The sequence below is a fragment of the Cornus florida genome, unplaced genomic scaffold, assembly GCF_030987335.1.
Source record: "Cornus florida cultivar Cherokee Brave unplaced genomic scaffold, ASM3098733v1 CherokeeBrave_3.0.0_Hap2_Chr05, whole genome shotgun sequence".
Classification (NCBI taxonomy): domain Eukaryota; kingdom Viridiplantae; phylum Streptophyta; class Magnoliopsida; order Cornales; family Cornaceae; genus Cornus; species Cornus florida.
The window spans coordinates 17,797,286-17,858,233 of NW_026775575.1; the positions used below are offsets into that span (position 1 = coordinate 17,797,286).

The following is a 60,948-nucleotide window of genomic DNA, read 5'->3' on the forward strand; positions in this document are numbered from 1 at the left end:
AAAAATAAAATAAATAAATACAAGTCTCAGAGTAGCCATTTTGTGCAACAAAATGCAAAAAGTTAGTTCTATCTATCTTCCCCTCCACCACCCGATCCTCAAAAAATATAATAATATCTTTTAAAGGGTGATATCAAGAAATTTTGTTTCATGCCTAACAAAGATGGTGGAAATACCTCCACCAAGTTTTCTAGATTAATGTTCATCTAGATTAACATAAACTAAAACCTAAGTTGGAATAAGAAATCTCATAACAAAAAGGTTAAAGCTGCCAACAAAACCTCAAAAGAGCCCTTTTATAGGCTACATCAAAAAAGCGACACCAAATAGAAGCAACGGCTACCCAGCCCACTAAGGTGAAACTAAACCACAATAACTATAGATTTGACAACATTACAGAACTAGATATAAGCTAAGTTGTAGAGACATTTAACAAATAAAAATTCTTACAAACACTGAAAATAGAAAAACCCATCGAGTAGCAATTTTTAAGTTGTAAACATCAAAACGCATAACTGCTTCATTCTTAAATGTCGTGACAACAAGTTCCAGTCAATGACACTTCAAAGGAAAAAAAAAAAAAAAACCAAATTGAAAAATAACAACATAGCTTTGAGAAGGTCTATTCAACTTCTTCATCATCAGAGTTTCCCCCCTTCCTTCCCCTTCTTCTTCTCCAAGCTCTTCACCAAACTCTCCAAAGTCTAGAAGCGGTTAATGAGCTCTTTGTAGCTAGCACAACTTTCCGACCTCCTGCTCTGAATTTTTTGAACACTGAATAATCTCGTCTAATTTTATGGATTAGATGAGATTATTCAGTGTTCAAAAAATTTAGAGTAGGAGGTCGGAAAGCTGAGTGCTAGCTGCAAAGAACTCATTGACCGCTTCCAGACTTTGGAGAGTCTGGAAGCGGTCACTGAGTTCCAAACGTTTTGATAAAATTGGAAGAGCTTGTTTAAAATATACTGTACTCAATACTATTCAATACCTCTATTTATAGTATTTTATGGATTCTTAACTAGAAAATTTGCTTAACGAATGGATTCTTAACTAGAAAATTTGTTTAACTGAATGGATTCTTAACTAAAAAATTTGATGGCTTCTCCTCATTGGTTGATCTCAACTCTGTTATATGGGCGCACTTACACTAGATCTTACACCATCCAACGCATCTCAGCCATTCAAACCTTTGCGAGCACCATACCCCTGTGATCCGCGCCACACCGGATCCCTTCCATTGATCCAACTGCATCTAGCGCTCTCTGATCAGTTGCGCACCAAGATCTTATGCACCGCACTACACTGAATTTATTGATGATCATCAGGACTATCTAATGGTCCTGATTTGGGAGCACCGAAGCACCATGTGACGCACCGCACCGAATCACTCACCTGCGTGGACGCTGGGCAGAACCCTCTTCATTCTTCAATGTCGAACATATTAAATATTGCCTAGAAACTAATAAAAACAATTCTAAAAATGTAACATAAAATATAAAACAATTCCAGAAAAATTCTAGAAAATCCCAGCAAATTCCAAAAAATCCAGAAATCATAATTAACCCTCTTGGGTCATAAATCAACCTAACTTACAACAAGTCCATATTAATGATTTAAACATAAAAGCCCCATCAAAGACATAAATTTTTTTTTTTCCTAGTTGGGTACTCACACACACATGCCTCCACAGAGGCTCGAACCCCTGACCTCTCTTTGAGAAGTAGGGACTTGGTATCGCTAAGCCACTAGCCTGTTGGACAAAGACATAATTAAATCAATAAGATAAGCAAATAGAAATTAATTAAACTATTTAATTAATTTCTCTAAATTTCAAAAGTCATCCAAATAATCTCCAATTAATATATGTTAAAGATCATACCATAGTCATTACATATACATAGTCTAAAGAGAAATATTAGCAAGATAAAACAATATAGAATTTAATTAAATTTAATTAATTAAATCTCTAGATTTCAAAACTCATTTAAATCATTCCAAATTAATATATGTCATAGATCAAATCTAAAATGAATTATATGCAAGCTACAATTAGATATAAATTTCTTAAATTTATATAAGACATGCATATACCTTATATTCACTATAAAAACAATTAAATCACTAAGATTGTAAACATATAAACACCCCCTACCTCACTAGAGAAGTGTCTCTCTAAAATCCAAGGCAAATCAAAGCAAAATAAAAGATCCTTCTAGGGTTATGTAGAGGAGGATGAGGGAAACCAAAAGTATTCCAAGGCTTGAGATCAAATCTCAAGTCAAAATCAAGCTTTAAAGCTTAGGTTAAACTTTCCTTTAATGGAGGAAGCTTAGGGTTTCAAAGAGGAAATGAGAGAGATGAAGTCAAATGTGTGTGTGAGTGGAAAATATAGTATTTCTCCACTCACTATGTGTACTAGCACTACCTCTCTCACACACTACTTCACATAATTACACAAAAACCCTTTTTTTAACATAATCCCAAAATAACCCAAAAGTATTTGCATATAGGTCCCAGGGGCGGCTCGAGTCTTAGGCAAGTTAGGCGGCCGCCTAAGGCCCCAACTAATAAAATGGTCCTAAAATATTATAGTTGCCTAGTATATGATATAATGTAATTGTTTCCTTATTGAACACTAAATCTAAAAAAATTATCTCCTAAACTAACTCTTCTTTTTTTTGTTTTCTCACTCCTCATTATCATTCACGCCTTTCATTAAACTTTAATCAAGAGAAAATTTATTTATCTCCTAAAATATCTCATTTTTTTTTTATTTATCTCCTAAAATATCTCATTAATATTTTATTTCTTTGTCTATCTTATAAATGTTTTTTTTACATGTTTTTTTTTACACCAGCACTATATATATTTAATATTTTTTAGGTAAGTTGCACCACAATAAATATTTAGCCGGGGGAAGTAAAGAAACTTTCCATATTCTCTTTTTTTAGATTTTTATTTTTTTATTTAATAATTAATATATTGCATATTATGATATGAAAAAGCCCTCAAAAAGCCCTCAAAAAGCGAGAAGGATGATTTTTAATTAATTATTATTTAATAATTAATATATTGCATATAATCATATGAAAAGGTTACTTTTTATTTTTCGCTTAAGGCCCCTATTTATATCGAGCCGCCCCTGATAGGTCCCTCCTCTAAATATCTTGCAAACTTAATTACAAAATGGTCTTCAAGACAAAAATAATTACTTATAGTAATTACACAAATACCCCCAAAAGTAAAAATGTTTTTGAAAAAATGATGCATCCATGCCCTTTACGGAAAAGTAAACAAGTAGCATATTTTTTCCAAAAAGTAAAACTACACATATCATGGAAATTAATTACTATGGATGCATGCAAAGCCGGGATTAAATCCTAGCACATAAAATGAGGTTACGCAAAGGAAACCAAAACTGGGAAAAAGACGAAAAAGAAAAAAAAAAAAAGAAAGGAAATGACCAGGTCATTACAGGCAACTTCTGTTTGCCTACCCCAATGCCAAGGGCTCGGCCCTTATTATAATACCCCTAATTTTAATAGAATAGCCTCGGTATTTATTTATTTGTTTTAATAGAATTTTTAATTGTTTATTTGATTATGTGACTATATGATTATATGCTTATTTGTTTTAATTCCTTATGTGATTTATTTGATTTAATTGAGTACTTGTGGTAGTTAATTAATTGGGTGTTTTGCTTACTTAATTGATGTGTGGTTTAATTGTAATGATTTGTTAGGATTAAATGATTTAATTGTTTTATGTTTTATTTTATTTTTATTTTTAAGGATAGATTTGGATAGTAGTAATGGACCAACCAATTGGGTCGCATGGACTACTTGGAAAGAGTCCTAATGGGTATGGATATTTACCCATGGACTGGTAGTATATATATATATATATATGGGTATCTATGCATATAAGGAGATTATAATTACAATTATTATTGATAATAGTTAGTAATAATTAATATAGTCAGGTATTATATATATATATATATATATATATATATATATATATATATATATAGGTAATCATGTACAGACTATTATATATATGTATTATTTCTTTTATTTTTTCTTTTCCTTTTTAGCAGACGTATAGGGCGTATAAGATTAGGGATTTTATATATATATATATATATAGTGTATAAGTCTAGGAGAGGGGCTGTAGTATATTACGTATATATATTGTATACATAGAGGCTGTGAATAACAGAGAGTTTTGTAAGGAAAACTGAGAGAGAAGAAGAGAGGACTCGGCTAAAGGTTAAGGCTGGAACAAAGATGAAGGAAGAGAAGTTCGTCATGGGTCTAGCACGAAGTAATGGAGGTCTTAACGGTAGCCAAAGGTCGTCGGAATCAAAGAAGAAGAAGGCAGTTTAAGGTTTCAATCCAAAATCCTTAAAAACAAGTTCTTCTCCTACTATCTCCCTTATATTGGTGTTATATGCATGCCTAGGTTAATTCTAGGACTAATCAGATATTAAATTGACCTTTTATGCATGCCTAATTGCAATAAAAAAATATTTTTATGTGTACATATGTGTTCTTGTCTGATCTTGAATTTTCTTGCATATAAACTTGTTTTGATTGGTGTTAATGATGCATAAAGACTTTGTATAATTAATAAGGACTGTTTAGGACTTAGAACCAAGGTGTAGGACCCTTAACGGAGGTCGTTGGAGTGATCGAAGGCCGCCGGAGATGAAAAAGATGAGGGACAACAGGTTGAAAGTCGACTCCCTCAGAAATTTTGATTACGACTCTCAGAAAGGGAGAGAGCCGGCTTCATGGAGTTGGGAACCGGTTCCCTCATGGACGAGCTTGCTCCCTAATAAGTGCCGAATATTGCATATTCAAGCGCCCTTATTTGCATTAGTTAAATCCATTTATGGTTTATATGTATAGATTTTCTCCAAGTTCTGTGTTTCTATGAATTTTCAGGTTGCATTCCAATTTGGAAATAAAATGGAAGTTTTGAGGCCTTCTTTGAAGAACAAATCATTCCAGGCTTTTGCATCCGGAAATCTCCAAGAGGAATCTACTAAAACAAGTCTACAAAGTCCTTCTACAATGAAAAAGGGGTGAATGATTCTCAATAGGCCAAGGCTAAATCCATGTAGAAGAATTTAGAGCAGAAGAAGAAGAAAATGCATTCTGATGCATTTTCGAGCGCTCGAAGGAAATCAGGACAGAATGGTCCACGGCAATCTTCGAGTGCTTGAAACCCATTCTTCGAGCGCTCGAAAGAGCATGCAGACCCACTTGTGCCATGATTCCCTCAACTTCGGATTTCCCTCTTTTATGAGTTGGTTGGAGATGTCTTTTGGTGGGAGTGGAGCCTTGTTTTGAGGAGGTTTGGTAGACATATTGTCTACAAAAGGGAGGGGGAACCATATATCAATTATCACATATATTTTGCAAGATTTTCTAGAGGGAGAAAGGAGGAGAAGATAGAGGTTTTTGTGGCTAGAAGGGGACCTCGAAAATGGGAGTGGCATCCAAGCTTCTTCCTTCCTCTAGTCCATCCATGGGTAACTAATTCTTCCTCTAGGGAGGTGATGAAGCCCTCCCTTGTAAGCATGTTCTAGCTTAGTTCTATTTTGTTGATTACAATGTATAATCTATGGTCTTTTCATAATCTAGAGCACTTCATTTCTTGTAATGGATCTAAATGTTTATAAATGATTTATTTGAATTAATTATCTATATTAGATGATTCTTTCTTCTAATCTTATTACTTGCACTCTCATAGTGACAATGGTAGTGAGATCATGGAATGGTTTTATTGGCATCAAGTTGTAGGGCATTGATAGTCCATGGCTTAGGTTTTCCCTTTGATGGTCTATGCTTGATTCCTAGCTTTATGTGTTTTCATCATTTAATTAAGAGCTTAATAATCTTTGGCTAAGTGAGCATGTTAAAGACTACACCCTAGTTTAGGTAGTTCAAGCATGTGAACCTTTGATGGATTATTCTTGCTTATTGATTTAATGAACTTCCTGAGGATATTATAGCAACCAAGTGTTGCTATGTATCGTGACCATCATATATGTTGTTCTCCCCAAATTAATCTTAATCTAGCATGTGTATAGGGTTGGGAACGGATTCACTTCCCTAGTCTTCTCTAACTTGTATTTCTATCTCTTTTATTCCTTGCACACTTTTGTTTTATGCAATTTACATTCTTAGTTTTAGTGACAATCCAACAAATCCTCTATAAACCCCTTTATCATTCTAAAAAGATTCTAGATACCTAGGTTGCCATAAACTAGCAGTCCCAGTGGTTCGACTTACCCGACCAATAGCCCTATTTTACAATGATTTGTGCTATTGCAAATGGGTTGATTTATAATTGATAATCGATCCGTCAATCAATTTTTAGCGCCATTGCCGAGGACTGTAAATAGTTTAGCAACCGAAGTTCTAGGGTTGACTTTGGTTTGATTGTTAATATTGTGATTTGTGAATATTTCTTGTATGGTTTTGACCATCTTTGTGTGTAAGTTGTTTGTGAGATTCTAGGGACTTGATGCTCGCCGAGGGAACGCTAGCAAATTCGTAAGTCTAGAGAACTCCAGGTAAGTCTCTTGACCTTCTAGTTTCGAAATTGTGAAGATCTCGCATGTGTTTAACTTAGTGTTCTTTAGTTGTGAAGCCCTTGTTGAGGCTATTGTCTTGTTTATTTTCAATTGCAAAACATCGGTCCTTGTCGTGGCCATTTAATTTTTGTCTTGATAATTGAGGAGAAAGGGAACACCGTATGTGGAGTTGATGATGATGAATTGTTGTGTTGATTGCATTATGTGTTGTTGATGTTTGGCCGTAAATCACTTTCCCTACCCACAATTGACTCGCCTATTGACATAAATTCACTTGAAAGAACTCTTAGACGAAACCTTAGGGAATCTTCTCATATAAGAGAACTTGAAATTGAGTTTAACACAATGGCGGATGATGAAGGAAATCCAGGGAATGCGGGGGTTAATAATGATAGGGCTGGAATTCCAAATGTAGAACTAATGACCCTCAGAGACCATTTCATCCCTACCACCTATGTTTCACCCTCATGCATAGTGATGCCAAACATCGATGCAGCTCAATATGAGATCAAATCTAGTACCATTCAAATGCTTCCATCCTTCCATGGCTTTGATAATGAAGATCCATATAAATATCTTGATGAGTTCCTTGAGATCTATTCGACCATCAGGTTGTGAGGTTTCCCTGAAAATGCACTCCATTTGCATCTTTTCCCATTTTCCTTAAAAGATAGGGCAAAGTATTGGTTGAACTCCCTTGCTGCAAATTCCATCACTTCTTGGGCTCAATTACAACAAGAATTCCTCAAGAAGAACTATCCAGTGAGTAAAACTAACCAAATGAGGTGTTCCATTCTTAGTTTTTCTCAAATTGATAGAGAACAACTCCATGAGACTTGGGAAAGGTTACAAGATCTTCTTAGGAAATGCCCGCATCATCTGATTCCAAAATGGCAATTGGTGCAAGCTTTCTATGCCGGTTTAACCGAACCACATAGATTTATAGTTGACTCATCGTGTGGAGGGATGTTCATGTCTAAGCATGCGGATGAGGCTTGGACCCTACTTGAGAATTTAAGTGAAAATTCATTACAACATAATTCTCGTAGGGCCCCGACCTCAACCAATGCAAAGATCCCCACTTCCTGTCAACCAAAAACATTGAGGGAAGAATCATCTCAAGTAGATGCCATAGCTCATAAATTTTATCAATTGATGGCACCACATCTCTCCCCCTTTTTGTCTCAAAATTCAGCAAGTGCGATTTGCACATCATGTACTAGTCCATTCCATCTCTCGGAAGATTGCCCCATACCGGAGCAACTTTCCAATCCCAATCAAGAGCAAGCAAATGCGATGTTCTTGAGGCCCGGGAATAATCCATATTCCAATACTTACAATCCGGAATGGAGAGATCATCTGAATTTCTCGTGGAGGCAACAAGCCCCACAAAATTCTCAATTCCAAAATCCAGGGCATCAAAATCAGCCCCCTTCTCCGAGTGGGCCGAGTCATGAACATAGGCAATTTCAATTCTCAATTTCAAAATAGGCAATTTCCAGCCTCTTCAAGTTACCGTCCTCCGTATAATCCAAATGTCTCTAATCAACCTACTGTGTTTCCAACCGATGAAATCTTGGCTGCAAACGATGTAATCTTTAAATAAACAAGCAACTCTTGACATCTTTGCTGCCCACTCTCCAGATGGTTCACTCTCATACTCAATCCATAGCTAAGCTTGAGAATCAAATGGGTTAAATAGCTAACTCCATGAATCAATTGATCCAAAAGGACAAGGGTAAGCTTCCCGCTCAACCATTTGAAAATCCTAGAGGGATGCATGTGATTGATGAATCCCCTCCTCCGAGTGGGCCGAGTCATGAACATGTTCAACCAATCACCACCCTTAGGAGTGGTCGAGTTGTTGACAACAAAGTTGATGGAAACAAGGATGAGAAAAATTCTCCTTCGAAAAATCCAAATCCTACTCATGAAAATCCCAAGCTTGTCACCCCAAATGTGGAAACTTCTTATGAGCCAAAAGCTCCATTTCCTCAACATCTCCAAGAGTCAACACATTTTGGGAACAAGAACTGTAAAATTCAAGATATGTGGGAAATTTCAAACAAGTAAAGATTAACTTGCCTCTCTTGGATGCTATCAAGCAAATCCCTCCCTATACAAAATTTCTTAAGGATTTGTGCACTCAAAAGCGCACTTCCAAAAATCATTTGCCAAAGAAAGTGAGGTTAACTGAGAATGTTAGTGCTATCATTCAGCACAGCACTCCTCCCAAGTATAAGGATCCGGGTGCCCCGACAATCTCATGTGTCATTGGTGACCACAAGATAGAAAGGGCCCTCCTTGACTTAGGAGCTAGTGTGAATTTAATTCCATACTCGGTTTACTTACAACTTGGTTTGGGAGATCTTAAGCCAACTTCTGTGGTCTTGCAACTTGCCGATAGATCGGTCAAGCACCAACGAGGCATTCTTGAGGATGTCATAATCAAAGTGGACAAATTTTACTTCCCGGTAGACTTTGTGGTTCTTGACACGGAACTGGTCCATGACCCAAAAAAACATATTCCCGTGATCCTCGGTAGGCCATTCTTAGCTACGGCTAATGCTTCCATTAATTGCCGAACCGGGGTGATGGACATTGCCTTTGGGAACATGCAAGTCAAACTCCATATCTTTCATACAACACAACATCCCTCCAACGAGGATGATTGTTTTCTTGTTGATGTCATCGATGAAGTGGTTGAAGTATCTCTCCCCTTCATCCTAACCAAGGATCCCCCTGAAACTTGCATGTCTCATTTTGACTTCTCAAACTTTGATATTGATCAATCCATCCAAGAAGTCAATTCTTTACTTAATGTTGGTGCTATCATGGATACTCCTCCTTAGAAAATTCCAAAAGAACCGCTTCCTCAACTCTCCACTACTCCTCCGGTCCCGTCATTGAAATCGCCTCCACAACTTGAGCTAAAGCCGCTCCCGGCTCACCTCAAGTATGTGTTTCTTGGTGTAAATCAAACTCTTCCAGTCATCATTGCATCAGACCTTCTTAAGGACCAAGAAACCAGCCTTTTAGCAGTGCTTCAAGAGCATAAAGAAGCTATTGGCTGGGCAGTGGCTGATTTGAAAGGAATCGACCCCTCTATTTGTATGCATCGCATTCATATGGAGGACGACGCAAAGCCTACTAGAGAGGTTCAGCGCCGGTTGAATCCTAATATGAAGGAAGTGGTCATGAAAGAAGTGATCAAATTGCTAGATGTAGGAATCATCTACCCCATCTCCGATAGCAAGTGGGTAAACCCCACGCAAGTTGTCCCCAAGAAATCCGGCCTCACCGTTGTTGAAAATTCAGCGGGTGAGCTCGTGCCGCAACGAACCCCCACCAGTTGGCATGTGTGCATTGACTGCTGGAAACTCAACTCTTCAACTAGGAAGGATCATTTTCCACTCCCATTCATTGATCAAATCCTAGAAAGGCTAGCCAGCCAAAGCTACTATTGTTTTCTTGACGGTTATTCCGGCTATAACCAAGTGGCAATCGCCCCCCAAGATCAAGAGAAAACAACTTTCACATGTCCCTTTGGAACTTTTGCTTATCGACACATGCCTTTTGGGCTATGCAATGCTCCGGCAACATTTCAAAGGTGCATGAATTCCATATTTTTTGATATGGTTGAAAAGGTCTTGGAAGTTTTCATGAACGAGTTCTCCGTCTTTGGCTCCTCCTTCGACTCATGTCTCCACAATTTATCTCTTGTACTCCAAAGATGCAAAGAGACAAATCTTATTCTAAGTTAGGAGAAAAGCCATTTTATGGTCCAATAAGGCATTGTTCTAGGACATGTCATTTCTAAACAGGGAATTAAGGTGGACAAGGCCAAAGTAGAGTTGATCTCTAATCTTCCTCTTCCGAATTCCGTCCGTCAAGTCCACTCCTTCCTTGGCCATGCCGGATTCTATCGTTGTTTCATAAAAGATTTTAGCAAAATTTCCCGGCCCTTGTGTAATCTTCTTGCCAAGGATGTTCTGTTCATTTTTGATGAAGCTTGCATGGAAGCTTTCATTAAACTCCGCACTCTCCCTCATCCGCCCCAATCATGAAACCGCCAAATTGGTCTATTCTTTTTTAGATCATGTGTGATGGATCCGATTATGCATTAGGCGTGGTTTTGGGACAACGTGTGGAAAAACTTCCATACGTCATCTATTATGTTAGCAAGACTCGTCATCTATTATGTTAGCAAGACTCTCTCCGATGCTCAGTTAAATTACACTACCAATGAAAAAGAATTGCTAGCTGTGGTGTATGCCTTAGATAAATTCCATTCCTATCTTCTTGGCTCCAAGGTCATAGTCTTTTCGGATCATACCGCTCTTAGGCACTTGCTCGCGAAAAAAGAAACCAAACCCCGCCTAATTCGATAGATACTCCTACTTCAAGAGTTTGATATTGAAATTCAGGACAAAAAGGGGACCGACAACTTTGTCGTAGACCATCTTTCTCGCTTACTCATTAAAAAATCTTCTGAATTTGCGACAGTCCGTGATTTCTTTCCGGATGAGCAACTTTTTCAGATTTCTCATGTAAGTCTCCCATGGTTTGCAGACATTGTGAACTACCTAGCGGTAGGAAAAATTTCGTCTAATTGGTCTAAACAGGAGAAAGACCGGTTCTTTTCCCAAGTTAAGCATTTCTTTTGGGAAGATCCGAAATTGTTCAAATATTGCCCGGACCAAATCATCCGGTGAAGCATCCCCAAAATCGAAACCACAAATGTTCTAAATTTCTGTCATACTCTTGCTTGTGGAGGACTCTTTAGTGCCAAAAAGACCGCTGACAAAGTCCTTCAAAGTAGATTTTATTGGCCTTCCTTGTTTCGGGATACATACAATTTCTGTAAATCATGTGAGCGATGTCAAAGTCTCGGATCCATGTCCCGAAGAGACATGATGCCCCTCACTCCCATCTTAATCATAGAAATTTTTTATGTGTGGGGGATCGACTTCATGGGACCATTTCCATCTTCATATGGCTATGAGTACATCCTTGTAGCGGTGGATTATGTTTCCAAGTGGGTTGAAGCCGAAGCTACCAAAACCAGTGATCATAAAGTAGTGATCAACTTCATTCAGTCCAACATTTTTAGTCGTTTTGGTACGCCTCGAGCAATCATTAGTGACGGTGGATCTCATTTCCAAAATCGTTACCTTAAATCCGTCCTCTCAAAGTACTCCGTCCTTCACAAGGTTGCCACACCTTACCATCCTCAAACGAGTGGTCAAGTGGAAGTATCTAATCGGGAGATTAAGCACATCTTGGAAAAAATGGTTCGACCGGACCGTAAAGATTGGTCATTAAGACTAAACGATGCGCTTTGGGCTTACTGGACGGCTTACAAGACGCCCATTGGCATGTCACCATATCGGCTTGTCTTTGGAAAAGCTTGTCATCTCCCAGTCGAATTAGAGCACCGTGCTTATTGGGCCATAAAAAGGCTCAACTTTGATCTCAAACAAGCCGGCTCTACTCGTGCTTTGCAACTAAATGAACTTGAGGAAATCCGCAATGATGCATACGAAAGTGCAAAAATTTACAAGGTAAAGACCAAAGCATTTCATGACAAACACATTGTCAACAAGTCTTTCGCCCCGGGCCAAAAAGTTTGGCTTTTTAATTCCCGATTGAAACTCTTTCCCGGTAAACTCCGATCAAGATGGGATAGTCCTTATCTCGTCAATACTGTTTTTCCTCATGGCACAATCGAGCTTCAAAATCCGGCTAATGGATCTCTATTCAAGGTTAATGGCCAACGGCTTAAGCCTTACATTGACGGCATAGTCCCAATCCGCAAAGTTGAGAAAGTCCTCTTAACGGACCCAATCTACGAGGATTAATGAGCCATGTTGCGCCTGGTTCGTCTAGCTATCGATATTAAATTTAGCATTCGAGGGAAGAAATTCTTTTTATTTCCATGCTTCCCTAATTTTCAATTGCTCGTGCCTTGAAATTTTCTGGGAAATGGTTAAGAAAAGCCAAAATTTAATTTTTCTGGAACTATCTTAAATTGTGTTCCCGTAATTCAGACTGGTTTTCTTAGACCTTCTCAACCCTTGTCTTCATTCCCGAAAGTTTTCAGCTCTATCTAGTAAATTCATCAGACCTTCGGAATGGTACTCTTATGCATAACCTCCTATTTTCAATGCACTCGTTGATCATGGTTTCCCAAGTCCATCCGAGCATTTAAGTCCTACATTGGCACACCCTCTGACCTTGTTACCATTACCGTGTAGCAAAGATTGCAATCCAAGTGCTCATAAGACTTAGAGAAATTTTGCACTGCAGTTCGAGTGCTTGAAGGTGCCAAAATGCTCACTGCCAGGTTTTCGAGCGCTCGAAGCCTCTCCTTTGAGCGCTCATAGATTGGATTTTTGCCTCTGCCAAATTTTCGAGTGCTCGAAGACCACCTTCAAGTGCTCGTGCGTTGCATCCAGGCCTCCATGTCATTCCATCAGACGCTCGATCGCTGGAAGAGCCTTCTTCGACCGCTCGAAGTTTGCATCCCACGGTTTTAAAGCTTTCTGCCGAATTTTCGATCTCTCGAAGACCACCTTCGAGGGCTCGAACTGACCCCTTCCCTTTAAAATCCGACTGTCCCTCTCCCATTTGTTTCAGTTACCTCATCCACTCCCTCCATCACCCCCACGACCTCCTTCCATCACTTCTCCTCCATAACTTCCCTAACTTTCCCTCTCCCATATTCATGCACTACACTCCTATAAATACCCACCACCTCCATCCTCCTTCCTCATTCCATCCATCCTTCTCCCCATCATCCTCTTAAGGTATGCTTCTTCATTCTTTTCCTTTCATTTTTTTTTTTTTTTTGTTTTTGTTTTTGTTTAATTGTTGTTATCATCTTGAGGAGTGTGGGCATGAAAATTTGGAGGTGTGAGTGTTTGTTGATGTTGTTGCTCTAGGCTAGAGAGCCCTCTTTGTCATAAATTTTTGAGTTTGATCATCCATAACTTTCACTCTCACCTTCTCTTTCTCTTGGTGCCTGCCAGGTGCTCGCTGAAATTCCCCATCCACGTCCGCCTCTCCAAATGTCTCGTACCAGACCTTTCCGCCATCCTAGGCTCTTTGCGGATGCCCCCGCTGTTAATCGTAAGCAACCCCGAGAACCTTGGCTCACGAAAAAGATCAACAATGAGCTTCTCTTTCCGCTCACGGATGTCTTTGCCACTCTTCCCACCACTTCTTGGGCTGTTGCAGAATTAGCTAACCGACGTGTTCAGCACATTTGCAAGCCCGTTGCAAAGATTGCCTATCCCCGTGTGGTGCTCCTATTCTACCAAAATCTCACTTATCCTGAAGGGCCGCCCATCTCTCTCACCACATCCATTGATGGTGTCCCTTATTCCTTTATCTTGGCTGACATTGTGGAGGTCTCCGGCTGTCCTCTGGAGTGCCCCGATGATATTGTGAATCGTAAGAATCTTCCTTTATATGAGGAGCCTGATAATTTAACTGTGGAGCAAGTTGTTGCCGCCATTTGCAACGTGGATGATCTTCATCGACCCTGAAGCTATACACTAAAATCCACCCTCCCTGAGCGCGTGTGGTTCTTTGACTCCGTGCTTAAGCACAATATTTGCCCCTTGGTGCATAACACCGAGCGCCGAGGTCTGATGTTACAGGCTTTGTATGCCCTGGACCAAGGCCAATGGATCTCTATTCCGGAGCTCATTTGGAGCCAATTTATGCAGTTCTGGGATGACTGCCTTAACGCCCAGCATCAACGAGCTCAAGCTTGGGCTTTGCCATTGCCTTTCTTCATGACCAAGCTTCTGAAGCACAAAGGCTTTATTGTTCCTCCCCATGAAGAAAAGGGCAAAAAGATTCAAACTTTTACCATCCGACGTTAGAACAATGTTTTTGGCCATTCTCAGCCCCATCAGCCCGCTGCTCCTCCATCTCCCCATTCTCCATCTCCTCCTTTTTCTGAGGATGATCCCATGGTTGAGGATGCTGACTGGGAAGCGCCCCCAGTTGACTCTCAACAGGACCATGCTTTTCTGCGCGCTGGCATTCCCGGTATCCATGCTCGGATGGATCGTTTTGAGCATACCTTGGCGAACTACACTAGGACAGTCCGAGAGGACTACTTGCGTGTGGAGGAAGACCATCATATTGCAACTGAGGACCGTCGTGTGGCACAGGATGAAAGGCGTGAAACTCAATCCCTCCTCAATGCCATCCTTGCCCGTTTCCCCCCTGGCCCGTAGCTAGTTGCCCGTTCATGATTTGTCTTTTGTTTCACATGTTTATGTTTCTATTTTCTGTTTCTATTCTAATTTTTGAACATGGGAATGTGTTATGCATTAGTTGATTTGGTTAGACATGATAGAATTTCAGTTCCTTTTGTAATCATGTCCACCTGCTTTTGAATGAAAATTCCCTCTTTTCTTTTATTGTCTGTTAATTATTTTCTTTTAATGTTTCATTATTATTTCTGTCTTTTGTATTCCCATCTGTTTTTCTCAGTGTTCCCTTGCAGGTTGCACAATTCAAGTTTGGGGGCCTGTTTTGTTGAACTTCACATGGGAGCTTTTTGTCACCTCGTCATGCACTGTCCTCCTTTTCTTGATATTTTTATTCTTGTTATTCTCTTTAATTTTCAGTAGATGTTAGTTGTTATCCCACATTGAGGACAATGTGTTATTCAAGTTTGGGGGTGCAATACAACATTTTTGGTAGTACATTTTTGTAAAGCAATGATAGTGTAATTTGAAACTTGTCGAAGATGAAGCTCATGTTTAATACCTTGTGTATAGCAGCAATTGTTGAGTTTTGAAAATAAAAAAAAAATTGAAATGATCATGTGGATGCAATTTAGTTTATATAAATATTTCAATTAGATTCTTGTTGGATTTTATATTCTTTTATGCTTCACAATGCACAGATGCACACTGAAAACTTAACTGTGAGGCATGCAACTTGATTGACCTTGATCTTGACCTAGTTAATCTGATCTGATGAACCTAATAGATGGATACCTTTGGCATGATATAAAAAAAATAAAAATAAAAAAATAATGACCAGTTTGAGTTTGTGACCTTTCCAACTTGAGTTATTAAGCCCAAGGAGTATCTCTACACTTAGCACCCTAAAGCCATCTGGTTTGGGAGTTGTTGGCCTAACGCTTGCTACATGGGTTGATTAGAAAGCTTAAAAGACTTAGGCACTGCGCGGTCATTTAAAAAATATATAATAAACATGGTCCATTGGAGTTTGTAGCCTTGCCAATTCGAGCTATTAAGCCCTAGGAGTGTTTCTACACTCAACACCCTAAAGCCATCTGGTTTGTGAGTTGTTGGCCTAACGCTTGCTACATGGGTTGGTTAGAAAGCTTAAGGGACTTCAGCATTGCACAACCATAATATGTATCATTTTGAGTTTTAATAAATTTTCAGCAAGCAACAAAAATTATATTATAAATAAATTCATGCCTTAGTGACTTAATTTAAAAGGGAATTCGATGATGTGAAGACTTTTGTCTTAAAATTGGAAAGAGAAGGTTAAAGCCACATATTGGGAAATCCGGTTCACTTTCACTGAAGCTAGAGTTGATTTCTATTCAAGAGATAGCAATTGAGTTATTTATATAGACTATGATGTTGTTGCATGGATGTTTAAGCATGTTTAACCATTTATTTTTGTACCAAGGCTTCATATATGCAAGGTAGTCTGCCTAATGATCCCATCTCCAATCTTCTGTCTGTTTCAAGTTATATTTGAGCTATGCATGTTTTCCATTTCACCATGGTTGATATTTTTGGGAAGCAATCCAATGGTTGTCATTCGTTGAGTTTGTCATTTTGGATTTTGCTATGGGACTAGCAAAATGTAAGTTTGGGGGTGTGATAAGCGCTGAATATTACATATTCAAGCGCCTTTATTTGCATTAGTTAAATCCATTTATGGTTTATATGTATAGATTTTCTCTAAGTTCTGTGTTTCTATGAATTTTCAGGTTGCATTCCAATTTGGAAATAAAATGGAAGTTTTGAGGCCTTCTTTGAAGAACAAATCATTCCGGGCTTTTGCATCCGGAAATCTCCCAGAGGAATCTGCTAAAACAAGTCTACGAAGTCCTTCTACAGTGAAAAAGGGGTGAATGATTCTCAATAGGCCAAGGCTAAATCCATGTAGAAGAATTCAGAGCAGAAGAAGAAGAAAATGCATTCTGATGCATTTTCGAGCGCTCGGAGAACCTTCAAGCGCTCGAAATCAGGACAGAATGGTCCACGGCAATCTTCGAGCGCTCGAAGGAGCATGCAGACTTACTTGTGCCTTAATTCCCTCAACTTCGGATTTCCCTCTTTTATGAGTTGGTTGGAGATGTCTTTTGGTGGGAGTGGAGCCTTGTTTTGAGGAGGTTTGGTAGACATATTGTCTACAAAAGGGAGGGGGAACCATATATCAATTATCAAATATATTTTGCAAGATTTTCTAGAGGGAGAAAGGATGAGAAGATAGAGATTTTTGTGGCTAGAAGGGGAGCTCGAAAATGGGAGTAGCATCCAAGCTTCTTCCTTCCTCTAGTCCATCCATGGGTAACTAATTCTTCCTCTAGGGAGGTGATGAAGCCCTCCCTTGTAAGCATATTCTAGCTTAGTTCTATTTTAGGGATTACAATGTATAATCTATGGTCTTTTCATGATCTAGAGCACTTCATTTCTTGTAATGGATCTAAATGTTTATAAATGATTTATTTGAATTAATTATCTGTATTAGATGATTCTTTCTTCTAATCTTATTACTTGCACTCTCATAGTGACAATGGTAGTGAGATCATGGAATGGTTTTATTGGCATCAAGTTGTAGGGCATTGATAGTCCATGGCTTAGGTTTTCCCTTTGATGGTCTATGCTTGATTCCTAGCTTTATGTGTTTTCATCATTTAATTAAGAGCTTGATAATCTTTGGCTTAGTGAGCATGTTAAAGACTACACCCTAGTTTAGGTAGTTCAAGCATGTGAACCTTTGATGGATTATTCTTGCTTATTGATTTAATGAACTTCCTGAGGATATTATAGCAACCAAGTGTTGCTATGTATCATGACCATCATATATGTTGTTTTCCCCAAATTAATCTTAATCTAGCATGTGTATAGGGTTGAGAGCGGATTCACTTCCCTAGTATTCTCTAACTTGCATTTCTATCTCTTTTATTCCTTGCACACTTTGCTTTATGCAATTTACATTCTTAGTTTTAGTGACAATCCAACAAATCCTCTATAAACCCCCTTATCATTCTAAAAAAATTCTAGATACCTAGGTTGTCATAGACTAGCAGTCCCAGTGGTTCGACTTACCCGACCAATAGCCCTATTTTACAATGATTTGTGCTATTGCAAATGGGTTGATTTATAATTGATAATCGATCCGTCGTTCACTCCCTTGAAAATGTAGCATGCTCCATGGCTGGGACTTCTACGGGATAAGTATTTTTTATACTGTTTTTGGATTTTGGGGTTCCAAGATTGTTTTGGATGATCATGGGGGTCTTAAATAATTATAAATGACATGTTAAAATCCCAGAAAGCATAATTCACATTCATATGATATGAAACTTGAACAATATGAGATTTTAATTAAATTTACATGTTGTTGTTGGAGGATTTGATTGCTTAAAATTATTCTTGCATTTTAAATGGGTGTTATATGATTTTAATCATGTATGAGTGGTATAATATGCTCAGTTAAATATTTGATTTTGATTATACTTATCTCAGAATTATTGATGTATTATTTTTACATGTTGCATCAATTATTGGATTGTATGAATGTAATGCACCAGTATGGGATGGTGGCATTTTATGGACGGATTAACCAAAGAAGTTAAGTCCTATGTACTTGTGTTTATTAGGGATGGATTAACTAAAATGTTAAGTCCTACCTAGTCATGTCAGACCACTGTACCAGTTGGAAGACATTTTATTTATGTTTTAGACATATTTATATATATATATATATATATATATATATATAGTTATGAGCCATGATATGAGCTTGATTCTCAGGATCTGTGGTTAGGGAGCGTATATTACCTTGGGAAGTCTTGTTGGATATAGTGGATTGTTATGTGCCTTGGTAGGTCTAGGTACTCATGCCCACAATGTGTGCGTTTTGCATATTGCCTACTAATCAGGTTAAGGTCGCCCTATATTCCAACAGTAACCCTTAGTGTGTATCTATTTATATATATACGGAATACTAGTTATTATTGAGTTGACTATGATGTATACATGTATTGGATCTTTGCTTAGACTGTAGTAGAGTAGAACTTGTCTGTGGGCCTGACCCACCATTTATTTTCAAGTGTTCGTCAGGAGTAGAGATTGTTCATGCTGAGTAATGATCAATCTACTTCATTCTTCCGATTCTACTTCGGAGATTCTTTTATGTTTCTGTTTTCAGATGTAGACAATTTTTACTATTGTTTATTCAGTTTTGGGTTTTCTAGGGGTCCACATAGTATGGATTCCCGAGTTGTATTATTTGGAGGATTAGTTGAAATAGAAGATTTTATTTATTAATGGAAATTGATTATGAGGATTTATATATTGGATTATCATTTTAGTTTTCATTTCAGCATTTTTATTTATTTTTATTTATTCTTTTGTATTCTATGTTCGTTTATTGTCTATTTGTTTTGATATCCCTGTGCGCTCGGGCGTGGGCCTCGCCAACCCGCATTGGGAAATCCAGGAGTATCACAGTTGGTATCTGTTCGCACGGTTTTTGTTCCTTACGCCAGTCAAAGGACTCTTCGCGGACGTGCCAGAGTATTTGTACAAAATACCCAAAATATGTAATTGAACACCAGCCTATCCCTTTTTCCGATGGCTGACTCTCAGGCGATTGTATGGGAGAGAGACTAGTAAGAACTCCCAGCAAGGCTCTTTTATGCCTTGTTTGTAGCAAGGACTTTTTAGAGTGTCTAAAGAAATGCAACGGCTGATGAATGTTTGAATGGATGGAATGGCCGAGTGAAGACAGGCGGCAAGAACTTAATCGATCGCCGGCCGAACGTGATGGCGAGAACTTAATCAATCGCCATCAGCCAAACACAATGGCAAGAATTTAATCGATCGCCACTGAAACGTGATAGCAAGAATTTAATCAATTGCCGTCAGCCAAGTAATGACAAGAATTTAATCAATTGTCACTACGATTCAATGGCAAGAATTTAATCAATTGCCATTGAATTGAAAGCCTAACTAAAATTGCGTAATTAAAATTGGCATAATTGAAATTGAAAGAAAATAAATGGCTGAATCGAAATAGTTGACGAGGTTCTAATCAATTGCCATTAAATTGAAATAAAGAAATTGATAGGAAAATGACGTAGAGTCAATTGAAAACATTTTTAGTTGAAATGCATGTTTTGTGGTGGTGCTGGACAAATTGGAAATGGAGTACAATACTTCTATTTATAGAAGTTCTATCTCAACTTATTTTCCTAATTAATTGCTAGAAAATCTCTTTTGCTTCAATCATTTTCTTTTGAAATTCAAACTGAGCTACGGCCCAACATTCCTCGCCTTCAATATCGATGCTCCAGTTTCAATGGGAAAGTCTTTACTGAAATCTCTCTTTTCCTTGATTTGCTTTACTTTGTTGCTGAAAATAGGTCGTATTCCAGTAGTCTTTCACGTCTCTTCTCCTCTTGTTTCGTCTTGCTTCAAATAGAATACCTTTGTTGAAAAAAATATTGATTGCTAAGAAGTCGGTAGAAAGCTGCTGGAAGATTGCTAGTAAGTTGCTGATTTTTAGCAACTTCTTTCTTCAAGCTTGACTGAAATATTTCCCTTAAATGGCTGGAAGACCATTTATAGCCTTGACCCATACACTCACGTGGCTGCCCCTTCTTTTTGAATTTCATTTCCATAAGGATTCAATTTCCTTTCTCATAACTAAATCCCTATTTTTTAGGAACTTAATTATGTCACCTTAGCCGACCTCTCCCAATGTTCTATTTCTAATGAAATTTCCTTTTGAAATTAACACAAGTCTCGGTTGTTTAGTAACAACCCTTTTGGTGAGGTGGCTGAATATATAGATATCCTCCTAAATCTTCTCCTACTATTTCTCCATTGGCCGACCATTCTTGGACATGCTCAACACTTATCGGCTTCCCATTGGTCCACGTCGCTGCTGAAGTGGCTGCCAAGTTTTGGTGCCAACAGTATCAGACCACTATTTATACTGTTTTTCTTAACTGAATGGGTCGTTAACTAAAAAAATTGGGCTAACTAGATATTAGAGGAAGTTAACTAGAAATTGGCTAACTAGATATTGGAGAAAGTTTGCTAGAAATTGACTAGCTAGATATTGGCTATCTTGATATTGTAACCTTAACTAGAAGTTAACTAGAACAATGGACTAACTAGAAATTGGCTAACTAGATATTGCAATAAGGCGCATTGAGAGAATTATGTCTTCACGAGTTTAAAAAAAAAAAAAATATATATATATATATATATATATATATATATATATAGGGATGATTTCGTTAACAGCTCCTAAAATTTGGGCAAATCACACCTAGAAATACCTCTATTTATACTGTTTTCCTTAACCGAATGGGTCATTAACTAGAAAAATTGGGCTAACTAGATATTGGAGGAAGTTAACTAAAAATTGGAGGAAGTTAACTAAAAATTGACTAACTATATATTGGCTATCTTGATATTGTACCTTAACTGGAAGTTAACTAAAACAATGGACTAACGGACTAACTAGAATTTGGCTAACTAGATATTGCACGTTCACTGGAAGTTAAAAATAGGGTGCATTGAGAGGACTACGTCTTCACGAGTTAAAAAAAAAAAAAAAAAAAAAAGGGGGGGATGATTTCATTAACAGCCCCTAAAATTTGGGCAAATCACACCTAGTGATACTTCTATAAAATTATAATTATAATATTTTTTAAAAACCTACTTCACACACATCAACATTTCATCGCTTCATAAATTTTTTTGGCCGAATTTTTTTTTTTTCCCTTCCTAATTGGTACTCACACACTCCCCTCCAAGAAGTTATTTACACCCAAAAGGAGTCCAACCCGCAAATTTTTCTTTTTCTAACACTTAGTTTAATAGTTTTGTATTGTGAACTTGCAATCAGATATCTAGTTAATGAAATCTGATATATTCAAACATTTCGTTGCAATTTATAATCTTCCATTACATCAATTTAGAAGTTCTTTTTTCAAACTTTCCTCCAAACCTAACCATATTTAAAAACAATTTCTTATATGCTATTTGGCCTACGTGTCAGTGCCTATATATAATTTTATATAGGATAAAGTATAATAAAAGCCTAGAGATATATAGGGTAAACCCTTGAGCTTTGCCCATAATAACAGCTATATTAACATTATTATCATTTGATATATTAAATTACCAATTTACTCAATACAATTATTTTTGATTGACCAAATAACCTTTTAAAGTTAATAAGACTCACCCCATTCATATTAATAAACCAAGCATTTCGATTTAGACCAACATTAGAGGGGCCCTAATTTTTATTTAGACCAACATTGGAGGGCCCTCACCAAACTCAATCAAGTGGTTCAAAGAATTAATTTAGATCATAATCCATTTAATTTCACCATTGGATTTCAAATTTTCCCACTTGTTTTAGCCAATTTTGGGAAATTGAAAAATAGGGGTTTTGGGCCCAAGATTTGTGTTTTCTTCAATGATAAACTACTTGCAATAGTACAAACCTCAAGGACTGCGGCAGTTATGCTGTCAAGATATTGGGATTATTTATAATTTAATTCGAAATAGAAGTTTTTAAATTCTAATTTAACTAATTATTTAAATCTAACTTAAACTAAGTAATTGGAGAGATCAAGAGATAGAGAGTCTAAGGGATTGACTTCACCACTAATCCGCCCTCCAATGGTCAATTAGACATATTATTAGGATATTTTGTATGATGAGAAGATGTATGGCTACAAGCATGTAACATAATTTATAAAGAAAAATTCATATGTCTAGGGCCAAGCATAACTCATCTTCGGTTAGCATTATGAAAAATAGAGTTACGCGGGGTGTGGAAACAAATAGTTAATTTTAATTGTGATTAACTCCTTTAATGACCTAGATCCAATTATTAGGTTAACTTGCTCAATTTATGATTGATTAAATTACATGATCAATTTAAACATCCACAATCATAAATATAAATACTGAAAAGTAAAGTAAGTAAAGTTAGAGAGATCGTACCAGGATTTTTAGTAAGGAAACCCCAATTAATAAAATACGTCAACTGTTTGCACGGGAAAAATCTCGTGGACTGTTTAGTCCAAAGTAAACCGATCCACTATGTTTGAAACAAAGTACACTGAACTTTGACTCTGGTTCACACCCTATTGTTCTACCAAACACCAATAGCTGACGATTCTCTGGCTTTGCGACTCCCCATCCAAAAGTAACTTGACCTCAGGCTTATGCTTGATCTTTGTAGAAAAGTAGCAGGTAGATTAGACAGCACTCTACGAATGCTCTAACCATTTCAAAGTGTGTTCGCTTTTACTTCTTTTCTTCAAGATTTGAACTCGATATAGAAAAATTAAATCTTGCTTTTCTTCGGAATATCTAAATCTTCAATACAGCTCCAATTCCGATGAGATAGAGAACAATACAACTAAATCACTCATGCATATATGTGCATGTTCTCAAAAATACATTCAGAATAATCAGATTTGATTTTCTGAATTTTCTCTATATAATTGATGTTTCTTAAAGTCATGAATAAACCTAGGTGTATGACAAGGTTTATATAGAGTTTAGAATGTCCTAATCCTTCTGAAAATATAGAAAATTTCGTACATAGGACGTAGAAGGAAATTCGGATAAAAAAGGAATAAAATAGAATAAGGAAACTAAAATTCTGATGCTGCCAGGACTTTTGGAACTGGTTCCCAAATTGTGGTACCGGTTCAAGAAGGTCAGAATGCTTTTTCGACGCATTATTGGTACCAGTTCCCAACTGTGGTACCAGTTCAAGTTGGGCAGTGAAGAATTATGCATGAACCATAGTTTGGCTACCGGTTCAAGGATTCTCCTACCGGTTCCCAATAGGCAGAATGATATCCTCTATTTCCTTTGAACCTTCTAAAATTCTCTAAGTGTTCTCACTGACTTGCATACCTTCCTACAGCATTGTTCTCATCATCCCGGAGTGTCATAACCTTATGAACACTTGAACTTCTTCAATTCCGCATCCGATCTTCAAACTTGAATTTTAGAACTGAAAAATTACAACTCAATCGGACTTATTTGACAACGAAATTAGCTAATTACAAAATATATCTTACAATCTCTCCCCTTTGGCAATTTCGTGACAAAACCCTAAAAACAAATTTTATAATCTACCCAAGCAAAAAAAGAAGATTATAATTTGTTTCTAGGAAATAAACCGCGGAAAATTTTCTTGAACCTCATGAAGCTTCAACACATGTAGCAACTTGTAATCTGCACATTAGCTCAAACACAACTACCCGTGAAGCTTAATCAATAAAATAAAACAATGCAATATGTAATGGAATGATCAATGGTTCTCTCTCCCCCTCAATGCAAAAGGTTCTCCCCCTTAATGCAAAAGTATCCTCCCCCTGAATGATAAGACTCTAAACTCTCTCTCCCTTTTTGTCACAAATTAACAAGGATTTCAAGGAAGATAGAACCTAGAGGTAGGAAGCAACCAACCACATAAATCTTGTAAATTGAAATCAATGAGAATGTAGACTCCACAAGACTATATGTTTCAACACAAATAACCAAAATCAATTCTTTTAAGTTCCACAAACTTAGTAAGTGTAGTAAAATCAATCACCACCAAGTTCCAAAAACATATGATCTCTCAACTGTTCAGATTTTAGACAATAAATCAATGATATTTCATATCCTAGAAATCAAACAATCAACATATGCAAAAGACATTTTTTTTTTTTTTTTTATCTCTCTTTGTGCTCCATTTTTCTTTTTACACATTGGCGGCTTTCACGCTTATGGGCAGCCAGCTCTTTCACTTATTCCCATTTGTTTCAAGTCGTAACTTTGAACAAATCCCAAAGGTAGCATTTTCTATCTCACCTTTTTCCTTTCAAAAACAGCAAATTTTTCAATCTTTTTAAAAAACTTTTCCATTCCAAGATGGTTTTTTTTTTTCAAAAATTTATTTTCTTTTCACTCTTTTGGTCTAAAACACATAAAACAAGTTTAAATTCTAAGACAATGATCAATCATATCAACATCATCTTTGACCCAAATAATGACATCAAACACTAGTAAATGTACTTTCAATGATTCATTTACTATACGAAATAAGTAAGTAAAACCAATTTCATCAATTCACAGCCATAGTATGTTTTACACAAATAATCCATGTGTCATTAAACTCCTAGTGTTCAATATACTCAATCAATATGATTTGGTTAATCTCCCAAAAACATAATCTAGACACTCAAGATATGCATGAAAATCCTTTCTAAACTATGTCTTTGCAATGCATCTAATTAAGACACAAATGCCTATAGATTTCCTAAGATGAGGAAACTTAGGAGCATCTAATGGCTTAGTGAGAATATCAGCTAAATTTTGACCAATATGCACTTTTTGCAAATACACGACATTTTGTTCAACAAGTTCCCTAAGAAAGTGACGTCGAATGTCAACGTGTTTAGTCCTAGAATGCTAAACTGGATTCTTTGAAATATTAATTATACTATTATTATCACAAAAGATAGCAATAGTACCTTGATCAACTCCATAATCCAGAAGCATCTGTTTCATCCGAAGCAATTGTATGCAACAACTTCTAGCAGCATTGTATTCAGCCTCACAAGATGATAAAGATATGAAATTTTGCTTCTTGTTGTACCATGAAACAATATTAGTACCAATATAGAAACAACCACATAAAGTACTTTTTCTATCATCCTTTTTACTAGCCCAATCAGCATCAGCATAACCTGCAATCTCAGAGTTGATTCAGAAGAATAACGCAATTCATAATTTAATGTACTATTGACGTAACGAATAATGCACTTAATTGCAAAAACGTGTTGTTCTCTAGGATCAGCTTGATACCTAGCACAAACACCTACACTAAATGAAATATCCGGCCTACTTGCTGCCAAATACAACAAGCTACCAATCATACTCCTATACAAAGAAGGATCAACCTTGTTAGGATCAGAGTCTCTATCCAATTTGGATGAAATACTCATAAGAGTTTGCACATGTTTTGAATCTTTCATACCAAAATTTTTAACTAACTCCTTTACATATTTAGATTGAGATATGAAAATCACATCATCAAGTTGTTTCACACTAGAAGAAAAATGAATTTTTACCATGATGGAAAAGGCTTTCTACCACGGTTTTGAACCGTAGTAGAAACAGCCGTGGTAGAAAGTCGAGACTTTCTACCACAATTTTGCACCATGGTAGAAAGTCGACTTTCTACCACAGTGCAAAACCGTGGTAGAAAGTCTATTTTCAACCACGGTTCCGCACCGTGGTAGAAAGTGGTTCTTTCTACCACGGTAGAAAGTCTGTCTTTCTACCACGATCCATAACCGTGGTAGAAAGTGTTATATAATTTTTTTTTAAAATAATAATTTAGCCCTTATGAAGCCTCTTTTTTTTCTTCCCGTGGTAGAATTAATGTGATAGTTTCTACCTCACATTAAGCCCATGGCATAAAGTGTGAGTGTGTGTGTATATATATATATATTAAATGAGTAACCTGTCGTCCAACAACATATATCACTCATATCCTACTCCACATACACAACCAAATTACAACCAAAGGCATATATATATACAACAATCACCTAAAATTAATCCCAAACATTCATTAAATAATTTGAAGTACAAAGTTTCCATCATTGTTAAAAAGGAACAACAATCATCAAAAAAATATTCCAAAACATTCATTGAATAATTTGAAGTACAAAGTCTCCATCATTGTTAAAAAAAAGAAAACCAAGTGCTAAGAAAAGATTGCAAAAAGAAGTAGCACCGCCAAGCTTGCCCAACCATCTTCATTCACTGTACAACGCGTAGAAAGAAACTAAATCCAGCCGTTACATTTTTCCCTATCACATAAAAAAGGTCTTAAAAAATAACAAATGTGCAACTCATATATTCAAATAGAACCACAAAGTAAAGTGCAGGTATGCAACTTCTCAACTACAACAGAAAACATTTTTTAAAAAATCATACAACTTAATGATTTGCTCAAGCAACAATATCACCATAAAGTAAAGTGTACAATTCTCACAAGTTTGATTTGGATAGACATGGTATAACCTATCTTTCTTATTGTAATTTTTATTGAATCTGTAATACCACAACCACATCTCTCCCTGAACCTCAATTTATGTACATTGCTCCATGACTTATGCTTGAGTGATACATTTCCAGACAGATAACATGTTTAACAACCAAAAATAAAAATTAAGTCATGTTTTATTGTCCACCACTGTTCCCTTTCTTGATAGAATTTTGATTCAAGTAGGTGAAGGTGAAGTGCTCATAATCTGATTTTTGCAAAGTTTCATCATATCAATTTCCTAGTACTTCTATTGACCAATTTCTAAACCTAGCACTTGAGTTTCAGTCTGCACTTGTCAAAAACACCACCTTATTTTTCATGGTACAAAATCCAAGCAATTATGTAGATGCATCACACAAGTCTCAAATTCAGTATGCTACTAACAAAATGGAAAGAACAAGATTGTCATTTATGAATCAAATAGAAATTATTATCACCCACAAACAAGAAAATGACCTAAATCACTGGCTTTTCACATGACCCATCATATAGATTCCAATATCATAGCACTTCTTCAACTGAGGGATCGGTTCTTCAGTGTGTAGTATTTCTTGATTGAGATAGTGGAATTCATCTCTTAAATTTATTGTCGTCTTATAATTCATTTCTGACAGGTTTATCAGGCTATGCTTCATTAACCACAAGATAATAAGTAATGCACTATGAAAGATTGCATTTACACAAGCTGCTGAAATATTCATCTTGAGAGTTCTAAGACTAGCCATATTCTGTTAGTTTCTTTATAAATTCATGTATGAGTCAAACCAATGTTCAAAAGAAAACATAAAACAGAGAAGTAAATCAAAGCTGTTCAATTCTATGAGCTGATGTAACGACCCTGGATTTTCCAACCTAGTGTGTACAGTGATGACCCGAACTGGATCCAAGATGCGGAAGCAAGAAACAAGACAATGGTCTCCCAAGGCATAACACACCTCTAAGACCCTTTGATGACCTTCCATGAGGTCACGGACCCAAATGAATAAGGTGCGGAAGCAACTTGAAAATAAGTCCATAGAGATGTACATTATCCCTAGGACACAAGAATAGACTTTGAAAGAGTTTCGAGACTCAATGGAAACAAAACGAAGACAAGGGCATCCACCGAAAAGAGGACCAAGGGCAAAATGGTCATTTTACGCAAGGAGGAAGGAATTTAACTATCAACAAGTCAAATTTGATCAAAAACATCTAAAAACGTCCTTTGATAACTTCACATGAAGACCCAAGGCCAAAGGAAGTGCAATCCCGGATGAACCCCATCCCGGTTCGAACCAAATCCGACACCCTCTCACTAAAACAATGATATCTTGAGTTAGGAAAATAATCTGAAGCTGAAATTGGTACCATTGGAAAGCTTACTTTGACACGATCAATTTAGACTCAAGAACAGACCAATTCCGAGTTGAAACGAAGAAGTTACGTCAGATTAAAGTTGGAAGTCCAAAACTGAAAACTCTGGAAGACTTGAACCGGTTCAACATTCTTGAACCGGTTCAACATTGGCAGTACGCCCAAGCTGAACCAAAATGACACCTTGAACCTGTTCAGCCCACACTGAACCGATTCAACCCACCCAAGTTGCAAAAAAAACAACAGAAACAATAAAAATGCAAAAATTGAGTTTAGAGCGCGGTTTTTGAGGTCAAGATGACATTTTTCGAAAAAATGTCGTGAAGAAACTCTCCTTAAAATCACATTTTCTATGTGATGGAGTCGAGAACGGAATTTATTTCCCAAAGGAAATTCCTAAAATGCCCTTGGGCCGAGTTTTTCAACAAAAAGGTAAAATAAGTCCATAGGAGACTCAAAACACAAACAAAAGGGTTTTCATGGAAACGATCATTCACGCAAACGTAAATAATGATTTTGAGTGCGCGGGAATAGTCCGCGACTCCCGAAAATGGCCGAGTCAAAATCCGACCCCCCAACGGCCAAAAAGGCGAAAATTAACTTGAAATGAGAAAAGTGAAAACCAAAATTAGGAAATGATTTCAAATGACCGTTTAGCCCTTGACCACACTTCATACATGATTAATGAGACCCTATGAAAGAATAAAAATAGAATTCCCACACCCAATGCAACCATTGTGAGACCAATACTTGACATTTTTTTAATATTTTCTTAATATTTCATGAAGTTAAAAGTTACATAGGATACAAGGTACATGTTATTGGCCTTCGGCCTCATCTTATACATGTTGAATATAATGAAAAAGGTGTACTTATGTACACATTACATAAATAGAATCAAATATACACATTTTGTCAAATAAAACTACAAAAGGCATCTCATGCTAACATTTGCATGAAATGGAAACTTAAAAACTACAAGTCATCCACGGAATGATCGACAAATATCACGAACCAAGTCTTCGTACCTGAACAAATCCCCCAGTAACTTCGGGATGAGTAAACAAGTTTACTCATAGAGAATGAGCATGCATCGACTCGATTTCTTTAGAGATTTCTAGACTAACATGAATCAATTCAAAAGGGATCATGTCACCTAACGTCTATGTCAAAGGTAAGACTCAAAGAGCATCCTAAGCTATCCTAGAACAATGTCAAAAAAAATCATAATACATATACATGTATGAAACAAATCAAGGTTGGGGTAATCCAACGAACACGAGAAGTTTATAAGTTAACATGAATTACATTATCAACGTAGTTAAACAGGGTTTGGAACAATCCATACAACACGACAAGAAAAATGCTTGAAAATAGATTAACATGAATTGCATTATCAATACAATTAAGCAAGATTGGAACATACCAATTAACACGACAAGAAGCATATTCCGATACAAGTTAACAAGAATTACATTATCAATGCAATAACATGGTTGGAGCATTCTAATTAACACGATAGGAGTAACACATGAAAACGAGAACAAGGCATAATATCTGTACAATTAATTAAGGATGGAACATTTCCTATAACACGAAAGAGTTTCAAAAATTCGAGGAATGCAACACTTGAAATCTAAAGAGTGAAATCAAACAATGTGAAAACTTGGATATCACCCGGATTAAAACCGTACTCTTGAGATCACTTTAAGGTTATCAACCCAAGGGTACCTTCCCCTAGTCTTGGGATCACTTTAGGGTTGTCAACCCAAGGGTACCTTCCCCTATTCTTGGGATCACTTTAAGGCTATCAACCCAAGGGTACCTTCCCCTATTCTTGGGATCACTTTAGGGCTATCAACCCAAGGGTACCTTCCCCTGTACTAGAACCATGTCCTAGCCATGACAATTCTTGATTAATATCCCAAGTCCCAAAATCAACAAGTTATGCAGGTCAAGATTGTATTAAAATACAAGAAATATATTAACCACGTTTCATGCACAACCAAGATTTTGGAACACACAAGTCATGCCCTAAGTTCATCAACTATAATGGCATGTGAAATGTTAAGAAAACATAGTATGCATCTATATAGATTAGAACTAAGATATATAGCATAAGAAATCCATTGAAGTACATATATCACAAGTATAAGACACATGATTCAATTACTTATTTAACAACACATGAGTAACTTAAATCATTCTAAGACAACCATGCTAGTTCATTAACTACCTTAATGAGATCAAAATACAAGGGGTCTTGATACATGATGAAAAGCTAAAAGCTTCATGAAATACAAGTCCAACATCAAGTTACAAGTTCATTTCATACGAGACACGACCATGTGATTTAAATTCCATACAAGGGAAATAAGCAAATGTAAGTCTCAAAACTTATCCGATTATTCTCAATTGATACCTGTGAAGAAACTTGTCAAGAAAAGTATAAATTCCAATTTAGAAACTTAATCAAGACCAAGAAACTATTGAATGGATTTTAATTATTCCATTTAATTAAAATCTCTAGATTTTGAAATTCATCTAAATGATCTCAAATTAATATATGTTATACATGCCAAGACTTGATTTAATAACCTATTACAAGCAAATTACATGCAAGTTATGACCATGAGCATTAAACTTTAATACTAGATAATAATTAAACAAAAGGTTTTCAAAACTTAATCAAATGTTCTCGATTAAATATATGTGAAACTATATGGCATGCATACCAAGATTATCAAGTCGGAAATCCAATGGAGTGAATAGTACACTCGGAATTAATTAATTAATCAAATTAATCATTTGTCTCTAGATTTAAAACATCATCAAATACTCTCAAATTCACATATGTTGAAGAGTATGCTAGGGCCTAATTTAATATGCTAACACACATCGATTTCAAGCTAGTTAAGGCCACACAAATTAAACATTTATTCAAGATAAATATTAAATAAAATCTTTATTCCTTATCCAAATACTCTAAATTTAATATATGTCAATGACCATATCAAGGGGTAATTTAATATCATACCATAAGTTTCAAAAAAGCTATAACGAACCGGTAGAATCAAATCTCATACAAGAAAAATAAATAATAAAATCTCTAGATTTTATATTTAAGCATGTAAATAAGTTGTATAAGCATTAATATCATACTATATAGCAAGAAAATAAATTATAACACCCCCTACCTCCATTTGAGATAAAATCTCAAATCCCCACTGAAAAAAAAATGTTCTGAATCCGACGATACTCCTAGGTTATGTCGGGGACAACGAGAGGAACATTAAACACCAAGGAGGTACCATGAAAATCTGAACTTGAACTTGAAACCAGGAACTCAAAAATGGTCAGAAATGGATTCTGATAAGGGGGAAAGGTGCGCGTTGTCAAGGCGAGCAATAAACACTAAGGCACGATGACATTTCACACGAAGGAAGGGCTTCAAATGAGGAGAGAGAAGGTGGCAGCCCCTTGGGCTGCCATGAACGCCAACCGAGAGAGGGGGGAGAGAGAGAAAATCTCATTTTTTGTCTTTAAATCCCCTATTTATGGAAAAACCCTAAAAGTGCCTCGAAAGAGCCCCGCCGGGTCTAAAAAAGTGGATTTTGAGCAAACGCGCTCAAATGAAAAAACTCCGTGAACGAAAAAGATTCTAAATGAGAAAACATGAACGGAAGAAACAACGTCAAAAACTGAGTACCAAGCAAAGAGATATACCCCGAACAAGTTCAGCGGCAACTAGGGTCAGAAACTCTAAAACTGGAGAAAAACGAAAGGAACATAAAACACCAAGGAGGTACCATGAAAATCCAAACTTGAACTTGAAACCAGGAACTCAAAAATGGTCAGAAATGGATTCTGATAAGGGGGAAAGGTGCGCGTTGTCAAGTCGAGCAATAAACACTGAGGCACGATGACATTTCACACGAAGTAAAGGCTTCAAAGGAAGAGAGAGAAGGTAGCAGCCCCTTGGGTTGCCATGAACGCCGACCGAGATAGGGGAGAGAGAGAAAATCTCATTTTTTATCTTTAAGTCCCCTATTTATAGAAAAACCCTAAAAGTGCCCCGAAAGAACCCCGTCAAGTCTAGAAAAGTGAATTTTAAGCAAACGCGCTCAAACGGAAAAACTCCGTGAACAAAAAAGATTCTAAATGAAAAAACATGAACAATGGAAGAAACGTCGTCAAAAACTGAGTACCAAGTAGAGAGATATGCCCCGAACAAGTTTAGCGGTAACTAGGGTCAGAAACTCTGAAACCGGAGAAAAACGACCAGAACGGAATTCTAAGAGTACACGACTCGACGAAATGTGAAAATGAATCCCGTACGAGAATCCAAGCTCCAGACGAAATATTTTTGTAATAACTTTCGTTAATTCCACAATAGCCCCTCCAAAAAGGGTTAACTGCACTAATGCCCCAGAATGAAAATATCTTCTAAAAATATTTTCTTAGATACCCCTAAAACAAAATATCTTCAAAAGATATTTACGAAAAACACCCCAAGAAAAGAAAATAATTCCAAAGAATTGTGCATCCATGCCCCTATGAACACCAGGAGCAACCAGAGTACTTTCCCGCAAAAGTAAAGATACGTATTTCGAGGAAACCACTGAAGATGAAGACACGTAAAGTCAAAAACTAACTCTGAGCATGAAAAGTGAGGTTGTGCCAAAAAGTGACAAACAGAAAAAAGACGAAATAGCGCATAGTGTCCGAAAAGTGAAAATGCGAAAATGACTCGGTCCTCAAAGGAAGTTGTCAATCCACATGAAAGAGTCTCAGAAACCATTTTCGAACACTCGAGATAACACTAAGCGACAAGAAATAGAGCTTAGAAAAGAAAATTAAACGGAAAAAAAATTCATCCGTAAAATTTCAAGAAAAAAGGAAAGGGAGGTAAATGATCGGGTCGTTACAGCTGAATAAACAATTAATCCCTAAACCTGAAACCTCAATCAATACACAGCCCAGTTCTAAGCATTCACAAATTTGTAATCAATTTTTAAAAAAAAAAAAAAACTATAATTCTTCATTCATTCCAGAGAAAAGAGTAAGAAAATCAAAAGGACTTAATATTTGCATTCTCTTTGTGGCACTAGAAAACAAAAATCTCAATTTTTCTGAACTCAATTCAATTACCTGGTTTTAAGATGATGATTTATCCAAACAATATCCGTACAGCAGAGAAACACAAAACATGGACCCATATTTTTGTTCCAAATTAGCTTTCTTTTCCAACATTTTCTCGATAATCAAATGGAAAATCAAGCCAAAAAAAATCCAATGCAGCTACATTTATTTATTTATTTATTTTATTTGTGAATGCATTGCACTACAACCAGCCACACACACAAGTTCATACATAGGCACATCACACACTTTGCAAGGGAAAACAATCTTCAACTTTTTATACATAGAATGCATTGCCATGGTGATAATGGAAAAGAAGAAGTAGAGTATCTGACATTTGTTGTAGACTAGAACAATTAAGATTCTAATCCTTCTCCTCCTAATGAACTGGTGATAATGGATCCTGTCCCAAAAAAAAGGTTACAAATGTAATGTCAACAAAAATATAAAAAATCATATCATATGTTAATGGCTACTTTTTGGAAAAAATCAAATCATTTTCTATCTTCTTTAGTTGCAGCACAAATTAATATAATAAAATGTCCTTAATATATAAATTGCTATGTTGCAGCTCTTTGCAGATAGGAAAAAAGTGGCAAACTGTTCACTTTAGCTAGTAGGAAGAATAAGAAAAATAAAAACAATTACACACTACGATTAGTTTGTACGCAAGACTAGATTCAGAATTTAGTTAAAAATTCTACTTTTCGAAGAACTTCTAGCTACTAAATCCAATTTGTCCAAGGAAATCATTTCCCTCTCTAAAGTAGACCTTCTAGTTACTTTCCGAAATAGAGTTATTTGAATTCAGTTTGGTGTACAAAGTAATATATTCCTCGCATGGGACTAATCTGAATGCCTGGATTGTCAAGAAATGCTAGTTGGAGACAATGGTGGGGAGTTCGATGGTGAAGCATAAGCTAAGAAAGAAAATAAGAGAAAATTTGAAAAATCTTCCAATCATTTGACAATCTTAGATGTTATATCTTTGTTTTAGCATTATGACCTTATTTTTAATTTTTATTTTGAGAAAGTAATTAAAGCAAGCACACACACCCATTATCTTAGTAATTCTCACACCAAAAATAGACTTCTGTGTCTTCCTAATGGGAGAGTGTTCATTGAATCCCGAGGATCGTGAGCAGCTGAGAGGGGCAAGTGAGTGGCTAAGATTTGAGAACCTAACATCTAGAACAGAAAACTAAGACAACTGCTTAAAATTTACTGAAAAAATAGTAGATTTTACAAAAGTAATAGTACCAACTTACCCATTTCATCAAACACCCATTATGCAAATCAACTAATTTTTCCTTTAACATAGTCAAAAAGAAACTAACTCAGTAGCTTTATTTAGCATTTTCCTATTCCAAAGATAATATAAGTATGAGTTAGGCTGAATCGAAGTCTTTTGAAGACTTGGCCCTGAAAATAATTATCTGGAGTATATGACAATCCACAATTATCTTCAAAATATTCTTTTTAGACCATTTAAGAGAATACTTGTATCATTTTTATTTGAAACTCCACATTATAAAAACAGAATCTATTACTTGAGCTGCAGCTCCAGCTTATGTTCCTCCTCTTCCCTTAAGTAGGAGATTTTGAAAATATGGTTAATTGGACTCGTATTTTTCTTGGCCCTTAGCTTCTATGGAAGATTTTGTAGGCCAAGTTTAGCAAAGGCATAGTCTAGATATGAATCATATGAGGCAGGCCTCATTCCTCGGCCCCAGAAGCTGAGCCCAATGTGGTGGCAAAACTTTCTCTAGTATCATAACAAATTGACTCAGCATTAGTGTCTCCTCCCTGCCTACATATTGGACAGTCCCATAAATGTAATTTATTTATTTATTTTTTATCTAAACACCAATATAACTAAAGCAGAACCTGTGCCACCTACTTATACTTATGGTGTAAATGATAGAACTTATTTTGACTTCTATCATATCATAACAAATTGTTCTACCTCTTAATCTTACTACCATCTAGATGAACTCTGAATAAAAATTTTATTCGTATAACATTTTCATTCTTAGGAAGCCTAAAAAAGTAACAAAAATAATTACACAAAAAATTTACTGAATGGACCGTATGAAGATCACATACCGCTGGTATCCACAAACACTCTAAGGTGGTCAGAGATGCTCATGAAACAGAAGCAATTCATTTCCTATGATGACATATATATATATATATATATATATATATATATATATATATATATATAATTGAAAACAACTAGATGAAGATACCTTGAGAACTGAATTAAAACCTTACCCAGAAAAGAAAAAATAAAATAAAAAATCTTTTTGACATGAATAATTTGTGCTACAAATTTAAATAAGCCATATCTGAAATTTATAAAGTTAATGAAAGATGAAATCTTGACCAAGTGAGGTAGCATAGATTTTTTTGGTATGATTAGCCACTGCATGGTCGTGGAATATATATTAGGTCTTTGTTGGCAAATGACATGTTGAATACAAAATTTTCATATATTTTAATGCCACGACATTGATGAATCAAGTATGTAAGTTGAGCTCTTATTATGTAAGTTGAACTTGCCCCAATGTCATCAACACCAACTACATTAATAGCAAAGCCTACAAGCTGGAAATGACAATTCTGAAAAGACCTAGCTAATTAATGAGCCCACCATGGGGCAAGTTCAAGTTAAATGTTAGAAATATGAAAAAAAATAATAAGAAGCCATAAATGTGAGCTCTGGCATTAGCAATCTTTCTCCTAAGACTCAGACCAAAGTAATCAGCCTAATACAGTTCCAGAATTGTGAGAGATTAATCTTGGTTGCGGTATTCTAGATCATCTTGCTAAATATTTGGGGAAAGTTGAATGATATAGACATTTAATCAAAAACAAGTCCACAACCACACCAACGACCCAGTAGGCGGTGACAAAGATGATGATGTAGTTCTATGGTATGTCAAGAATGTGGGATCAACAACTTTGGTCTAAGTCCAGCAGAATAAATAATCCATTCATATGATTCATATTAACATTATTCAATCTACCAGAGAATACGCAGACATAAGGTCATAATAAATAGAAAAGTGTCATGTATATCAATACATACAAACAGATGGGTAAAGCAAACTTCTGTCACTAATAAGAAAAACCACTTACTTGAATGAGATGGTTGGTATAACAGCAAAAGCTATCATTAAAAACAACGCAGCTCTGAATGTTGGGATTTCTGGAGAAAAAAAAAAAAAAAAAAAAAAAAGGAAGATAGACAAAATTGAGCCAAATTTTTAAACGTGTTAAAAAAAACAAAAAAAAACAAAAAGTACATGTAAAAATAACAAAAGGGGGTTCTTTCAAAACACTGAGCAAGGCAAGTGGCAAAATGCAAGGATGATCAAGAAGTATGCATCACGATTGTAGAAGAAATTGAGCCAAAAAAAAAAAGAGGAAATTCCACCCCTTTTCCTGGACAAATATAGTCAATCTTAGAAGGTGAAGTATAGTTGGTCTTATTCTGTAGTACTAAAAATTTGCCCTAAAAATTTCACTAAATAGGATTTAGTTTGCAAAATAAGAATTACAGAACTTGATTAATTGATTTAGGAAAAAAAAAAAAATTAATACAAAACCCATACATACAAGTTAGCAGTTGCAGAGAGAGGGCTTGAGAGTTGAGAGGCAGCGGGCCAGAGGCTGAAGCTTGCGAACGGCGAACCCTAACTGGAACAGCGGGCAATGGAAATTGAAGGATATGGGTTTTGATATTTTGAACAATTTGAAATGATATGCCGATATGGGTTCTGATTCTTGTAGATTTTGTAGTTTGCAGTTGCAGAGACAGAGAGAGGGCAAGTTCAAAGTCGAGAACGAGAATAGAGATGGAGGCGATTTGGGAGGTTGATCTGATTGTTGTAGATCTTGTAGTTTGCAGTCGCAGAGACAGAGAGAGGGCAAGTTCAGAGTTGAGAACGAGAAAAGAGATGGAGGCGATTTGGGAGGCTGAAATGATTTGCGTGTATGGTCTGAAATAATCTACCCTAAAATTTTAAGAAAGTAGCGGAATAAGACCCGCGTACAGGATTTCACCAAATTCACTTTTTAGCGCGGTTATAATAAAATAAATTCATTTTAAACCACGATTATAAAAATAACTGTAGTAAAAACTACAATTACTATCATGATTTTTCCTTAATCGTGGTAAAAAAAATTTCTACCACGGTTTTAAAATAACCATGGTAAAATATAAATTTTCTACCATATTTATTTTAAAACTATAGTAGAAAGTGTTTTTTACAACGGTTATTTTAAAACCGTGGTAAAAAAGACGTTCTAAAAAATTATTTTTCTTGTAGTGTCAGTTGGAGGCCTAGAAAGAAAGTTAGTTCACCAACCATGCTAATTTCAAAAGTATTACTCATATCCTTAGTAAAATTATGAATAAGGTTATCACAAATAGCACCAAAAATAATATCATCCACATATATTTGAGTAACAAAAAAATATTTTCCTTTCCTGAAAATAAACAATGTTTTATATGCTCCTCCTCTTCTGAAGCCATTGTGTATTAGATAAGAAGTTAACTTCTCATACTATGCTCTAGGTGTTTGCTTTAAACCCATAAAGAGCCTTTTTAAGATGAAAAACAAAATCAGGATTATGTGGATCAATAAAACCTTTTGGTTGTGCTACATAAACTTCTTCTTGCAAAATACCATTAAGAAAAACACTTTCAACATCTAATTGAAACAATTTGAATTTAAAGTGACATACAAGAGCAAAAAGAATTATATATATATATATATATATACACGACAAAGAACAAAACAAGAACATATATTGAAATTTGATCGATTTGAAATAATGAATCTACTTACCGAATGTTAGACTTTAGAAGGGGGAAAGGTGATAAGAACGAAAGTTTAATAGAGAGCTTCGGTGGCATTCAGCACAGAGTCATCGTAATAGGCGATGATCACTCAACTGAGTGAGGATCAGTATACCGTCATTAAATACGACAATATTTTCAATACACGTTCATCAAATCCTTAAAAATTATTATTATTATTATTTTTCGATTATCTCATTTAATAATTTCTCACAAAGGTGTCGAAAGTCCGAAGATGGACTGAATTTAGGTGAGAGTTTGAGATCCATAATAATTTTTTTTTTCCTTTTTCAAATAGGCAAAGTGAGACCCACAATTTAGTGGGTCTGGGACATCTTATTGTGTGGCCATAAATCACAGTTAATAAAATACAGTTCGGGAAAAAATGAATTCGAAAAGAATATAATTCTATTTTAAAAAAAATAGACGTTATAAAAATTGGGTTGAAAAAAATAGAAACATAAATGTTCGAATATAAATACGTACATATATAATGCATTGTATGGATACAAATTTGAGAACCAAAAATTTCTTTATATATACACATTATTTATTTATTTATGTATATAAAGATATAAAAAGAAAATGTAACAAATAAGAAGTTAAGCTGACCGCAGCTTCTAATATATATATATATATATATATATATATATATATATATATATATATATATTTTCTGTTTGGGCGATGGTCGCCCAAATGCCGGGCGAATGATAGCCCGGCGCTGTAACTTTTCTGCTACCGCATAGCCAAAAGGCGACAATCACCTCCAAGCTAGGCGATGGTCGCCCGGCAACTACCACTTCTTCGTCGAATAAAAATTACAGGGCGATTATCGCCTGGTGCTGATGTTATCGGTCGTTGCGGGTCGCCAAGGGGCGACTGTCACCACCAAACCGGGTGATAGTCGCCCAGCAACTGCTGTCAGAGTCGAAACTTTTGTTTGGTCGGGCGATGGTCGCCGCCTTGCCGGGCGATCATTCGCCCGGCACTGTAACTTCTCTGCTGCGCGCGTCGCAATGGGGCGACGGTCACCTTCAAGCATCACCCAGCTTTGCTCACTGTAACCAAAAAAAATGGCCGGGCAATGGTCGCTCGATAGTCGGGCGATCATTCGCCCAATGTTGAAGCTTCCTCTTTCGCTAAAATTATATATATATGTATATTTTGGGAAGAAGGCAAACTTCAAATGGCCATAACTTTGTCATCTGGGGTCCGTTTTGGACGATTTTTTTATATATTTATTTTGGGTATTTTTTCAAGATCTACCACAGTTTAAGTAGGTTACGGATAGGTCTTCAACTCTTTGATGGTTAGCTAAAGAGATACTAGATTTTGTGCATTCAGATGGCCCCTAGTGAAAATTAATATAGTATGAACTACTTCTAAAAAGTAAACTACGTGCCATCACAAAAACAGGCAGCTACTTTCAAGTGTTCATCACTTCTCAGGCACACTTTTAATCATCAGCTCTTGATTCCCTTCATTTCCTCCTGCAATTACTGAACATCCACACGATGGCTATAAAAATAAGTAGAAAATGCATTGAAAGAAACAACAAACCTAAATGCATAGCTATTAGTAGACAAACCACCAGATCCCAATTCCATACATATGCGTAACTTATCTCGCAGAAGAGCTTTTTGAAGTCTATATTGCCCTTTAATTTTCATGGCTTTTGCCAAGGCGTGTAATTGAGGCAATTCCAATTTATCCAAATCTACATCTCTATGATCCAGTTTAAGATCCTTCCTCTTGGAACCAATTGCTGAATTGGAAGCATGTCCAAGCTATTCAATGCAAGAGAAGATTAGACTACAAAAGAAAATTTATTAACTAGTGAACTAAATGAGGTAATTGCATTGTAATGACCCAGTCATTTTTCTTCCTTTCCTTTTTCAGTGATTTCTTTTTTTTTGTCTTTTTCCCTATTTTATCTTTTTCCCATTTATCGTTTTCTTTGCATAACCTCACTTTTTGTACTCGGATTTGACTCCGGTTTTGCATGCATCCATAATATTTGATTTCTAAGGTAATTGTATTTTTACTTTTGTAGAAAAGCATGCTAGTTGCTTACATTTTGGTAAAGAGCAAGGATGCATACTTTTTGTAAATATGCTTAACTTTTGGAGTTTTTGTGTAATTATGTAAAATAATTATTTTTCATCTTAGGGACCATTTTGTAATTTAATTTGGAAGATATTTTGGAAAATGACCTTTTTGTAATTTTTGGAAAGTATGATAAGTGTCACACTCTCATGGAGCCACTTGTTGGCATTGAGGTGGAGTCACTTGAAAGCTTTATTCTTGTGGATTACTAAATTTTAAGATTTAGTATATAAAGCTTATTGTTGAGGCATGATTTAAATTGATAAGTTGGTGGTATTATATTGTACATTATACCATGAGGAAGACTTGTCATTTGGTATGCTATTTTTGACTTGGAACCCTAAGACATGGTTTGTGTGGTTTCAAAATACTTGTGCATGGAAGTGGTTTATATGCCTTAATTATAGTGTATAAGTTTTGAACTTGATTATGATTTTAGATTCTCTTGAGACATTGTTACAAGTGACATGGCTAGAGTTTGGCTTTAGTGCGGAAGGTTTGAGTTCTCCCCATTTATAGTGTGCACTGGGGTAGTCTTCCCAACGGGTTAATGCCCGAAATAACCGTTTAGATCTTAGTTTATTTCGCATTAAATTCCAAGTTGACAACCAATGTTTAAATGTAACTTGTAATTCCTGTTATTGGCGAATTGATGTTGTTAAGTACATTGATATTGATATGTGTTGTTAAAGAATCATTTAAGTTAGCTTAAGATGATCCCTCAAAACACCTTGCACATAGACGTTAAGTGGAATGATCCCTTGTATTCATCTATATTAATCTTGCAATGATATTAAAACTTTAAGGTATACACATATGCTTCTTCCTACGAGTAACTTGATTACTCACCCTAGTTGTTTGGGTTATTTTACAGATAAGGAGACTATGTTCTCGGATGTTTATCATCCTTAAAGGCTTATGAGTAATTTGGAACATTTTTGTATTTTGACATGCAATTGTTTAGCATGTTTACTTTTGGTGTTATATTTTTGCATACCATGGATGTATGGTATTTTAGAAGCTAGGATGGCTTCCTTGATATGTAATGTGTAACTAAGTACACTTTTTTATGCATATTTTGTATATATAACATGAGGCCAACAGCCATTAGTTTTAAAAGTTCACAAGTATGTTTTTAAACTTGTTTCGGATAATTGGGAATGCATGTTTCGCCTCAAGGTTGCCTTAAACTTGCTTCTGTTTGTCGTTCTGCTAATTCCTTGCATTCTGTTTTGTCATTCTGCTGTTTTCTTGCATTCTATTTTGTCATTCGGTCGATTCCTTGATTCTGTTTTGTCATTCGGCAATTCGTGCCTTCTATTTTCTCGTTCGGCAATCAGAACGCCTGACCATGTAGGTCAGAACATCTGACCATGCAGGTCCGAACGCTTGAAACCTTTGTCCAAACACTTGAACCTTTTGGCAGAACGCTTGAGCTTTAAGTCTGAACGCTTGAATCTTTTGGCAGAATGCTTGAGCCTTAAGTTAGAATGCTTGAACCTTTTTGTCAAGACGCCTGACCATGTAGGTCAGAACGACCGACCCTTGTAGGTCAGAATGACCAGCCTTGATGAGTGTCGAACAGGTGCTTAGCCTTGATGAGTGCCGAATGGGTGCTCAGCCTTGACGAGTGTCGAATGGGTGCTTAGTGCTTTGGTTTTGGACAAGCGTTCGTCCATGCCTCAAAACCTTTCATTCTTTCATTTTGATCACCTTTTGCTTCCGCATTTCGGATCTGTTATTGGGTCATCTTTTGGTCATCACTGACACAACGGGTTTGTAAAGCTTGGGCCGTCACATGCATCCAGTACACCAAGAACTTCAATTGGAATAAAGTTTCCAGACTAACTCATCAACTCAAATCAACAAACTCTTATCCAAAATTTAAAGTATTTCACTCTGTTATGCAAGTTCTTTATGCCATTTTTTTTTTTCCTTTTTGATCATTTCTCAATATTTTACCTGTATTCTATTTCATTTAATTCTTGTCTTTGCAAGTTTGAATAAAGTAAATAAAAGACTAGCCAATAATGAAGACCCATCGAGTCAACTTATAGATATGAGTTCTAACACTCCCTCTCAAGCTGTAAGGAAGATATTAACCAAGCTCATATTGACTATATCAAGACGCGAAACGACCGTATTCTTTTCACAATAAGATTGCAATGCTACCGAACACACCGGCATCCCAAATAAGGCAATAAATACTGCTAAAGATATGGAAACGGTGAATACCATGCTACTGAACACATCGGCAACCCAACAAGGCAAAGAACGATGCTATCGAACATACCGGCAGCCCAACAAGGCAAAGGACAATGCTACCGAAACATACCGGCAACCTAAACAAGGCACAAATAGCACCGAGAGACCCTTAGCACATGTCAAATGCTAAGGGGATACCCCCAAATAAGGGGTCTTAACCTGGGAGGAGAGCCTTCCTGCACCGAAGCGATCTATCCGAGAGATGAAAAAGATCAGAAATAAATCCGAAATAAAGCTGAAAATAACAACGCCAGGAAAAAGGCCGTGCAATATTCTCGTGGGCCAAAACAGAGAACTCCAACAAAAGAGAAGCCATAAACAATCCAAAACAGAGAGCTCCAACAAAATCAAATGACGAAACAGAAATCTGAAAAATGAAGGGATGATGATGGACCGCCGTCAGAGATGAGGCTTATGCCGCAATTGGCTTGAGCGCACAGACTTGTCAAGCTGTGGATGCTTGAATGGTGTTGTTGTTGTGGTGTTTTGGGACGTAGTAGTCATTTGTTTCACCGGCATTGAGGATTTGAGGCCTTAAATAGGAAAGTGCTTATGACATCATTGTCAGAGTTTTGAGGATTAGCCAAGATGGTCTGGCCAGACTTCTTTGGACCATATCCCAGCTCTCATAGGATGCCTGGTTCCCATAATGCTTTTGGCAATGGTCATTTCATGGCATTGATTTCATTCGTATCGAGAGATTTCACAGGTTGACCTTGTGGGGGCAAGTTATGAACTAGTGCATTGTACTGTCATGCTACCGTACGAAGTTGTGTGTTGTAGGTGAGTGCTAGTTGCCGTCAATGTTACCTTACTGACGAGTAAGTGTTGGCGAGCACTAGACGCTGTCATTACTACCACATATTTGAGTACATTGTAGGCGGGTTTTGGTCACTATTTATATTGCCATGTTTCTTTTGTTACGTATCGTGTTTCGATGTGTTGTTGTCTTGGGGATTCGTTTGGTAGTTGACATTGGGTTGACATACCAATTCGTTCGGAGATTTGTCTCTCAGTTCTTGGTTTCGTGTTCTTCGAATGATCGTGAGACTTTTGGAGTAGTCCTCTAGCACTTTATGATCTATTCCTTGGTCTAACCTTGTGTTCGGTCCTTGTTCAGTTCTCCTCAAGACGTTCCTGATTTCAGGGACGAAATCTCTTTAAGGAGGGTAGGTTGTAATGACCCCGTCATTTCCCTTCCTTTCTATTTCCCATTTTTACGGAATATTTTTTTTCCGTTAAAGTTTCTTTTCTAGTTCGTGTTTTATCCCTTCGGGTTGTCTTGAGTGCTCGGAAATAGTTTCCGACACTCTTCTCTTTTGAGGTTTTGCCTTGTGTTGTGAGGACCGTGTCATCTCTTCACTTTTTCAGGTATTTTTCCTTTTTCGTTTTTTTCCTGATTATTGTTTCCTACGCGTAACCTCTCGGTTTGTGCTTGGATTTGATTTCCGACTTCGCATGCATCCACCTCATTTGATTTCCATGAGATGCGTATCTTTACTTTTGTGGAAAAGCATGCAGGTTATTCACTGTATCCGTAGGAGTATGGATGCAGTGTTTCTTCAGAACTATTTTCTTTTTTTGGGGTATTTTTCGTAAATATCTTTTGAAGATATTTTGCTTCAGGGATTTTTAAGAAAACATCTTTTGGAAGATATTTTATTCTGGGTTATTTGTGCAGTTATCCTTTTGTGGAGAGGCCATTATGCAATTAACGAAAGTTAATGTCAAGTGTCTCATTTTGGGCTTGGATCCTCGTACGGGATTCATTTTCACATTTCGTCGAGTCACGTACTCTTAGAATTGCCTTCCAGTCATTTTCCTTAGTTTTTGAGTTTTTGACCCCGGTTGCCGCCGAACTTGCTCGGTGCATATCTTTCTGCTCGGGACTCGATTTTCGACGTTGTTTCTTTCGTTATTCATTTTTTCTCGTGTCAGTACTTTTTCATTCATGTTTGAGCATGTCTGCATAATTTTCACTTTTCAGGGCAGCGCGGGGCCCATTCGGGGCACTTTTTGAGATTTCTATAAATAGGGGCTAGGAGAGAAAAAACATCAGACTTCTCTCCCCTCCCATGGCTGTTGCGCCTTTCTGCTATCTCTCTTCCTTTTTCTTCTTTTGTCCTTTTGGCTCCCTTTTCCTTTGATTTTTCCTTAGCCGATGAAGGCTTTATCGTCGGCCTTGATGAGGCCTTCATTTCCATCCAATTAGAATCTAGTTTTGGTCATTTTTTAGTTCGGGATTTTAACTTGGGTGGGTTTGGATTTTGGTGTTGCCGCAAGAGGGATTGTTGTTCCCCTCGTTGTCCCCGACGTAACCCCAAAGTTTCTTCGGATTCAAGAGAGTTTCATTTTGGCGTTATTTGATGTTTTCATCTCAAATTGAGATAAGGGATGCTTTCATGTTTATGCCCTTAGTGTTTCATGTGTTCTTGGGATTTATATAACTTGTATGCATGTCCCTATATGAATTCTAGAATTGTATATAGTTGTAACATGCATAAAATTGAAATTTTAACTTGTTGCCAAACAGAACCCTCTTTGGAATTTTCGGTTTTTGAACCCTTTGCCTTGGGATTTTGATCCCGGGCCTTGAAGGTCATGGCTTCCTATCTTAATGATCTAGAACACTTTTTCTAATTTTTCATTTTGACCTTGTTTGCATTGTATTCCAGAGGTGTAAATTTCGTGTAGGCAGTTTGGGGAAATTCTGGAACTTATTTTGTATTTCTGAAATTCGACCCCCTTGCCTTAGGAATTTAGTCTTCCACTTTGAATATCATAATTTCCTCTCTTCTTGATCTAGAAGGTTGTTTTTCAGTTTTGCATTTGGAGTTTGTTTGCCTTGTGTTTTAGAGTGAATATCAGTTGTATGCATGCCTATATATGAATTTCATAATTGTATATAGTTGTATCTTGCATATAAATTCACTTTAGACTTAATAGACGTAATGACTATGGCTTGATCTTTAACATATATTAATTTGAGATTATTTGAAGAATGTTTGAGAAATTAAATGAATTGTTTAACTAATTTATATACGCTTGTCCTATTGATTTAATTGTGCATTTGATGGGGCTTTTAGGTTTAAAGCATATCTATGGACTTCTTGTATTTTAATTCATTAATTTGGTTAATGAATTTATATTTGTTATTGTGAAGATTTAATTATTATTGTGATGTTGATTTAATAATTAAATCCTAGAACTAGTGGTATATTTGCATAAGTGAATTTTATGCATTGATAATTATAGTTGTAGTTAGTTTTGATGCACTTTATGAATTTGACATCTTATATGCCATGATAGTTGATGACTTAGGGCATGTCTTGTGTGTTTCTAAAACTTAGTTGTGCATGGTAAGTGGCTTAGTGCATTGAGAACATATGTTGATATATTTGTTATTAACACAACTTGTTGATTTTGAAAACTTGGGATGTCGTTGTCATGACTATGGTTAGAGTTTGGCTCTAATGCGGGAGGTACGAGTTCTCCCCGCACGTGCGCATTAGGGTAGTTCCTGGCGAGCTAGTAACCCAAAATAGCTATTATTGTTCGGTTTGATCCGACGTGATGTCCAAGTCTTTCACTTTGTTTGATTTTGCACTTTAAATTTCAAGTTATTAACTTTGAAGATTTAAAACTTGTTGCGTTGTGTTGGAAGTTCTAATATTGTTTATTTACATAAATATTGTGATTTATGTTGAATTGTCCTAAAATAGCTTAGGACCCCTCGTTTACTTGATTCCGCACTATAAATTTCAAGTTGTTAACTTTGAAGATTTATAACTTGTCGTGTTATATGAAATATTCCAATCTTGTTTATTTACATAAATATTGTGATTTATGTAGAATTGTCCTAAAGTAGCTCAGGACCCCTCGTTTACTTGATCCCGTGCTATAAATTTCAAGTCGTTAACTTTGAAGATTTATAACTTGTCGTGTTGTTTGCAATATTTCAATCTTGTTTAATTGTATAATTATTGTGATTCATGTTGATTATGCTAATGTGGCTTAGGAATGATCCTATAGATACATCTTGACTTAGACTCTAGGTGGCATGGACCACATGGATTGATTTATATCAATTTGTATAACTCGTATAACTTTAGGTTATAACTTGTCGTTGTGTATTCTATGTTTGTTAATCTAATACTTTTAATGCAAGTTGATAGCATTATAAAGTTGTATTTCGTTGATGTGTATTCGGTTCTACTATTTAGTTAAATTATATTGATATTGTGATCTATGCTAGAAATATTCTAGGGTAGCTTAGGACGCTTCCATTATTTCACCAAGCACATAGACGTTAGGTGGCATGAACCACATGAATCGGCTTATACTAAACTTGCAAAACCATCAAACTTTAGGTTATACGCATGTTCATTTCGTACGAGTAAACTTGTTTACTCACCCTGTGGTTTGGGGTTATTTTTCAGTTAAAGAAACCCTATTTTGGGATACACAACATCCCTAGATTTGCTTGGATATCTTGAAGTGTTTTGGAGTATCTCAAAGTATTTGTTTCGTGCACTGTTAGCAAGAATTTGCATTACTTTGGTTTAAAATGTCAAATTATGTATCTTTTGATCAAACTATGTAATGTGCACTTAAGTGCACCTTTTGTGACCTATTTGATATATATGTAATGAGTCCAAGGGCCATAGTCATTTATATCACATGTATGATATTTTAATTTCATAGTTTGTTTATGAAATTTATAAGATTTTTGCGTTGATAGGTCATATTTTGTATATGGTATGCTATGAGGCCGTGGGCCATTGGAACACGTGTATTTAGGCTAATTACGTTCCCGTGCATGATCGCATTGGGTTATAGCATCATATTTTGCAAAATGAGTACTCTATGTAATTATTTTGACACTTTTCTACATAATCTGGTTTAAGGGCATTTTGGAGATTTTTTTAAAAAAATAAATTTTGTCCTTGACATGGTCACTTAGAAAATGTGATTTTAGGGGGGGGGGTTCTTTTTGGTGTTTTTCCAAAAAATGTCGTCTTGGTCCCGGAAATCCCGTACAAAGTTCAGTTTTTTGGTTTATCAATTTAGCAGCCTTTTCATGTTTTAATCACTATTGACTTGATTTTTCTTGGGGGCATTTTTGTCAATTTTTCTTATTTTTTAATTGTGGTTTGGACCATGAATGATCAGAAAACGTGATTTTAGGAGGGGTTTCTTTTTTATGTTTTTTCAGAAAATGTCGTCTCGATCTTGAAAACCCCGTGCCAAAATTTGATTTTCTGGTTGAAGAAATTTTCAGGGAAAAGTCTGATATGAGGGGCATTTTGGGTATTTCAATTGAAAAATAAAATTTTATGTTAACATGGTTGTATAGAAAACATGATTTTTTTTTTTAGGGGGGGGGGGTTACTTCACAACTTTTTTTTCCAAAAAATGTCATTTAAACCCTCAAAACAACATTTGAAACTCCATTTTTGCTGCAGCCCCTTTGGTGTTAGGGTGGCATGCCATAGCACTGCATGGCACCCCTTGTGGCAGCTTGTTTTGTTTTGGCCATAACTTTTTCTTACGGACTTCAAATTAGGCGATTTTTGAGTCTAACTTGGTTAATTTTTTGTTTTCTATCCAATGGCGTGCTCGTTAGCACCTACTTTTATTTTGAAATGACCACTTCCTAGAGTTGTATTTGTTTGTTTTTAAAACGCCACTTCCGCATCTTGTTATCTTTTGAGTTCCGTAGCTTCATGGTAAGTTACATTCATGTCTTAGAGGTGACGTACATCTCTAGAGACTTCCTTTTTGGGTGAAAATACCATTTTGCCCTTGGGGCCATACTTGGTCTATCTTCAACCAAAGCTTTAGTTTTTGTTCTCGTTGAATCCCGTGACCCCATGGAAGGTCACTTTGGCATCTTAGAAATTTGTTATATCTCTAGAGACCTTAGTTTTGTCTTTTTCTTCTACATTCGGGATCCATTTTCGGGTTATCTTACGAGTTATCACAAGACGTATTGGGTTAAAAACCAGGGTCGTTGAATCCCATGACCTCATGGAAGGTCACTTCAGCGTCGTAGAGATGTGTTACATCTTTAGAGACCTTGGTTTTATCTTTTTCTTCCGCATTCGGGATCCGTTTTCTGGTTATTTTTCGGGTCATCACAGGATGCACTGGCTTAAAACCAGGGTCGTCATATGCAAGTTCTTTATTCCATTTTTTTCCTTTTTGATCCTTTCTCAATATTTAACCTGTGTTCTATTTTACATAATTCTTGTCTTTGCAAGTTTGAATCAAGTAAATAAAAGACTAGCCAATAATGAAAACCCATCGAGTCAACTCATAGATATGAGTTCCAACACTCCCTCTCAAGTTGTAGGGAAGATATTAACCAAGCTCAGATTGACTATATCAAGACGTGAAATGACCATATTCTTTTCACAATAAGATTATTATGCTACTGAACACACCGGCATCCCAAATAAGGCAATAAATACTGTTAAAGATATAGAAATGGCAAACACCATGCTACTGAACACATTGGCAGCCCAACAAGGCAAAGAACGATGCTATCGAATATACCGACAACCCAACAAGGCAAAGGACAATGCAATCGAACACACCGACAACCTAAACAAGGCACAAATAGCACCGAGAGACCCTTAGCACATGTCAAATGCAAAGGGGATACCTCCAAATAGGGGGTTTTAACTTGGGAGGAGAGCCTCCCAACACCGGAGCGATCCATCTGAGAGATGAAAAAGATCCAAAACAAAGCTGGAAATAACAACGTCAGGAAAAAGGTCCTGTACTATTCTCTTGGGCCAAAACAGAGAGCTCCAACAAAATCAAATGACGAAAGAGAAATTTGAAAAATGAAGGGACGATGATGGACCGTCATCGGAGATGAGACTTATGTCGTGTGATACCCATCAACTCCCAGACATGGGTTAATCAGGCCCAAGCCCAAACCCGAGTGAATATCGAACAATAAATATTTGACAAACACAAAATACAAAAGAATTAAGAAAGAAATAAATAAGCTGAAAAGAATTTTAAATATAAAATCCTTAAACGTTAAAGTTTAATATAATCCAACCTTTGCAAAACCTCCAAAAGTACAACTCGGGAATCCATCTAGTGGACCCCGTACTAAAAGCCCAACTAAAATTAAACAACAGAAGATAAAGTCCAACTCTAAAACATGGAATAAAATCCTATGTCGTCAGTAGAGTGAATAACCGTCTCTGCTCAGCCCGAACAAGCCTTAAGACTGGAATCATCCGATACCTGAAAAATGATAGTGGGTCAGGCCCACGAACAAGTTTTATTCTAACTACAATCCAAATAGAGACTCGATACATAGATACATCCTAGATATCTCAACAATACCTATCTAGTCCATACATATATATATCCACACTAAAGGACATTCACTGGACTATAAAGGGGTCTCAACCTGAATAGAAGGCAACATGCAAAACGCACCAGAGGTGGGCATGAGTACCTAGACCTAATAGGGTACACCTCAACCTATCATAGCTAGCTACGCACCCACCGCATATACGCGCCCTAACCATCGACTCTGAGACTCAAGCTCATATTGTGGTACCATAATCATATATTCAAAGTCCATCCAAAACCAGGATATGTCATTCAATTGTTTATTAATCTGACATAAGAATTATAATCCGGTTAGTCACTCAACTTATTCAGTTGATCTGACTTAACCACAAATAATAATTAATCCAGATAGTCATTCAACTTACTCAGTTGATCTGACTTAAATATAAGTAGGATTCAATATTTTACAATCCATTCTCTTATTCCAATAAGGTAGGTCTTCACGTTTTGAGCTAAACCATCCATACTATGCCACCGTCCCATACCGGTGCATACTATCCATAACATCCATATAGTTGACAAAATTTAATATAATAATTCAGCAATTAAAATCCAACACATAAATTCATGTAATTGACAGAATATAGTTTAATAGTTCAGCAATTAATAACCAAAACAATAATCCATGTAATTGCAGAATAACGTTTATTATTTCAGCAATTAGAATCCTAAACAAGCATAGATCAAGTCTGATAAGTAAATGACCCTATTGTGCATCTAAATCAAGATTTATAATCATTCTAACAATTTAATCCTTTCCATCCGTTCACAGCAGGCATAGTTGTTAAATTTCATATTATTCATTCCATTAGCATAACATTGTACATTATGCAATATGAGGTTTTAGAATTCCATGAAATTACATTTAGAACCCTCAGTACAGTCCCCAAAACAATCCAAAATACCAAACTCGTCCAAACGGCGCCCAGAAAAGTTCGGATTGCAAGTCTATAAGAGAGCAGGCTCTAACCAAGCATGGAGCCGGCTCCATGCCCCTTGGAGCTATCTTTAGAGGGGTGGGAACTGGCTCTACATCCCTTAGAGCCGGCTCTTCACTTGGGGGAGCCAGCTCATTCTTCCATGGAGCTGGCTCTCTCCCTTTCTGAGAGCTCTGAACCTTCTCTGGCCTTCAGCTTCGTCTTTGACCACTTCCAACCCTTCTGTTCTTTGTAAATATTGATCTTAACAGTCTCAATTATATCCAGTATCATCCCAGTCCTTTATTTAAAACAGTTTGCATTAAAAAGAATCATAAAAACAATTACCGATTCAACATGCTTTAAAATCAAACACTGAAATCCAAAGTTGCAAGAATAATTCTAGAGTAAATTTAAACAAATATAGATGAGCAATTTAACATATACTAAGCATGCAAGATTCAGTTAATATCTGATTAAAATCCTAGAGATCATCTAGGTATGCACAAAACACATGTAAAGGGGAGAGAGACAGAATAAAACTTGCCTGTGAGATTTTTGAATCAAAACCTCATCGCCGTCTTCCTAAGTTTTCCGATGACGTCCATTCACTATCAACCTCCTACTACTCAACCTTCCCTCCTCTTAGGTTCGTCCTTTAATCCACAGTAGAAACCCCGACTGTAACTCTCTGTTTTTCTCACAATCTCTCTCTGTTTCTCTCTATATCTCTGTACGTGAATAGGGTTCTACCACCCTTATGCAGACTTATAATAGTATATTTATAGGCATAAATAAAAACCTAAGTCCAATTTTTAATCAAAGACGGAATACCTAATTAACTCCTATTCGGCCAATACGTGATCCATAAAAGACTAAAACCCTAATTTCACATTAAAATTAATAATACAAATTTAATCCAATTAAAGAAAATAAAAATACAATTAAATATCAATTAAACAAAACAATTGATCAATTAATTAAAATAAACAGGCAAATAACTAAATAAACAAATAAAAATGCAATAAAATAATTATTAAAATGCCGAGACTATTCTTTTAAAATTAGGGGATTTACATTCTTCCCCCTAACAAAAGGAATTCTGTCCTCGGAATTCGCTCTTACCTTCTTCCAATATTTCGGGAAACTGCTAGCGAATGACATCCTCCCGTTCCCAAGGAGACTCAGCCTCATTGTAATGACTTTACTGAACACGCACTAAAGGGATAACCTTATTACGAAGAATTTGAACCCTATGGTCGACAATACGACACAGTGGCTCCAAATATGTTGCATCCGGCTGCAACTCAATCTCCCCAACATCGATACGCTGATACCGATCCTCATCTCACAGAAATTTCCGCAACATGGACACATGGAACACATTGTGCGAGCAATCCAAATTATCCGGAAGTGCCAACTGATAAACAACAGCTCCAACTCAATCCGTAATCATAAATGGACCGACAAACCTTGGTGATAACTTTCCTTTCTTCCCAAAGCGCATTACTCCTTTCATAGGAGACACTTTGAGCAGAACCTGATCCCCAACCTGAAACTCCAAAGCACGAGTACAACGATCTGCATAACTCTTCTGCCTACTCTGGGCAATGCGCATGCGATCCCTAATAAGAGCAATCTTCTCAGAAGTATCCTTAATGAACTCAGGACCCAAAAATTTGCTCTCACCAACCTCCATCCAACAAATAGGCGATCGACACGGTCAACCGTACAATGCCTCAAATGGGGCCATACCAATAGTCTTATGGAAACTATTGTTATATGCCAACTCCACAAGTGGCAAATAATTCTCTCAGTGGCCCTTGAAATCAAGAACACACAAATGAAGCATATCCTCTATGATCTGATTAACCCGCTCGGTCTATCCATTAGTCTGAGGATGATAAGCAGTGCTAAGATGCAACTCTATACCCATAGCCTTCTGAAAACTCTTCCGAAACCTTGACACAAAGCTCGAATCCCTATCCGATATAATAGATAATGGAATGCCATGTAACTTTACAATCTCTGTAATGTAAAGTCTTGCCAACTGCTCCAATATGAAGTTAGTGCGAATAAGCAAGAAATGAGCTAATTTAGTCAATCGATCAACGATGACCCAAATGGAATTGTGATCCTTAAATGAATTAGGCAATCCCTCCATAAAATCAATAGAAATACTCTCCCATTTCCACTCCGGTATAGGTAGTGGTTGTTGAGCTCCTGGCGGCCGCTGATGATTAATCTTGACCATCCAACAAGTACTACACTGAGAGACAAAAATAGCAATATCCCTCTTCATACCTGCCCACAAAAACTGCCACTTCATATCCTGATACATTTTATCTTCTCTTGGATGAACAGAAAACTCAGAATGATGAGTCTCAGTCATTACATCCTTCCTCAAAGTATCAGCAGAAGGTACTACTAACCGTCCCTTATACCTCAAACCTCCATCAGTCCCAACATAATAAAATGGAACCTCCCCGGAAGCTATCTCTGCAATTCTGTCAATGCACTGCTGATCCATGAGTTGTGTTTTCAACACCTTGTGAATAATAGAAGGTGTAACTACCATGCAAACCATGAAAGCATCCGACAACTCATCCACCGTCTTCAAAACATTCCACTCAATGGTGAATAAAGCAGAAAGACTCGTATCGGGTCAACGACTGAGTGCATCTGCCACCACATTCGCTTTCCCTAGATGGTACTGTATTGAGAAATGATAGTCTTTTACAAACTCTAACCATCGGCGCTATCTCATATTCAGCTCCCGCTGAGTGAATAAATACTGCAGATTCTTGTGATCACTAAAGAATCTGAAGGACTCGCCCAACAGATAATGCCTCCAAATACGTAAGGCAAAGACCACAGCTGCCAACTCCAAATCATGTGTTAAAAAATTAAACTCATGAGGCTTAAGCTTACGAGATCTATATAAAATCTGTGTAGATAAGATACTCTATCAAAACACATCCAAGACCTTGCAAAGAAGCATCTGTGTAGATAAGATACTCTATCCCACTATGTGGTGTAGACAGAACCGGCGCAGAAGTCAACTTAGTCTTTAGCTCATCAAAAGCTTTCTAACAGTGCTCATCCCATACGAACCGTACACCCTTTTTAGTCAGATGAGTGAGTGGTCCTGCTATCTTGGAAAACCCTTATATGAACCTACGATAATATCTTGCCAATCTGAGGAAATTCTGAACCTCGGTAGGTGATGTAAGATGTCCCCACTCTATCACTGCTGAAACCTTGGCTGGATCTACCGCTATTCCCCTTTCTGACACCACGTGACCCAGAAACTCCACTTCCTGCTGCCATAATTCACATTTCTCGAATTTGGCATACAACTGGTGTTCACGAAGCATCTGCAACACTATGCAAAGATGTCTAGCATGATCGTCTACCGACTTAGAATAGATCAAGATATCATCAATGACGACAATGAAAAACTGATCCAAAGAAGCCCTGAAGACTTTGTTCATTAAATCTGTGAAGACTGCTGGTGCATTAGTCAATCCAAATGGCATGACACGAAACTCGTAAGATCCATATCTAGTGAGAAACGTTGTCCTTGGAACATCCTGCTACCTAACCCGAAGTTGATGATATCCAGAACGCAGATCAATCTTAGAGAAATACATAACTCCCTTCAACTGATCGAAAAGATCATTAATCCTGGGCAAAGGGTACTTATTACGAACAATAACCTCGTTCAACTCCCTGTAATCTATACACAGGTGAACCGAACCATCCTTCTTCTTCACAAATAGAACTGGTGCTCCCCAAGGTGAAGTACTCCTACGAATGAAACCTTGTCTAAGTAATTGTTGAATCTGATCCCTCAGCTCTCGCATCTCCACTGGTGCCATCCTATATGGTGCTCTAGTAATAGGCATAGTGCCTAGAGCTAAGTCAATTACAAAGTCTATTTCTCGACTAGGTGGCAACCCTGGAATCTCCTGAAAAATATCCGAAAAGTCCTATACAATTGGTATGCCATCCAATGTCACAGTAATCTCCTCCTCTATTTCCTCCTCCATATGGAACAAATAAGTGCTAGTAACCCCGTTAGAACGTGGCATAGCGACGACATACATATCCTGACCAGGTATGGTAAAAATAACAGACCTATCATAACAATTAACTTGGGCATCGTAGTGAGATAACCAATCCATCCCAAGTATCATATCATAAGTATGCATGTCCAGGACCAGCTAGAAATCTGAGTTTACCAATATCTAGTATCACAGGCCCATCACTTTCATGTAAAATAGCAGTATTGCCTAAAGGTGTAGAAATACCCTGAGGTCTATTGCATACCTGTGATACCCCTCGATTCTAGAGCCACGGGTGATCAAGTCCGAGCACAGATCCGAAGGATATCAAACAATCAATATGTAAACAAGCAGGAATAAAAACTAAATTAAGAATAAAAGAATAATGTGCTGGAAGAAAACTAAAATAAAAATCCTCAAACCTTAAATAATAAATTAATATAATTTAAATCCATACAACTCGGGAATCCACCTAGTGGACCCCTAATCCCAAATATTTGAATAAATTTATAGAATTAAAATCCAAAATTAAAATAGAAATGAAATCCTATGTAACCGGAAGAGTGAGTGTTTGTATCTGCATTAACACGATCAAGCTCTAAGCCGGGTACTGTCGAACACCTGAAAAAAATAAGAGAGTGGGTCAGGCCCACATGCAAGTCCTGTTCTACTACGATCCATACATAAACCCGATACGCAGATACATCCTAGATAGACTCAACAATATCTAGAGTAGTCCATATATGTATAAGTACACACTATAGGACGCTCACTAGTCTAATAGGTCTGTCTCAGCCTGAGTAGAGATACCATGCAAATCGCACATAATGTGGTCATGTGTACCTAGACCTACCAGGGAACAACACCTCTGTCCATCTATCTACGCACCCTGACCATGGTCCTGAGACTCAAGCTCATACCATGGCATCATGACATAAATATATAAAGTCCGTGTCCTCCTAATACAAAATATCATTCATCTGATATAGTGGCTTGATAACTGTATAACAATTTATCCTAGAAATCCAATTATGTCATTCAGTTATTTACTGACCTGACACTAACAGAAGTCGGACTTAACTTTTATTGTTAATCCAAACCTCAATCCAGATTAGGTAGACTTAGTGTCTGAACTAATTCATTCCTAGTATGTAACGACCCAGCTCCTCATGGATCCGGATCATTAAACGGGTCCTAACCCAGCCTAAAAACATCCAAGGGTAAAATGGTAATTTCACGTTAAATTAAAATGTTGAGTTCCAAAAAGGTCAAGATGGTACTTTGCCATATTTCAATAAATTAAGACCCAAAGGACATCATAGTCATTTACGTGCATCACACAATAATTAAAATGAGGTCCGGGGTAAAATAGTCCTTTTGGGGCAAAAATATAATTATGGCATTTAATTGGGTCATAAAAATTATTAATTTCAACTTCAAATGATGCCAAAGTGTAATTTTAAGAACTTAAATTGGTAATTACATGAAAAAGCAGAACCGGTCGACGTATACTCCTTATACGTCGACTGGTTTGGGATATGAACAGTGGGAAAACTTACTGCTAAGATACCGGTCGACTGGTTTGGAATACCGGTCGACTGGTTTGGGACGTATGCCATAATGACCATTCTGCCAAGATACCGGTCGACATTTGGGAAGCCACATGTCGACCGGTTCTGGGAAAATTGCACTCCCACTTCCCACTGTCCAGTGGTAACTCACTTACACCAACACTTGGTAGTTAACCACCCCGCCACTACATTCACGTACAAAATAAGATATACTTCAACATCAAATTGTAATAACAACCACCATGTTGATAACGTAATTTACAACACGTTACTTAGAATACACAAAACTAATTTTGAGTGAGTAATACTTAATTACATTTTCTCAAGGATCATTAACAAACTTAATTACATTCCCAAAACTATAATTACACATGAAATAGCTAAATACAAGATAGCAAAAATCATCTTCTAACAACTTTCAATTTTGAGGTGGATTATCATCCGCCGGTTCTTTTCCAAGACCTGAAAAAAAATATAATATATTGTAGGGTGAGCTATATGCTCAGTAGGTGACACTTAAGACATGCGTCTTGTGTCCCCGTGAATCCAATCAAAGCATAGGCCAATGGGAAATAGGGAGCATGCAACGTAGGGAATTAATAAATCATTCCAACCAAATTAGAATACAAAGATCGTTATGCCGTGGAATGCAAATGCATGCTAATGCCACTCCCCATTTTCATTCTCAAAACCATCACTTTCCAAATGTTAATACAGCCCGCCCTTTGGTAACCCCGCCGCGACATGAGAGGAGGATTGGCTAGTGTCCCTGACCCTTGGTAACCCCGCTGCGTTATTATGGGGCCCAGCTAGCTCAACCACGCTAGGGCGGCTCCCTAGTCCCCCCTAGGCTATATTAACCTCCGGGCCGTTAGTAACCCCGCAGCGACCGGGTTTGCATAAAACCATTTCCAAAACATTCATATCCCAAAAATCCCCTTTTTATTTCAAAACCAATTCCTCCCATTTCATGCAACCCAATGATGCATTTGTATATATATATATGCTCCATGGTTCCAAAATTAAGACATTTAAAGAACAACAACAACCACTCAAGCATATATCATATTCAACATTTCAAAATGGATTATCAACAAATTAAACACAACAAGGTAGCATCTAGACATGTTTTTCACATAACACAAGTCACATTTAATATCATGAAATTCTCTAAACATCACTAATATAATCATTGATACAATGAACTCCTAAATTAAACACATTATCACACAGGGAAGGTATAATTCACAAAAGAGCAAGAAAACACGAATTAAGCTGCCCCTACCTCAAGTTTGCATCAAAACCCAACAATGGGTCCTTAAATTTGAACTCCAAGGAGGGAACTAAAACTGAAATTGCTTGTATGGATGCGTAGAGCTCGTCGTGCTCGTCGTTTTGCCTCAAACGGCACCCAATTCCGACAAGTAATGAAGATGAAATCAAGGATCAAAGTTTGTCTCAAAAAGAAAAGAAAAATGGAAGAGAAATTGAGAGAGAAGAGGGATTTACGGGGAGAGAGAAAGTGTGACGCAAAATAGTGGTCTCTATACCACTTTTGAAATAGTGGTGGGCCCCAAAATTTCTTTTTATTTACTCTTTTTCTTTAATCTTCCATTTTCTACACCACACAACTCATATAGTGCACCACTACATAAAAATACTACTCAACCCACATAAATTAAAATGCACAATGCAAATGAACCCAACCACAATCCTAAACACAACATGCGAAAAGACAGAAATACCCTTGTCTCCACGAATTATTGGGAAAATGAAAATGTTGAGAAACATCACATAGTATGCCACCGTCTCATACCAGTGCATACTATCCTCTATTTATCATAGTTGACAAAAACAGTATAAATAGTTATCAACTACACTTCAAAACAAGCACCAATACAATTCCACATGTGTAAAACTAAATCATACATCCCACAACAGATTTATAATCCAAATCCCAGTCTTTTAAATTGGTAAAATAAAATTACACAATTTACCTCTCCAAACAGTATCCTACCGATGCAATGTATAACAGATTTAAATACTAGTTAATTCCATTTAAGCATACACATATCTAAATTATTATATGCTTAAATCACAGCTGAAAACATTATTCTCAATTTAAGATTTTGCAGAGAAAACAAAATTTCAAAACAGTAAGCAACAGAAGTTTATTCTGCAATTATCCACCTATAGATTCTCTGTTTAAGCTTAGGTTAACTCCATCCTAAATATTTGAATGTAAGCTTGCTTCCCAACATTTTTATAAGTTTTAAGCAGTGATTTACATCATTTAGTAGCACATAGACAGCCCTAGGAAAATCCAGTTTAACCAAACAGACCCCAATTATCAATTTTGCACATTAAAGGAAAAAGAGAAGGCTCTAAAAACAAAAGAGCCTTTTCCATTTCAAGGGAGGCTTCTCCATTTCAAGGAGAGCCTTCTCTACTTCAAGGAAAGCGTCTGTTCTTCTGTTGTCTTCTCCGACTTCGGTGGTTTTCATTCTTTGAATTCAGTTTTATTACATGTTTTAAAGTCCCATACACTATTTAAAATAGTTAAACCAATCGAGAAAAAACCATTCAGTCCAAACAGCCCCTAAGTGTCAAAACTGGACCATTAAAAAAAAAATGGAGCAGTTGAATAACAAGATGAAAATTAATTTGATCCAACACAGGCATGGATAAATTCAGGTAATCCAGGTTATTTACAATCTTAGTTAAGTATGATTAATCAAAATTAAATCACATACAAGAAATCCTCCAAGTTCCAAAGCGCTAACTGACTAACATTCCACATACAACCTGTAGGATTTTTTTCCTAACTGTGCACTGTCCAATCCTTAATCCATTTACGAACTGTTGTTTCTCTATGTTCTTACAGGTCTAAAACAATAATATACACCATTTAAAACAATTTAAACGAAGCATACCAACCCTATACAGCCCAACAATCCCTAAAACCCCTTCTATAGCATCTTAAGAAGAGAGCAGGCTCTCCCAAAACTGGGAGCCTGCTCTAAATGACCTAGAGCCGGCTCTAGGATCCTAGGAGCCGGCTCCAATGCTTCTAGAGCCGGTTCCCCCTCTTTGGGAGCCGGCTCTAAGGATTTGGGAGACTGTTCTCCCTCCCCTTAGCAGCCCTCGTTTGTTTTAGCTTCGTCTCCTTCAACTCCGGTGATGTTCCAGCCCTCTACACTGTATTAAATTCTTGTTCTAATATCCAATTAACATTCCAGACTAACTACAAGCCATCCATATGCATCAGTAAATCTCAAATAGCAAAGCTTAAAAGCATAAACAAAAAGAACCAAACAAATAGAGACTTTAAGAATTTGTGAAATAGCTTCATTCAACGAGTCTAATTATCAGTCAAGCATACATAAATGTTTGTTTAGGCATTTATTTAAACTCCTGGAGTCCATCTAAGCATGCACAGATCACAAGTTTAAGGGAAAGAGAAGAACAGAGACTTGTCTTTGAGATTTTAGATTAAAATCTCTAACTGTCGCCTCTATCAACTCCGGCAATGTCGGTTGTGTTACACGACCTCTGTTACTCCTAGTTCAACCCAGTAGCATACACCAAACTCCCCTCCTTGACTCTGCTTTGTGAATCACCCAAGATCACTCTCCGTTTCCCTCTGTATCTCTCTGTTTTAGGTGAATAGTCTGTTTTTATGTGAACAGACTATGGTTGTATTTCTTTCAAAACCCTAAGACTAACATAACAACATATTTATAGACTCAGTACATCTATAACCCTAATCCTAATACACTCCGGAAAAGAACCGACAAATGTTAAGTCGGCAATACATAAAATCCACAACCCTAACTTAAGATCTAATAATTTAAATCAATTTAAATAATTATAAACAATCAACCAGTTACATATTACTAAAGCAATTAATTTAAATAAATTTAAATAATCTAATTAAGGAAATTAATTTAACAATTAACTAATCATGTAAATCTACCATTATATAAACAAATATGTACTTAAATAAGTAAAAATGCTATCAAAACCCAAATTAAATTCCCATTTTATCCTTTTGAAAACTAGGGGTATTACAATACCTGCGTTGTCATCCCAGATAAAGATTCGAAAGATTTAGATACAAATAAGTGTGTAGCACCCGTATCAAATAAAACACGTCCCTATAAACCATGAATAGGAAACTTACCCTCAATAGCCTGAGGTGCCTGCATATCCTACGGCATGGGGTTGTACACCCTGCCATAATGTAACTGCTACGGTGCTTGTCCCTGAGGCT

General features: G+C 36.6%; 1 protein-coding gene and 1 long non-coding RNA gene across 3 annotated transcripts; both read right to left on the bottom strand.

Moving 5' to 3' along the window:
• Positions 1-24,485: 24,485 nt before the first annotated feature.
• On the bottom strand, positions 24,486-25,889 carry LOC132309060 (secreted RxLR effector protein 161-like). The gene is made up of 3 exons (XM_059807413.1): positions 25,685-25,889; positions 25,416-25,631; positions 24,486-24,565 (listed from the first exon to the last, which is right to left on the bottom strand). The coding sequence occupies exons 1-3, from the start codon at positions 25,887-25,889 to the stop codon at positions 24,486-24,488; spliced, it is 501 nt and encodes a 166-aa protein (XP_059663396.1).
• Positions 25,890-26,496: 607 nt separating this feature from the next.
• On the bottom strand, positions 26,497-37,510 carry LOC132306153 (uncharacterized). 2 transcript variants are annotated; one of them, XR_009481839.1, is made up of 4 exons: positions 37,121-37,510; positions 36,641-36,710; positions 33,832-33,899; positions 26,497-26,762 (listed from the first exon to the last, which is right to left on the bottom strand). It is a non-coding gene; the product is annotated as an uncharacterized LOC132306153 (long non-coding RNA). The 2 variants fall into 2 exon arrangements; XR_009481838.1 differs by lacking the exon at positions 26,497-26,762 and adding an exon at positions 26,769-29,382 and having other exon boundaries at positions 37,121-37,509.
• Positions 37,511-60,948: the final 23,438 nt, after the last annotated feature.

What these genes read in the sequence shown, in the direction of transcription:
- LOC132309060 (XM_059807413.1), bottom strand. Translation starts at nt 25,889, where the DNA reads ATGAGTATTTCATCCAAATTGGATAGAGACTCTGATCCTAACAAGGTT. An exon ending in CATTATTCGTTACGTCAATA is followed by an intron (nt 25,632 to 25,684) that starts GTACATTAAATT and finishes CTGAGATTGCAG; the next exon opens with GTTATGCTGATGCTGATTGG. An exon ending in GGATTATGGAGTTGATCAAG is followed by an intron (nt 24,566 to 25,415) that starts GTACTATTGCTA and finishes TTTGATTTCTAG; the next exon opens with GATATGAAATATCATTGATT.